The sequence below is a fragment of the Malaclemys terrapin genome, chromosome 1 (assembly GCF_027887155.1).
Source record: "Malaclemys terrapin pileata isolate rMalTer1 chromosome 1, rMalTer1.hap1, whole genome shotgun sequence".
In the NCBI taxonomy this organism is placed as follows: Eukaryota; Metazoa; Chordata; order Testudines; family Emydidae; genus Malaclemys; species Malaclemys terrapin.
Window position 1 is genome coordinate 32,584,305 of NC_071505.1, and position 72,089 is coordinate 32,656,393.

Here is a 72,089-nt window from a genome sequence, read left to right on the forward strand (position 1 = left end):
CCAGCAATGCCCCTCTGCCATGGACATTGGCCAAACCGGACAGTCTCTATGAAAAAGAATAAATGGACACAAATCTGACATCAGGAAACATAACATTCAAAAACCGGTAGGAGAACACTTCAACCTCTCTGGTCATTCAGTAACAGACTTAAAGGTGGCAATTTTGCAACAGAAAAGCTTCAAAAACAGATTCCAACAAGAAACTGCTGAACTAGAATTAATTTGCAAACTAGATACCATTAACTTGGGCTTGAATAGAGACTGGGAGTGGCTGGGTCATTACACAAATTGAATCTATTTCCCCATGCCAGGTATCCTCACACCTTCTTGTCAACTGTCTGTAATGGGTCATCTTGATTATCACTACAAAAGTTGTTTTTCTCCTGCTGACAACAGTTCATCTTAATTAATTAGCCTCTTAGAGTTGGTATGGCAACTTCCACCTTTTCATGTTCTCTGTATGTGTATATATATCTTCTTACTATATGTTCCATTCTATGTATTTGATGAAGTGGGCTGTAGCCAACGAAAGCTTATGCTCAAATAAATTTGTTAGTCTCTAAGGTGCCACAAATACTCCTGTTCTTTCTTCAATCTCCCGCAAGCTCTAGGCATACCTGCCTCCCTGGCCCAGTATTGTGATATTCTTAAAGAGGCAGTAACCATTTACTCCTGGGGTGCTACGCCAACTTTATTTCTATTTGCAGCATTGATTTTATGATAACTTTCTTCATTTATAGCCCACACACCGATGTTTCCTCCCTTCTAGTCAGCATGCTGCAAAATCATAGTCTCCTAAAAAAGTCCCACATTTCCTTTTAACGTTTAATTAATTTTTCAGTTCTGAAAATGTGTTTAGAAGTATTCTCATTTTTTGTTAAAACAAGTAAAAGGACAATTATTTTAAACAGATCTGGATAACATAACCTGCTGGGATTTATCATAACTGATATGAATTGCCACAATAGAGACTATCAGCACAGAAGATGTAAAATAAATAGGCTTTTCATGGCCCTAATAAAGGAAAACAGAGTTTAAAAGTTAATTGCATATTGACTATTTTAAAAAGCCCATTGTCTTGTGCATATGCACAACACACATTTCATGGCTCTTTCGACCGATTTTTAAAGCTCGCAACTCGCACTCATTTCAATGGACGCTACGAGTGCCCAGCACTCTCCCAAATCAGGTCACTTGTCTTTATTCATGTTATTTTTAGATAGCACCATAACTGTAAATGGTTCTACAGCACAGGCACTCTTTGGATACTCTAGACTACTCTAAATGCACAAGGCTTGTTCAGCACAAAACAATTTAACAAAATAGGATACAGGAAAAGGCTGGAAAGTGGCTATTGCAGCTGGGAAGCATCATAGAACAAGTGAGTTTGAAGGAGCGCTGCACCTGATAAAGGAACAAACTATTTGCTGGTTTTCATTCAGCTTCCTAAAACTCAAGTGTTCAATATGCATTGTTAGTTCACTGACTCCCCGGTTACAATTTAAACTCAAAGGTCTAGATTTGCAAAAGTGACTAATGATTTTGGGTGTTTCAGTTTGTAGGTATTTTAAAGGGGACTTATCTTCAGAAAGTGCAGAGCTTCCACCCTCTGAGGAATCAGGCCCCTTTAACAAATCTCAAGTGTGGCATACACCCACAAAAAATGAGGAACCCCAAAATCACATAAATCTCAATACAGGAGTTCACCTTCCCTTATCTTATCAGGCCTACCCAACTGGGAGCCATGCCATGTCAAGCTTACAAGGCTTCATTGTGAAAGACTAATAGCTGTAGTGCCCCTGCCTGTTGAGGTATGACATCCCCATGGCAGCATGGTTCCCTTCAGAGGCATGCTGGCATTGGCTTCTCCACCCACACAGCACAATACTCCACACCCTGAGTCATGTTAGGATCCTAATTGATATCCATAACATTCTGGCCTTGTCCCCTCTTCCCCAAACAAACATTCACATGTACATACCCCAGAAGCCTGCATGTGCAGAGTGGGAGCAAAGAGGCCTCCATAAACACCCAATTTACAATATTCCCGTTGTGTAAAAACTTTCAAATTTACCCATTTTATGTACTTGTGAGACTCCCATCTCTATGGTAGCTAAGTGCCAAAGCCATTCTAACCTTCTTTTTAATGAGTCCAGTTTTTGGTATATGTAACACCAATGGAAACCAAATGACTGTGCAAAGTACTCATCAGGGATGAATCCATGACTAAAGGGTGTAATCTTATCACAGTGCATGAGGATTAATATACATGGTGTGATTCTGTATGACAAAGGAAGCTGACAATTTATATCATTGATACCACTGTTGCAAGACTGCACTAAATCTGATACAAAGTATGTCAGGTAAGGTATCAATGAAAAAGTTGTAATCTGCTAAATATGATAATCCTATTCATATACATGTATTATATTTGTATCTGAATTTATGAACATTTGCTATGTATTTGTATCTCAATGTATGTATATGTTTTGTTGTTGGGTGATACTCACAAGATAGATTTACATCCAGCCCTGTGTTGATGGGCCATCTGGGTGTTGATGGGCTATTCAGGGGACTCAGCTCTTCAATGAGCTCTTCCTGAAGATGTCTCAGACAGCGTGGGGCCAATGGCTACCTCTATGATTCAGCAAAACATGTAAGGACATATGATGTGGACATGTAACCTTAGACTCCATCTTTGCCGGTAATTTTCCATGCACATGGGCTATGGAAATTGTTTGGGACAATAACTTTCCATGCACATGGGAGAGGGTATAAATTGCAGCTGAAACATCTCCATTTTGCCTCATTCCTGCTCCAGTTCTCTGGACTGTGGATTTCTAACAAAATAAGTATTTTTGAACAAAAATCTTTTGGAAGTATCCAGAGAGACTTTTGCGCACCAGCAGACTCATCCATCACTGCTACAAATCTGATCTAAGGACTTTGCAATCATTTGTAATGTATATGATCTTTTAACCATTCAATAACTCTCTTCTTTTATTAATACATTTTTAGTTAGTTACTAAAGATTGGCTGACAGCATGCTATTTGGGTAAGATTTGAAATATATATTGACTTGGGGGCGGGGGGAGAAGTATCTGATCCTTTTGGATTGGTAGAACCTCATGTATGGTGAACTGGGTTTTACTAACCTCTCACTATATTAAACAAATTTGTCTGGATGGGAACCAGGGGCTGGAATGCCTAGCGGGGACTGCGTTTTGCCTTCTTGTTAACCAGTGTGGTGCTACAGAAAATGATTTCGTTACTGGTTTGGTGAATCTATTGTAATATAAACCACCAGGTTTTGGGGGCGGGGGGGGGAAGGGGGAGTGTCCGCCCTGTTTCTTGCAATCTGCCCTGAATGTGGCATTCTCAGCATGATCCATATTAGCTACTGGTGGAAATCTTTATGACACTAATGGTATTGTTTGTAAATCCCCACACATTAGAGGGAGAAGATAGAGTGCCTTGAATTTCAGGTTTCAGCTACAAAGTTCTCCAAAGAGGTTGGATGAAAAATCCTTGTGGTTTTATTCTTCATTGATTCTGTGCAACCGGTACAAGTCAGTTCTGGTGTTCAGTACAGTTTAAATGAACAGCAGTTGATTATACATTTTAAGCTTTAATTATATATGTATAGATTTTCCTAAATTGGGGTCTAGTGATATGAGGAAATGAGTGCCCTCAACTCCAAAGTGGGATTCCAAGTAGAAGAGGAGGATACTTAGCACCTCCCAGGATTGAGCTCTTTGTGATTTTAATGTTACTTAAACATAGTCTTTGTAATTTGGCGTGTGCTGAGCACCTGCAACTCCCACTGATGTCAATGGGAGCAGTGGCTGCTAAGCCCCATTTAGGATCCGGCCTTTAGGGAACATGAAAAAAGGTGGTGGGGGGAAAACATAATGGAGAATGCATAAGAGCTAACACAGTAGCCTCTAATCGCTCCTTCAGAGTAAATGTAGGTTATTGTCTAAATACTTAATTACAGCATTTTTAAAAACACATCTTGTATACTTTGTTTCAAACAGCTCTGGAGGATTCTTTCAGTTGGCAGATTAACGAGTTGTTACAGTCTGTCAAATCCATGTGGGTCCCCAGTATGTCCATTAAGGTCTCTATGCATCTATAATGATTCATAGCCTTCTGTGCCACTCAAAGCCACAGAAAGTATGGAATGCCATGGATTTTAACTCAACAGCAGCAGGCCTACTTGCTTAATAATAATTTGCTCCCAGGCTGAGAATTTGTATACCAGGTTTAATACACAGGTTAATTAAAATGGCTGATTTATAAGGCTCTCAAAAAAATAAAATTTCTTTTTTTTAATGGGAAGCACAAGTCAAGCCCAGCCAGAGCAGCACGGCTGGGGTCTGTTATAATTGCACCATTAGTCTATGTAACTGCTTTTCACTAACTCAGTACTCACCTGTGTTTTGGTCTTTCTGAATACACATGATCGTCACGGTCAACATGTAAAGATACCACTTGAAATTGTAACATCAAAATATTTTTGCATCTGTTAAGTCCCTGAAAATAGATTTTGAAAACTTTCTTGTCCTAAAATTACAGTGAATACTTACCTGAATGCTTTTAAATAAGCATCCTATGTGTTTTGCTTTAGTTTTACATAATGGCTTCATTATATATATTTTGCTGACATTTAAAACAGTGTTTTCTCACTGATGATATCGCAACTAAATTGTTAGATGTCTCAGAAAGCCAGACCTCCTGCACAGCAACATTGTGCTTCTATATACAAAATTGGTATCTCTGCCAATGGGAACTTCATGAAAGTTTCCAGAGTAATTTCGCCAGCAATTAGTGACTGAAATATCTGACTTCTTCCATCACAATGTTTTTGCAGCAAGAGTTCAGTTTTTTGTTTCAGGACTTGCCTTAGAAAACCGGTGTATTAACATTTCTACCTTTTCCAGAATATATAATCTGTCCGTTAAAAATTCTGTACGAGATAAATTCTGTCACAGATTACATTTTCTGTCTCAGAGTTTTATCAAATTTTTAAAAAATCCAACAATTTGACTGTTTTTGATGAGAACTGGGAGAAAAATACACCCCTTCAAAAGTTTAGAATTTAAATTCTATGAGGGTTTTTTGCAGAGATATCACAAACTTTTTAAAAGTGAAATGTCACAGCCTGTTAGGATTTGAGTGTGATTACTCATGAAGGTGAGATTTTTCCAAAGAGGTTAGGCTCCTGCTCCTATGAAGACCTAAGCACCTGCTTAATTTTTCACAGTGAGCAACGTTAAGCACACATATCAATAAGCCTTTGCAGGATAGGGGGCCAATTGGAGTTAGGGACTGATCCCATTAAAATTGAATGGGAGTTGGGTCCCTCTCTCCCTTAGGGGCTTTTGAAAATTACAGCCATAAGGAGTTCTCACATGAACAAGGATTGCAGGTGTAGGCAATTATTTCATAATTTAAATTATACCTTTGGCTATTTTGGAATAAAACCAGGAACAATTAAGCTATTTTAGTTTCAAATATGCTTTACTTCACATGTAGGAAGATTTTCAGTGAACATTTTTATGGTGTTAACAGAAGTAAATTGCAAAATGATTGTGAAATGAAACCCCTTATTTTGCAGTAACGATGCAGTAATTATACAGTAATCGTTACCTATAATAGTGCAATAAACACTAGATCTTATCCTCCTCTTTCTCCTGCCAAGATACTTTTAATCTTCCACCATAGCTACCTGCTATGGAACTGGGTGAAACTTATAAGGATCAGCAATTAGATGATAAACAGGGATATGGTATGTGAACATAGGAGAAAAACGTATTGAAATTTGGGGACTGTTTGTCTCAAACCCACAATTATTGGTAAATCTTCAACTTTTTTTCTCAGGCTCTTATACAGATTAATATTACAGTAAAATTGAAGTCTTAAATGTAATATTGGAGTGGTTGCAGTATTTAGGACTGTAAGTCCAGATTCTGATTTCAGTTCAACTAGTCCAAATCTGTAGTAACACCAAAGATTTAACTGAGATAAGAACCTGACCCATAGGATATGCTTTACTACACCAAACCATTGAACTATCAAGTCCACTGTCATTATGCTTGCTTCTGATAATAATAATATTAATAATAATTATCTGATAATGATAATAATAAGCCTAGCCAACTTTGAAATTCTGTCCATAGAGGAAAAAAAATCCTTCATGACACAGTTTATATTTTGAAGCATAAGATCTGATTAATTTTATGATGCCACTCAAAATTCTGAGTGTTGTTACTAGTCATGAAACTATCAAGCCTTTTAAAAAAATCCAGATTCAATATTTGATGTGCAGGATATGCTACTGTATATGTTTGATTGTGGCTTCCCACATTACAGCACAGCTGTGAAACAGCTGGTACACACAAGGCCATATTTTCAGCCCAGCCTGAACTTGGCCCCGAGTTTGGCAGGTACAAATAACTGAGCACAATTTTGTGCCTGCAACTGGAGATTGACATCCCTGAATCTAGAGGCCAATGTCTAAAAAACTGACCCCCAAACATGTCAAATTACTTCAGTCACTGTACACAGTAGGCCTGATCCTGCACTGAGTGAAACTCTCATTGATTCAAAAGGAATGCAGGATGGGGATTTTTGTGTCAATAAATAGAATGTAGCTTTCATAAGTCATCTAGGTCAAAGGACTCCAAGTTCCAAATAATACCAAACTGCCTACTTTACTATATATTTCAGCATCTTTTGAGACAGCAAAAGACTATATAACTGTACAGGTATTCCATGCTGGTATAGTATTCTATGATTGTCAGGGAGTAAATGTATCAAGGAGAGACACCTGATAATTCAAAGAAAAAGGCTTGTAGGAAGAAATTCCCTACACCTGGAAGGTCTCCAATTTCACCTCTGCTTACACACACTGGCAGGGCTGGCTCTAGACTAAATGGCACCCCAGGCGAGGACCGTCTTCAGCGCCACCCCTTAATTTTTTATTGCATTTGTAGCTCATTACACGACTTTGATGCATAATTTACATTCATGATTTATCCCTGTCATATAAGACGATAAATTTGCACACTAGGATCTGTAAATCTGTATTTATTCATGCCATAGATAAGCAAATAAAAAAGTTTCCTCTAAGCTTACAGAAACTTTTTATTTTTAAGAATACCTGAAATGGACTAACATTAAGAAATTGAACTGTGCACCAACATTGCATAGACCAGTATTGAATACTGTTACAGTAGGTGACAGCCTTAGAATGTTAAGACTAGGGGTCCTTTAGAAACTAAGCACAGCGCCTGAGAGGTCCAAAGACTGGCCAATGGCATTTTCAAGCAATAAAATAGCAAGCAATATCAGTATCTCATCAGCCATCATCAATCAAAATATGTTTTAATCAGCTTGAGCTACCCTTGTAACCAAACTGTCTCTTCTTCCAATGAACATGAGTTTCCTTGAAGACAGGCTTAATTCCTAAGTTTTCCGCCATTTCTTTAGCAGCAGTATTGGCATCTTCAAATTGGTTGTCTCTGTAGGCCACAATGAAATCAAGTCAGCTTCTCATCAAAGTAGTATCAGTCGCGATGTCCATCGACTGAGTTTGTAATGCCTTGCTTACAACGTTTACTTCAAACAGAATATTGTGCCAACCACAACTGAGACCAGAAATTTGAAGTCAGTGATCTGGTTTGCCAGGCTTTGCACCTCGTGTCAGATTCTGGCCTCGGCTTAACTTGACTGCACCAGTTCCATCAGCGCATCCTAAACCTCAGTCATTTGGTACCTCACTGGCCTTATGCTGTCAATGCAGCACTCCTAGCGAGTGTCACTTAGTGGCTTCATGGTCAGGTTTGTAACATTGTCTATGAGGATCTTTCACCTGATAGTGGATGCTGAAAACAGACGTATATCTTTGCAGTACTCCAAAAATCTAAAGAAGATGATGCTGCATCTGACACACCCAGATTGAGGGAATGGCAGCCACAAGGCACAAAGAAAGCTCTTGGATTCAGCTCATCAATCCTTTCTCGGACACCACTGTTTCTTCCCTTCCCTTGCTCCATTGTCATAGACTTGGCTGCAGCAGTCCTGAAGCTTTATTTTATTCTCATACAAAACCTTTCAGAAATAGTTCTGTTAGGCAATTTCCAGTAGAGTTGTCCACAGACAAGAAACAGATAAAATGTTCCTTTATTTGGATATAGTCATCCTCTTCATCAACCAATCTTACTGTAAATGACGTCTTTTCACTGTGACTAATGTCAGGAGTGAGTCCATTAATGGTCCACAGCTTTTTTATGAACTACTCGAACACATGACATTGTCGTATTTCCCAAGGAGCTCTACCAGACTGAGGAAATTACTGTTATGTTCAGTGAAACACGTATCCGATGAGCTTCAGAAAGCCAAATTATTCTTTGCAAGGAAGAGGGTAGTTGAGATCAGAAACTCGAGCATGTTCCTCCAGTGCTGGGTTTCTACATCTCTGCATCTATTCATCTTGAGCCTGGAATCAAACTCCATCGATTTGGAGTAGGCCGTAATATGACTTGGTGACTTTTCATGTTGCTTCAGAGCATAAGCTAAGTTATACCAGTATTTGTACTCAGAAAGCACAAGAAACAGTTTGGGATTCTTGTTAAATATTTTGCAAGAAAAACAGAACACTTTGTCAGTTGATTTCAAGTAAACTAGCCAAAGCCAATTCAGTTTCACACCATTCTCAATCACTCCTTCACAGTGTAACTTTGAGAAGTGTTGCTTCTGCTCATTTACTGGAAACGTCATATCTTTGATTTTGTCCAGCCCATTTAAAATTGTACGATCAGTATCGGCGGAGTTTAGGATCACCGTCCATAAAGCAGGATCTGATGTATCGGTTTGTGGTGTGCAATTTTTCTCACTGCTGTTTCTGTCATCATGTGAGGCTGATTCTTCTCTAACATTTCTCTCCTTTTCATGTAACCAGATTTTTCTTTGTCATTACTCTCCTTTACACCACCAGGAAAACTGTTTGATTCTCCATCACTTTCCTCACATTTCACTCCTTATCTTCAGGTAAATCTGCTAATTCCTTAATAATAGGACTTCCATCATTTATGCTTCACTCCTCAATTTCTATTGCACTGGGACGATCGCTAATGCCTAAAGCCTGCTCTACGTTTTTCTGTTTCAGGTATTTTTCCCATCAAATTTTTGCCTTGCTGCAAACTAGATTTCATCTGAGCTTTTTGCTTCCTGTTCCTATATTGAACTCCTGAAGGCTTCATCGAGGACATATTTTATTTTCTAAGGGGAGAAACAGATACATAGTATTAGGGAAAACAAAAGTCTATGTTCCACAATCTTAGAAAGTTATCAAACATTACGTGTTAAGCATGGCAAAAGAAGTAACAATATTTCTTGTATATTGCTGCGTAGATAGGGGTTTGATAGATATTTCTGACATCTCATTAAATAGACCTCTATTAGTTACTACTTACACTCTTCAAGTCTTAAAATACAAGTACACTTTCACAATTACACAGTAAAACAAGGTTCTCAATATCACAACTGGGCTCTCACTTTGTTCTTATATCTCACTGACTGACTGGTGATGATGCACCTCTTAAATACCCATGAGGGCATGGCTGAAAACATTCTAGGACAGGGATCGGCAACCTTTAGCATGCAGCTCACCAGGGTAAGCACCCTGGTGGGCCAGGCCGGTTTGTTTACCTGCCGCGTCTACAGGATCGGCTGATCGCGGCTCCCACTGGCCAGAGTTCACTGTTTCAGGCCAATGGGGGTGGCAGGAAGCGGCGGCCAGCACATCCCTCAGCCCGTGCCACTTCCCGCCGCCCCTATTGGCCTGGAACAGCAAACTGTGGCCTGTGGGAGCCGCAATCGGCCGAACCTGCGGATGCGGCAGGTAAACGAACCCGCCCGCCAGAGTGCTTACCCTGGCAAGCCATCTGCCAAAGGTTGCCGATCCCTGTTCTAGGAGGTTCAACGAAAATGTAGTTCTCAGAAAGTCTGGAAGGTTCCATGAGATTCTACAAAGGTCCAAAATATTCTAGGACGTTAGTGAAAAATGAATCTACATATGGAATACCTGAATTACTTCAGACATTTTATTTTCCCTTTTGTTGCTAACAATAAAAACAGGACTCTCTGAGCCCAGTGCCCCCCAAGCCTACTCCCCCCCCAGGTGGTCACTTGGGTTGCCTGCCCCTGCAGGCTGGACACTGAATTATACCATTGATATACCCAGTAAATTTTTCAGGAACACTGTATTGTTCCAGCAAAATGCAGCTTAGTATGCAATTATTTGGCAGTCATGAGGTCAAAAGCCAATATACCAAAGCTATCAGCATGGACGCTGAAGTCACCCAAGACAATAAGCCAAAGCAGACAAGACCTCTACTTCAGATAGGAACTCTGAAGTGAAATATGATAGATTGTACTACTACAACAACTCATATGTGAATCCCATCACAGGGCTCTCATGGAAAGTGCACACACAAACAAAATCCATCTCTAAAACACGGACTTCCTACAACTGAAGCCAGATCAAATACAGCAACACCCACCCCTTGGCTCATTCTACACCAAATACCCATCTGGAAAAAGCTGCTCTAACAAAGGGACAGCTGAATCATCCAACCAGGTCTCAATTATGTATGCAGAACTGAGGGTCTCATCCATGATTGTATCATGGATAGTGGAAAATATAGTCACTAGTGATCATGCATAAAACAGCATGACCTAAATGTAGTGTCCTCCCCTGCTGACATACTGCACTCCAGAAAAGTAGGGTTTTAAAAAAATGCTAGTTATTCTGACAGGCTATGCAGTGTAGCCACATCATTTTCAAATGCTCTCACTTCCTTTCCACATCTCAGCTGCCAAGACAGTGGAAATAACAGTGCTTTGAGGAGGACAGGATGCTAGTGGGACACACAGGCAACTCTGGTTTAGCTCAGATGACTCTAAAAACATGAGGGAGTGAAAGCTAAAGGGGAGAAGGAAGGTCTGAACTCAAAGCAGGCAGAAGAATTGATTTTAAAGAGACATCCCCAGCCCTGGGGCAGTTCCCAGACAAAGAAACAGATGTTGCATTCAGAATTATTTGCAGCTCAAACGTCATCATATTCAAGCTGACCCTAACTATTCAGGGGAGGGAAGCAAGGGGAGCATATCTGGTTCAGTAAGAACTGAAGTTTGTCAGTGTAGAGATATCAAATACCAGTGTAGTGATTAAAAAGGGGGACAACATACATTACTTGGAATTATTAAAAGATAAAAACATTTATGTTTGGTACCAAAATGAAAATTCATCAAACCAATGTATGGTCTGGAAGCAGCTGAATTAAATGAAGCAGACATCAGAAGGTTGGAGGCAATAGATATGAGAGTTCCTTGGAAGATGGCAGTGTAAAGTGGAATAACTGCAAAATAAATGAAGTTAGGAGAGTAGGGTGCTAAGGTATGAGATTGGCTGCAATCAAAAAGATTATGATAGTAAGACACTGTAGAAGACAAATAGATCTTAGGATGCCAAAGAAAATAATGCAAACCTAATCAAAGTCAGTCGGACCTAGAGGCCAACCCGCAACTACATGGTAGGACATCATACACAGGGACTAGGCTGGACTTAATAGAGGAACAGGCCATATATAGGAATGAATGGCAATGCTATCCTGCTCCCCATGTCTGTAAAGATGCTTTGGGATAAGAAAAAGATGTTAATGTTACTAATTATTTATATTGCAATAATCCCCATGGTGTCCCACTGTGCTAGTCACTCCACAAACATATAGAAATACAATAGTCCCAGCCTCAAATAAGTTGCAATCAAAAGAGAAACAAAATGAGGGAAGACAAGCATAATGGTATTAAAAACAAAAAGAAATCTAGACTAGCTGAATATAACCTAATGGTTCTAAACCATACACAAGCAGAACCTTAACACACTCACATACAATATCAAGTCCTGCTTCTGGCAGAGTTGGGTTTGGTGCAGAAGCAAGTTACTAAGACACTTTAGCTATCCTAAATCCTGGGATCAATTGCTTTAACTCATCTAGGTGGCCACCGCTCTAGTCAGCCATCCCAGCATCTTGGGACAGCTGAATCTCAGAGATCCCTCGACTACACACCCTTGTCCTGAGAGCACCCCTTCCATTGGGGGCCAAGAGTGGGCCAATGAATGTTTACTTGTTAAATGAAATTATTCCATTGGAATAAAAAAAATCATAGTTCTATTGTTCTTCAATCTTGTTACATCTTATATTTACAAAACCAACTTTTTGGATTATACTTTTCCTGTCAGCATGCCTGTAATATATGTGAGGGGAGGGAATTAAACCGCCAGTTTATAAGGTACTGTCGCACTCTAGGGCATGCAGTCACTATCTAATTTCCAACATGCATTTTTCTTGGGTGGGTTGAAGATGTCTTGGTCCCTAAAAACACCCAAGGTCTGCATGTATGGCTGAGTCAGGGAACATTAACATAAAGGAGAATTTTACTATTGACTTTGGTCTACAGCTGCAGGCCCATATTCACTAATACACCCATGCCCTGGAGTGCATTACTATCTATGTAAACCACTGAAACGGGTTTTTTTCTTTTAACAGAAGACTTGTCTATTATTATTATTAAAAATAGCAGGAATTTATTAGATTTTTGCAGGCCAAATTAGGAGTTTAATGTAGTCTTTTAATGGGGAAATTATTGTAGGAGGTCTTGTAGAAGGTATTTTTCAAACAAAATATTAAGTTCTATTATCTATTATGTAATAGAAACACAGAGACGGGCACATTCTTAATGCAATCTCATAGGTAGTGATGGCTAGATGTGATCTGATTTATATTAGGCTTCAAAGCAGTATCAAAAGAACTGCTGAAGGTCAATTGTAAACTGGGCAAAATATTTAACATAAAAATATTTACAGTTCCCCTTCTATGAAAATCTAATTGGCTAGAATAATATTGGGAAAAAACCCTCACAACACACCTGTTAGTTAAATATGTACTGTCCTCGATTTACTATTGGGAAATTGAGGCTGAAAGGTTAAATAACTTGCTTTAGTGTCTAAACTGGGATTAGAAAGCATGAATGCCTGGCTCCAGTTCCTGTGTTCTGACCACTGGGCCCTGCACCCCATTCTCTTGTGACATAATTATTGCTCAATGGACCAGAAACACAGCACTGTCATATTTTACTATATTACACGCAGAAAAACTTTTTAAAGTGTGCAGTTGTCTGTATGAATGTACAGTTTATCACCTTATGGGAACCTGATAGGATTGTTGGACAGCAACTCCCTCCTACCCTCAATATAATTCCATTAGCAAGGGTTGACCTGTGGGCAATAGTTTCAATCAGTGATATGATACATCCAAACTTCTCCCCTGTCCTGGAGCCAAAAAGGTTGATTTGCTGTGCTTTGCAGGGAATGTAATCATTCTAATCAAGTAGGCAACCTTTGTCTTAATTCATAAAATGGAAGAAATAGTCACAAAGCAAAAGCTCTTGCATGATTAAAACAAACACATCCTTCTTCTGTTTATTATGAAAATCCAACTGTATTAAGATTAAGCAGGTGTGCATTTCATTTCAAATTTCAATATTCCATTAAAATGAGAAAAAATACCTTGGAGGAATTTTTTTTTAGCAAAGTGACAAGCTAAAATATGTAGCGTTACATTGCAAAGCATACATTGCCTGTCATATCTGGCAGGGAGGTCTTGGCATCCATTCTGTTTCTGTCTGTATTTCTCATCCCATCATCACTGAAGCTTATAACAGCCTCTGGAATCATAAAACAGAATACTGCTGCCTAGGAGCATTTGTAAATTTGTATTCATATGTAAACTGCAATAGATACCTCCAAAAATTGGAAAAAAAAAAAGAGGGATAATTTGTTGCCTAATGCATATGTGTTTATGAAGTAATAAGAGGACTTGTTTATGTCAGGCCTACATTAGAACAAAATATTGCATGTAACAATATTTGCATACAAATGAAAAAAAAACTCCTAGTGAAATATAATATATAGTAAGTAAAATTATTCATAAAGAAGCCATAGCAAATACTGAAACCTAAAACTCCAGGCTTGGATTTTTTAATCATACACCAGTTAAATTACAATATCTCCAAAGCAATATAATAATATAATAATTAGGGTTCTTGATTAATCACAGTTGACTCACGTGATTAACTCAAAGAAATTAATCACGATTGATCGCAGTTTTAATCGCACTATTAAACAATAGAATACCAGTTGAAATTTATTAAATATTTTGGATGTTTTTCTACATTTTCAAATATATTGATTTCAATTACAAAACAGAATACAAAGTGTACAGTACTCATTTTATATTATTTTTATTACAAATATTTGCACTGTTAAAATGATAAACAAAAGAAATCGTATTTTTCAATTCATCACATACAAGTACTGTAGTACAATCTCTTTATTGTGAAAGTGCAACTTACAAATGTAGTTTTTTGTTACATAACTGAACTCAAAACCAAAACAATGTAAAACTTTAGAACCTACAAGTCCTCTCAGTACTACTTCTTCTTCAGCCAATGGCTAAGACAAACAAGTCTGTTTACATTTATGGGAGATAATGTTTCCACTTCTTATTTATAATGTCCCCAGAAAGTGAGAAGAGGCATCCACATGGCACTTTTGTAGCTGGCATTGCAAGGTATTTACTTGCCAGATATGCTAAACATTCGTATGCCCCTTCATACTTCGGCCGCCATTCCAGAGGACATGCTTCCATGCTGATGGCGCTCATTAAAAAAATAAGCCGTTAATTAAATGTGTCACTGAACTCCTTGGGGAAGAATTGTATGTCTCATATGCATAGATAATTTTACCCACAGTCTGTCAGATATTTCATAGTATAGTAGTCTCAGATGATGACTCAGCACATGTTCATTTTAAGAACACTTTCACTGTAGATTTGACAAAACGCAAAAAAGGTACCAATGTGAGATTTCTAAAGATAGCTACAGCGCTAAATCAATGTTTAAGAATCTGAAGTTCCTTCCAAAATTGGACAGGGACGAGGTGTGGAGCATGCTTTCAGAAGTCTTAAAAGAACAACACTCTGATGTGGAAACTACAAAACCAGAACCACCAAAAAAAAAAAAAAATCAGTCTTCCATTGGTGGCATCTGACTCAGATGATGAAAATGAGCACACATCAATCTGCACTGCTTTGAACTGTTATTGAGCAGAACTTGTCATCAGCATGGACGCATGCCCTCTGGAATGGTGGTTGAATCATGAAGGAACATATGGATCTTTAACGCATCTGGCAGGTAAATATCTTGCAATGCCGGCTACAACAATGCCATGCAAATGCCTGTTCTCACTTTCAGGTGACATTGTAAACAAGAAGCAGACAGCATTATCTCCTGCAAATGTAAACAAACTTTTTTGTCTGACCGATTGGCTGAACAAAAAATAGGACTGAGTGGACTTGGAGGCTCTAAAATTTTACATTGCTTTATTTTTGAATGCAGCTATTTTTTGTATATAATTCCACATATGTAAGTTCAGCTTTCATGATAAAGAGATTGCACTACTGTACTTGTATTAGGTGAGTTGAAAAATACTATTTCTTTTGTTTTTTACAGTGCAAATATTTGTAATCAAAAATAAATATAAAGTGAACACTGTACACTTTGAATTCTGTGTTGTAATTGAAATCAATATATTTGAAAATGTAGAAAACATCCAAAATATTTAAATACATGGTATTCTATTATTAACAGTGTGATTAATCACACAGTTAATCACGATTAAGATTTTTAATTGTGCAATTAAATTTAATAGCTTGACAGCCCTAATAATAATAAAATAATAATAATAATAATTAATAATACTTAATTGCTAACTCTTACATAGCATTTTTTATCAGTAGATCTCAAAGTGCTTTACAAAGGAGATAAGCATCATGATCCCCAATTTATAGCTGGGAATAATATTTACCTGTTCATCCATCCACCTATCTATCTCGTATTATCCCCAGCTGTAAATTGGGGATCATGTTGCTTACCTCCTGGCAGTGCTGGACAATATATGTATAGGACTAGGTCATAGTGACCAAATTATACATTACATCTGAACAATCATACAGTACTTGTGTGTATGTGTGTGTGTCTCTGTGTATACAAACATCTGAGTATATTTGCATTATATATATGGATATATTTTTATGTGTATAGATATACTCAAATATACTCATTTTATACAAATATACTCATACACACATAGGCAAATATACTCATTCATATATATACAAATATATACATATGCATAAATAAGTCCCATGGTTCCATACTGTGCCAAAATCTGATTGTATGCATGTTTGTATATTTTGGCTATTATGGCCCTGATTCAGAAAAGTATTTAAACATAAAAACAATCCCCTCCCAAATATGAAAGTAGTTCCACTTACATCAATATGTGGGAGGGTAAGCAGCCAAACTAATTGCTGGTGCCTTCTTATGGTGGCTGCCCAGTGCAGGTACTCCCTAGGGAAGTGTGGCAGGGTGGACTAGGTCCAGAGGCCCCCTGCTAGAGGCCTCATGTCCCTGCATCACCCTGCCCCAGAATAGAGCTGCAAGAAGTCCTCCAGGCAGCCAAGAGTGTCTGCAGAAGAGTGGCCAATCAGAGGGGCTGCTGAAGTGACCAATAAGTGGCAAGAAGGGCCAGATAAAAGGCAAGCAGCAGAGCAGAGCCTTCAATTGCTGTGTGGAGCTTGACAAGGGAGGACCAGGTGCCTGTCTGGCTAGATGAAAAGCAGGCCATGGATAGCTCCCTGCAGAGAGCTCACCAACCAGAACTGAGACCAGGGAGGGCTACTGAAAAAGACACCAGCTGAGGGTACTGAGATGGGCCCCGGGTGGGTGACTGAAGAAGGCAGTGCCTCGGGGGAGAAGCCTTAGAGCTATGGCCCCATACCATGGATGAGAAAGAACTTGGACTGTATACTCAGGAAGGGGAGACAGCATGTGTGGCTTGGCCAGAGGGCTGAGTTGCTGAAGAGCTGCCAAGAGAACCATCAGCAGGGGCAGGTGCCACTCCAAAGTAAGAACTAAAACCCAAAGCAGGCTCACATCCAACCAACCAAAGAGGGCTGCCTGTGAGAGAAGGGTGCCACCCCAATATAGACAGTGATGTCAGGTATATCGGGCAGAGAAAAAAGGGGGCGCCTGCAAGAGGTGGGTGCTGACCCTGTTACAGGAAGATATACAGTGACCAGAAAATGGCTTGGTAAAGAACATAAAAAGGAGGTGTTGGTTAAATGAGAGGAACAGGTGGAGGGTGGTTTGGGGCTCCTATGACTGGTACAGCAGGGAGCCAACCCCCTTTCTTATAGCCAACCTTAACCTTCATTTGAGGGGGAGATTATAAGGTCCCAGCAGTGGGTTGTCTGGGAGACCTGGATGGAAAAAGAGGAGGGTTGGCAGAAGCTCCTCGAGTGGATATTGAATAACATGGGGTTACCTGCATTGTACACTTTTATCTTCTGAATAGTTCCAGACATCTAATAATAAAGTTGCAGCCTGATTAAAACCATATCAAGTGTCTCCTGTCCTTCTTTCGGTATAGCCAGACAATGACCACACTGCACCTTTAAGCAGGAGGGGCCGTTGTCTGATTGCTGGGGGAGAGGGAACAGCACTTTACAGGCGGTGGGGAGAGAGAGGCTAAGAGGCCGCTGTAAAAGGAGGAGTGGGTCAGTGTGATGACACTGATTCATTGCTAGGGACCAGAAGGGCTGGGGAGTTGAAAAGGGACAAACCTGGTCAACGAAGTCCCTTTTTCCCAAACCGGGTGGACTTCAAGCTCTTTGGATTGCATCCTAGCAGGGTTCAGACCAGGTCCTGGAAGGAAAATAGGTGGCAGATGATCTCTTCAGGACACCTGTACTGAGGATAGATGTGCTTGGTGATAAATCTTGACCTTTCAATAGCATTTCATTGTCAAGTGTTGCTGACATGACTGGCAGTAGTGGACAAAATCACCCATATTGGTTTCATTCATTCCTCTCAATACAATCCTGAGGGATATTGTTGGTTGATTGTTTCTCCTCCTCAAAAGTGCTCAGTTGTGGAGTCCCACATAATCTGTTCCAACATCTTTGTGTAAAGTGCTGTGGGGCTAGGAAAGATCATAAGACAATATGGGCTACAGTGTCTTATTCAGCTGTTTGACTCTTTTTTTATCTGACCCAGACCATGCTGTATGTCTTCAGGGTTTTTCAGAGTCTGGCAGAGAGTGATACCTGGATGTAACCCAGTTGGCTGAAGCCCAATCCAAATAACGTGGTTGTTATGCTGATTGGCAAAAGGAAGCACTTTTTGTGTAGCTGGCAGAGTGCATAGCCACTCAATCAGATGAGGGTTTGTGCCCAAACAATGTCAAAGTAGTCTACACTGTCAAGGGCTTACTAGAATCATCATAGTTTCCAGGGTCCATGGCTGCATTGCCAGAAACACCTTATTTCAGCTACAGCTGGTAAAAACACTTTCACAGACCTCGGGCTTGATTCTATACATCAGTTACACAGCAGTAGGACTCCACTGACATCACTGGAGTTACACCATCACAAAACTGATGTAACAGTGTGAAAAATCCATCCCATCGCCTCTCTCAGCCACTACTTCATTACTTTTAAGGTATGACCAAGCCAATCACCTCTGCCTAGAACTAATGACCCGGTCCAGTTAATGGGAGTCTTTCAATTGTCTTTAGTGGTTGTTGAATCAGGCCCATATTGTGTAAGCTCTCCAACGAGACTCTTTCTAAAGGAGACTGGCTAGTATCTTCCTGAATCAGTCTGTGCAGTGACAACATATTATATCTGTGCTCTATACTCTACACTGGGTGACAGAAGATTTCTGAGTGAAATTTAAAGTGCAAACTACTGTCTAAAAGCCTAAGTTACCTCAAGGTCCACCATAAAATTGGAGCTAACTGTTCCATGGATGAAGCTTGTATCAGGTCTACTCTTGTGGAATTGTTTTTTGCCTAATACACATTACATGCAAGCTTGGCTGTGGTTAGAAACAGTTTCAAGGGACATCTCTTTGTCTAGGCTTTCCACTGTGAAATCCTGGACACTTAGATGACTAGTCACTTCTTTCAGTATTCTCTTTAAAGCTCTAAATAACAGAAAGGTCATTGTGTCTTGCCCTTTTATCTGAAAATGTTAATGATACAATTTAAGACGGAAAGTGCACCCAGCTGCCACATGTGAGAAAAAAGAATAATGAACTTATCCTTAAATATGTTTTTTGGAAAGCAAAATATTTTATGATAATCTGTCAAAGGTGGATTGTTTGGCATTATACTAAATTATGAAGTCTTTTTCAACCGATTACATTATTTGAGGAAATCCCAGAGCTTTATATTTTTGTAAATACACCGGGGCTGATTCTCCACTGCCTTGCACCTTGTGTAGTCACTGACACCACAGCAAAGTGGGAAGATGCTACCATTATTTTCCCAGTCCCACTGCCCTGATTCTGTTGTCACAGTAGTATAAATCAGGAATCATTCCACTGAAGAAAAGGAGGATAAAGCTCACTTTGCCAGGTGTGACTACACTGTTAGTACCTGCTAGCAAATAGTAATACTTTTCATTCTTTCTTTCTGTATATTTGATTCATTCATATATATTAACTATTCTTTAGAATCTTTATCTTTAACAAAGAGTATGTCTGAATTCTAAGGGCCAGAACACTGGTCTTTGACCAATAAGTAACCCTATTCAGGAATTTATTCATTATGCTATATTTAATAATTCTGGGATGCTTTCATGTCTATAAAACTCCAGATATTCTTGGAAACCATCTCTTTAACATACATAAATATATGTATAAAATGCTGACATAATCATACGTAGATTTGGGAAACTAATAAGAGAGTATTTTTATAGTAGATATTTTCTGTTGGAGAAATCAACATGGAAGAATGATTATGGGGTAAGAAAGACCCACTGATAGATATTATCTTGAATTGTTAGTTCTCTCAGCTGTAAATATCCATGTCTTCACACATGAGGTCAGGTAAACTAAGAATGTATAGAAATAACATCACAACATATGTTTCTGGGAGAATATTCTTGGCAAAGAGGTTTCCTTTGTCTGAAACCCTATATAATGATAATGATATGAAAACTTATGTTGGGGGTAATGAAAACTGCACCTCCCTTCCAGATGCAGGAAAGACACATATCCTGATCTCAGTTTGACAACAAAGGGTGGTAATAAATCTATTTATTTCTGTATTCCGTATAGTGCTATACTAATCTCTGATTAATACTCTTAGATTAGATAATTCCATTAGAGCCTGGTATTTTGACAATCTTGAGTCATTAACTCAGACACACAACAACGCAAAGTACAAAGCAGTGGAGAAGAAGGCCCATTATATTTATGTGTGCATGAGCACTCATGAGCTTTTATTGTGTGGGCTGTACAGTTTCCATTAAGGCAGTTTGACTTACAGTACAATTACATTGGGAATGTTGTAATTTATTTTCCTGTTATACCTTATTAAAAATAAAAGACTTTTTATATTTTTAGATTTTATACTGTTTATTTATTAATAAAGTTTAAGCAGAAGAGATAGGACACAAATGGGTTGTAGGTGCCCAATTCCCATTGATTTTCAACAGGAGTTGGGCACTTAGTGCCCTTTGTGCGTTTGAATATCTCCCCTTAATTGTTTTGTAGTTTATAATAATACCTTGAAATGCTTAATTTGGGCCATTTTTAATGGCTGCATTGGTGAAGACCAATTACATCCGTCATTACTGAAGAGCTGTTCAGGTTCTTCTTTGACTAAAAGTACATGAGGCATCATTCTTGAAAGGTTATCTGCACTAAAGTATCTTGTGAACGTAAAACAGAGTTGAATGGCAATACATAATGGCGGAAAAAGGGAAAGACTTAATTAGATTTGCATAATCTTTAATATAAATAGGCATGCAGAAAAAATGCTAACTAACCACTTTTACTCATAGATAAAAAAATATTACCCACTACTGAGGCAGTGGGTAGGGCAAATCGGGGCAACCGTTCCAAGCCCTGTGCTTTGTGGGGCCCCGCGGGCTGGTGCAATTGGCTAGCACAGTCGGTCCCAGAAGACATAGGCATGGGAACTAGGGGTCTCGACTGTCGCCCCACGCAACTAGGGCTGTACCGCCTGCGTTTTGGTGCAGTGAGTCCTCTGCCCCGTCCGGAGCCAACAATAGTCCTGTGGTAAACGCCAGCAACTGCCAGCAGCAGTGCGGCCCAGTATCAGGCTGGATCCATCCCACTGGCCCAGCCACCAACGCAGAGCAGGGCCCCCGAGCTGGAAGGGCCTGATTTTGTCCCGGGCCCCCACCCAAGGATGGCCCTGTACCGAGGGACTATATGATACACTAAATCAGGGATTGGCAACCTTTGGCACAAGGCCCGCCAAGGTAAGTACCCTGGCAGGCCGGGCTGGTTTGTTTACCTGCCACGTCCACAGGTTCAGCCGATCGCGGCTCCCACTGGCTGCGGTTTGCTGTCCCAGGCCAATGAGGGCTGCGGGAAGTGGCGCGGGCCAAGGGATGTGCTGGCCGCTGCATCCCGCTACCCCCATTGGCCTGCAGCGACAAACCGCAGCCAGTGGGAGCCGTGATCGGTCGAACCTGCGGATGCAGCAGGTAAACAAACTGGCCCGGCCTGCCAGAGTGCTTATCCTGGTGGGCTGCGTGCCAAAGGTTGCCAACTCCTGCACTAAATTCTCAAGAATTTTTGAGTATTTGGTGCATAAATTAAGACCAGGTTGTGCCCAATACCTTGTGTGAGTGCATGGAGACTGTCCAGCCTCTCTACCACTTTCACAGAGTCTGGCCACAACTGAAGTCTTTGTTCTCTTCTTAGCGCAAGGGTAGCACTGCTAGCCATCTGAAAATGTAAGTGAAGAAGTAGGGCAATGGCCCTGCTCCCCAGCCTGCTGTAGTGGCCAGCAGAGCTGGTCAGTCACAAAAAGGAATGTATCTTAAAGAGTATGGCAGCGGCCACACACCTTCCTGCAGACCAGTGAACTCCAGGTGGTTCAACAGGGGCCTGTGCCTGGAATCCATAATAGAACACCAAGTGCTGCCTAATGACTGTCACTGCTAGATTCTCCAGTATGGCTGTCCTGAAAGTGAGTTTGAAAATCTCCTGAATATTGTAAATCCATGGGCATTGAGATAATGTGCATTTCTGCCACAAGAGTCAGTATTTAACAAAGAAAAATGTTTCTCAAATGGAGAAAAAAAGATTGCAGCAAGGTCAAAAAAACTTTGTTCCTCTTCCTTCATATATAGGTAAAGAGTAGGGCTGTTGATTAATCGCAGTTAACTCACACGTTTAATTCAAAAAAATTTAATAGTGATTAATCACAGTTTTAATCACACTGTTAATAGAATACCAATTGAAATGTATTAAATATTGTGGATGTTTTTTCTACATTTTCAAATATATTGATTTCAATTACAAAACAGAATACAAAGTGTACAGTACTCACTTTATATTATTTGTATTACAAATATTTGCACTGTAAAGATGATAGACAAAAGAAATAGTATTTTTCAGTTCACCTCATACAAGTACCATAGTGCAGTCTCTTTATCGTGAAAGAGCAGATTACAAATGAAGATTTTTTTGTTATATAACTGCACTCAAAAACAAAACAATGTAAAACTTTAGAGCCTACAAGTTCACTCAGTCCTACTTCTTCTTCAGCCAGTTGCTATGACAAACAAGTTTGTTTACATTTACAGGAGATAATGCTGCCTGCTTCTTATTTACAATGTCATTTGAAAGTGAGAACAGGCGTTCACATGCCACTTTTGTAGCTGGGGTTGAAAGGTATTTACGTACCAGATATGCTAAACATTCATATGCCCCTTCATGCTTCAGCCACCATTCCAGAGGACATGCTTCCATGCTGATGATACTCATTAAAAAAATAATGTGTTAATTAGATTTGTAACTGAACTCCTTGGGGGAGAATTGTATGTCTCCTGCTCTGTGTTTTACCCGCATGCTGTCATATATTTTATGTTATAGCCGTCTCGGATGATGACCGAGCATGATGTTCATTTTAAGAACAGTTTCACTGCAGATTTGACAAAACACAAAGAAGGTACCAATGTAAGATTTCTAAAGATAGCTACAGCACTTGACCCAAGATTTAAGAATCTGAAGTGCCTTCCAAAATCAGAGAGGGATGAGGTGTGGAGCATGCTTTCAGAAGTCTTAAAAGAGCCCCACTCAGATGCGGAAACTACAGAACCCGAACCACCAAAAAGAAAATGAACCTTCTGCTGGTGGCATCTGACTCAGATGATGAAAATGAACATACGTAAGTCCGCTCTGCTTTGAATCATTATCGAGCCAAACCCATCATCAGCATGGACGTCCTATGGAATGGTGGTTGAAGATGAAGGGATATATGATTCATTAGTGCATCTAGCATGTAAATATCTTGCAAGCTGGCTACAACAGTGCCATGTGAATGCCTGTTCTCACTTTCAGGTGACATTGTAAACAAGAAGAGGGCAGCACTATATCCTGCAAATTGTAACCAAATGTGTTTGCCTGAGTGATTGCCTGAAGAAGAAGTAGGACGGAGTGGACTTGTAGGCTCTAAAGTTTTATATTGTTTTATTTTTGAATGCAGTTATTTTTGTACATAATTCTACATTTGTAAGTTGCACTTGCATGATAAAGAGATTGCACTACAGTACTTGTATGAGGTGAATTGAAAAATTCTATTCTATTCTATTTCTTTTGTTTTTTACAGTGCAAATATTTGCAATCAAAAATAAATATAAAGTGAGTACTGTATACTTTGTATTCTGTGTTGTAATTGAAATCAATATATTTGAAAACATAGAAAACATCCAAAATATTTAAATAAATGGTATTCTATTATTGTTTAACAGCACGATTAATTGTGGGATTAATCGAGATTAATTATTTTAATTATTTTAATCGTTCAATTAATCACTGTTAATTTTTTTAATCACTTGACAGCCCTAGTAAAAGGCAATAAAGGGTAGTTCCTCTCACTTGCCCCTTGCATCCTTCTGCCATTGCCATCTTCATTCTACCTCTGGATTTACCTTTGTCTTTAAAATCCTGCCTTAATACATCCTCCTTCCTTTTAACTTTTCAGCAATATTCTCACCTAGACATTGCCACAGCTTCAAGATAATACCTTCTCCCAATGAAGAATATAATTGAATTGTGTTTGTGTTGTCTGTGTTAGATAAGATTCTTTGGACAGAAACTGTCTTAGTTCCCTCATGTATGTGTAGCACAGATCACATTGTCAACACTGCACAAAAACTAACAACGATGTAGTGCTGGTGGCTTATGAAGCTTATGAAGCTTTGCTATCTAATGCCACATAGACATACAACTACTGCGATGAGTGGAATTATGTTTCATTACATAATCTTCAATCAAAATGTTTTCTTTATAGTATGATTGTCATTCCAGTCTACAGTTACCTTTGCAACCAGATCAAGGCCTGAGAAAGAAGTATACAGTACTAACCCTACTTCTTCCAAGTTGTCTAGGGTTACCATATTTCAACAAGCAAAAAAGAGGACGGGAGGAGCCCCGCCCTAGCCCCGCCCCTGCCCCTCCCACTTCCCGCCCCCCCAGGCTGAAGAGAAGATCACAGGAGAGCTATCAAGACCTGACAGCTTGATTTGTTTGGATTTGGTGGGACTTTTTTGCTCTTGTTTTGTTGCTGCTGCTTTTTTGTTTTTTTAATGTTCACAGTGACGTGGCCCTAGACATCAGAGCATAGCTGAAGGGCCTTCTCTTGCTTGTGCTTTCTCAGGGGACTGCAGACCCAGAGATACCAACATTTCCCTGTGCATAGTTAATCAGTTAGAGATCGCTAGTGCCAGGGAAGTGCTGCTTCAGCACAGAAAATGATTACCTATAATCCTGCATGATGCAGCCTGCAAAGCAACACTATCTTTGAATGCACACAAAGGATAGGACTTTAAATCTAGTGCACAGACACCACTGCTACAGGATTAAGGACTGGAGGGAAAAGACACTTTCCAAGTACCCAAGTTGGGAAAGAGATCACAGAAGAGATCAGGGTGAGCTAATTTTAAAATTGTGCCTTTTGCTTTTGATGCTAGGTTTTGCTGTTGTTATATGTTTGTTTACTGTTGCATGGTACAGAACACTCAAGCTGTTCCCTTACATGATGTATTGCGCTAACAAAAATGTTGGTTTTTTTTAAATCCACCAAACTCAAGTGTGATTGTGGCTCACAGCATGTGGTAAGCAAGCTGATCCTCTTAGAATCACTGAAGATGATTAACTATCTTCTTCTTCCTTTCTGACATGTAAGTCAAAAGTAATCTTGCAAATGTTCCAGATGACAGGCTAACGTCTTTTGGATATTGGGATGGGGACAGTGCTTGCCTTGGTAAACTTGATGGTGTGTGACGTCACATTTCCTGATATTGTAATCTGTCTTGCCAGTAGCCCATTCCATTCTGGAGGGCCATTGCAGTCTAGTTAACTGTTCACAGTATTAGGAGGCCTTAGTTCTTATCCTGGCTCTGGCCTTACTGGTTTCCCTATAGGTAACTGTTTCATAAGTGCCTAAGTGGTGTAGGTGACACTTGGGTGTCTGAGTCGGTTTTGATAATGGTACCTAGGCACCCCAGTCACTTAATTATATCTAACACTGGAGCTATATGTGTAATGTCCAGCCCAGGTAGACATCGCCATGCTAGCTCGGATCGCACTAACACACTCAAAATATCACTGTAGCCGCTGCTGCGTAGGCAGCAAGACAGGGTAGCCACTCTGAGTACAAGGGTCTCAAATAGGATTGTAGTCAGGGTGGTGAGCCCATTATGCTTCCCGCAGCGACCCTGATATTCGTAGTATGCTAGTTCAATCAGAGCTAGTACAGGTATACCTGCCCACGCTGGAAATCACACCTCCAGCTCCCATGTAGATATACCTAAGACGCTTTTGAAAATGTTACCCATTAGCCAAACTGCATCTCAGTTTCTCCATCTGTAAAAATGGGATAATAAAATGTACTTACCTACCTTGCATGGGATATAGGGAGAATTTAAACTTGTGTTGCACACTGATGTGAAAGATGTATGCTGTTCTTTATAATCCTTATTGAATAGCAAGCAGGGTGGGGAGAGATACCAGGAATGGGTCTCTAGCACTTTTTCTTTCCCCACTTCCTATGCTAGACTCCACAACACTTTTTTAGGCTCTCTGAGTGGCAGTGTAAGAAACTGAGAGTTTTAAACCACAACATCAGATTTTCAAATTGAGTTTTAAAAGAGGCAAAATAGAAAATGGAAGAAATATACAAATTCACTGTTTCCAGTTAGGAACAGGCTAATGCTTGCAGGGTTATCTAGTTCACAGATATATTAGATGAGCCCAAGCCTAAGAACTTAGAATCAAATCTGAATTCCCTCAAGGTTCAGGGTGATTGGATACAGGCTCTTAGCTTGGACCCTTCACTCATACAAATGGGTATTCACTCAGCAAGATGGACTGCCTCCGGGCCTATCGAATCAGGAAAGGACTGTCAGCTCCTTACTCTCCCCGCTGCCCCAACTACCATACCTATCTTGAATCTTCTCCTCAGGTTCCTGCAACATCACTGCCTCCACTCTCTTACTGGAGTCTAAGCTACTGCCTGTGGTCCCGGCAAACAGCTCAGGGGATCTCCCTGGGGCCTAGGAGAGAAGGACTCCTTCCCACATGCTGCAGATTGGCAGCAAAATGTTTCTGGGGACAATGCTGTAGCCTCAGTACACAGTAGTCCATGAGGTCCCTACCCCTCCACTCTGCAAGGAAAATGGCTGTTGGATCTGTGAATCCCTTACATGCAGTGTGCTCCTGTGGTACACAGCTCAACAACATTAAGCATATGCAGCTCTGCTATAGAGACTTCTGGCATCCAACTCCTCCACTCCTGCTCAGCAGCTGCAGCATTTCAGCCAGTGTTATAAGCCTCCTCTGATGCAGATGTTGGGGAAGGAACAGGATATAATATAGTGTAAAGTGATCATGACACATATATACAAACAATCCCATATTTCTTAATTTAACTCACTTTTTGCTGCCTGTTCCCTTCCCTTGGACTATTGCTCATTTAGCTTCAGTGTCAGATTCCTTTACACAATGATAAGCACAATGATAATTTCTGTGATAACCAAATAGGCCACAAGTGAGAGAACATCCTGTTCCTTAATTGGGCCTGCAAGATCTTCGCTTCTCCTTTGCATAAAGTTGACAATGATATAATAAATGCAAGGAACATGGATTTATTTCTATCTTGCCTTTGATTGCCAAAATAAAGAGGAAATTAAATACCCACAAAGAAACTTGACAGTATATCATATAAAACAAATCTTTGGGAATTGTCAAGGTTTTAATTATTTTCATTCAGTGGGTATGCAAAATTAAAATTAACCATTTATATTGTATGTAGGTGTTTGGAGGCTACTATATTTGTCAATTTAATAAAATTGCATTGATAACTTTTAAGAATGTCTTGATTATTGCAACACCCAGTCTGTACTCCACTAGGAAGTGTATTAGGCCAACTGCTATTTTTTTTATTTCCATAAATGATATGCTAGCAATTATTACCAAATCTGCTATCTACATGTTTACACTGATGATGCTTCAATTTACAGTACTTCAGATTGTGTTAACACAAATGAGAAGGCATTATAGGAGGACTTTAATTGAGTTCAAATTGGTTGACTGAACAGAAAGTGATATTAAATGCAGTTGGAAGCTAGAGCTGAGTAGTTTATTATTTGGCTCCACACCAAATTGGCTCAAGTTACTAAAAGTTTTAGACTTCCAAACAAATGAAGTAGACTGGAAAGCAAGTTAACTGCTTCACAGATTTAAGCTTACACTTTAGTTGTTGGTTTTCTCTTTGATAATTGACTATAATGAATTTAGTGCTGTTTAAAAGCAAAGCATCTTGGTTGAAATATTAGATGTATCATAATAATACAAGGTTTGTTTTAGCTTCTGCATAAATTATTGAGCTCTTAATGAAATAACTGATTTTGGTTTTAGGGACACTAAACATATTAATAAACATGTGCAGAAGACTAAACATTGTGATCTAATCTCTTAGCAATTTCTCTCATATAATAAATATCACCATCTGGGGAAAGAAAAAAAAAGAGGTACCTGGATGAAATTCTTATTTGTACAAGTTTATCACTAGTATGTATATATATATTCAATGCATAACTAAATGTCTTACTTTTTTATCATTCGCTTCTTTTGACACTAACTGCTCTGAAAATACTTTAAAAATAAAATTTATATACAGTTTATGTTTATTTGCTTAGGGACTGATTCTCCACTGCCTTCCATATTGCAGAGTCGTACACCTGTGCAAACCAGATGAGCATGGTAGCATTTCACACCAGCTTTGCACTGGTATAAATGACCACACACAATTGGAGGCGGGAGGGATAGCTCGGTGGTTTGAACACTGGCCTGCTAAACCCAGGGTTGTGAGTTCAATCCTTGAAGGGGCCATTGGGGGATTTTGAGCAGAGGGTTAGACTAGATAACCTTCTGAGGTCCCTGCCAACCCTGATATTCTATGCAGGGCAATGAAAAATCAGATTCTTGTTGTTTTATAAGTATCTGGTTTTAAATCAATTATGAATCCAATTCAGGAAATCATACTGATTAGTGACAGCATATTCTTATATCCTAAGCACATACCTGAATTAAATTGAGGTGGTTGGAAGTTGTTCGATAGAACATTTTCCCTCCAGAGAATGCCCGTTCATCAAAATCTAAACATTTTATGGAGATGGTTTGAATTCAATGAAATTGCAATGGAACAGAGGCAGCATTCTGGTGTAAGCCTGCCTTGTTTCTACCAGCTCACCAGCCTGGCTCTTCAGTAACCAGCTTGTCAGCCAACAGGGAGCTGGGAGCCTGGAAGCCCGGGGAGCCGCAGCTGCCAGACTCTGAGGTCCTTGACTCAGCCAGGTCTTCCAGGGTCCTGACTGCAGCTCGCTAGGCAGATTGCTGAGGAGCTGGGAACATGGAAGCCATAAGAGCCCCAGCTCCCAAGCTCCAAGGCTCTCAGCTCATTCAGGGCTTCCCGACTCCCTTTAGACTTCCAGGAAGTTTGAGGAGGAGCTAGAAGTCTGAAAGCCCTGGCTCCCAAGCTCGTAACTCCTTAGCAGTTCAGTCTCCCAGGGCTTCCAGCGTCCATAAATCTGAAGCAGTCTGCCATGTGGACTGTCCCTGAGCCAGTGACCCTGGAGCAGCCCACTATGCAGACTGTTTCTAATCCAAGGCTTCATTTCCTTTCATGGAGAATTTTGAAATTTTTGGTTTTCATTCCAAATTGGAAAAGAACCAAATTATGAAATATCAAAATCGTCTGTGAAACACAATTACCTTTGTTCACACAGCTTTAAAATCAAGGCCATTAATGTGAGGTTTAGATATTTAGGCATCAATCCATTGCGGTATTTGTTCTTACTGTTAAATAACAAGGATGCTTTATTGGCTAGGAACTATGGGCTTCATTTTGCAAGGTATTAAACAATCTCAACTCTGAGTTCAGTGCAAGCTGACAGCACTAATCACTTTACAAGAGGAGAACAGCACTTTTCAGTTGTTGGGTCACCAAGTGAGTAAGACTTTAAAAAGTTTATAACTACATTCCTTCCCCCTTCCTCCAGCCGAGGAACTTTACTTGGAATTCGGTGCCTATGGACACTGGAAAGTTCAAATTGTTTTGAAATTATGGACTTGAAGAAACTGTAAATAAAATTAACTTTGGAAAATATTGTACTTTTATGATTGATTAAGCTTATCCTGAAAACCCTTTCTCTCTTGAGTTATCCTTACTCATGACTGGTAGTACTACTAAATCAATGGTTTAGTGCTCATTAAGGTTCAAAACATACCACATCTAACCCTGTTTGAAGATGTGTCTAATCCACTGATCTACCATCTTAGAACAAAGTATCCCATTTGTACAATTACAGAATCATAGTATATCAGGGTTGGAAGGGACCTCAGGAGGTCATCTAGTCCAACCCCCTGCTCAAAGCAGGACCAATTCTCAACTAAATCATCCCAGCCAGGGCTTTGTCAAGCCTGACCTTAAAAACCTCTAATGAAGGAGTTTCCACCACCTCCCTAGGTAACCCATTCCAGTGCTTCACACCCTCCTGGTGAAATAGTTTTTCCTAATATGCAACCTAAATCTCCTCCACTACAACTTGAGACCATTACTCCTTGTTCTGTTATCTGGTACCACAGAGAACAGTCTAGATCCATCCTCTTTGGAACCCCCTTTCAGGTAGTTGAAAGCAGCTATCAAATTCACCCCCACATTCTTCTCTTCTGCAGACTAAACAATCCCAGTTACCTCATAAGGCATGTGCTCCAGCCCCTAATCATTTTTGTTGCCCTTGGTTGGATTCTTTCCATTTTTTTCACATCCTTCTTGCAGTGTGGGGCCCAAAACTGGACATAGTACTCAAGATGAGGCCTCACCAATGTCGAATAGAGGGGAATGATCACATCCCTTGATCTGCTGGCAATGCCCCTACTTATACAGCCCAAAATGTTGTTAGCCTTCTCGGCAACAAGGGCACACTGTCAGCTCATATCCAGCTTCTCGTTCACTGTAACCTCTAGGTCATTTTCAGCAGAACTGCTGCCTAGCTATTCGGTCTCTAGTCTGTAGCAGTGCATGGGATTCTTCCATCCTAAATGCAGGACTCTGCACTTGTCCTTGTCGAACCTCATCAGGTTTCTTTTGGCCCAATCCTCTAATTTGTCTAGGTCCCTCTGTATCCTAACCCTACCCTCGAGCGTATCTACCACTCCTCCCAGTTTAGTGTCATCTGCAAACTTGCTGAGGGTGCAGTCCACGACATCCTCCAGATCATTAATGAAGATATTTAACAAAAGCGGCCCCAGGACCGACCCTTGGGGCACTCCGCTTGATACTGGCTGCCAACTAGACATGGAGCCATTGATCACTACCTATTGAGCCTGACGATCGAGCCAGCTTTCTATCCACCTCTAAAGAACCCCAGTGTCACCTCCAGATAATGTACTAGGAGACAAGAACAAGATTCAACCATAGCCAATGACTATCTCATGACAGATCCAATAGTCCAGCCTTATAGTTTTAACCTTCTAAGCCATCTGTGGGCAAAGCTCAATGCTTCAGATGTAAAGTGACCAAATGTGCCTCAAATGACTATAAGTGGAGCCTTTATGACTCTCCTCTTTCCCACTATAGCACTTAAAAGATGTAGATCATATACTTGCAGGCTTCATCCATTAGCAAGAGTGCCTAGTTTTCCTCATGAGCTCACGCAGTGCCCGCTCCTCCCTCAGATATTGGATGGTTAAAATATTTAGACTAACCACACTTGACTTGAACATCAATGTAAATGCAATCACATTCATAAAAAAAATAAACCAATAATATGAGAAATGATCACTTGTGAGATTAAAGTTTGCTTATTTCAGTAAAGGTTACAGAATTAAGGACAATTGTATCTTATTTTACATGATACTGTAATTTTTTCCATATGGATGCAGGCCTGAGCATCTTCAAACCTCCAAGTCAGTGGGACCGCAAAGGTCTTCCTGTGTGCAGGAGTGGCACCGGGGGTTTTGCTGCTCTAGGCAGCAGCGCTCTTTCTCAGAGCATTCGGCGGCAAGGGTCCTTCTGCTCCAGGGCGCTTCGGCGGCGGGTCCTGGAGTGAGTGAAGAACCCGCCGCCAAAGCGCCCTAAAGACGCGGAGCGGAAGGACCCCCACCGCCGAATTGCCGCCGAGGATGGCAAAATGCCGCCCCCCAAATCCTGCCACCCTAAGCGACTGCATCGGGTCGCCTAGTGGAAGCGCTGGCCCTGCCTGTGTGTAATAAATTGCAGGATCAAGCCATAGGCCCTAATACCTCAACAGGACCTGCTAGCATGGGTTCCTGCACTTATGCAGTGCCATATTGAATCCAGTAGGACTCTACATGAGTGGTTACGAACTGCATTGCAGGACTGGAGCCTTGCTTTGCCTGCTGGATATTTAATAAAACAACAGAAAATTAGATTTGCTATCTCTGTATCTTTCTTTTGGGAACACAATTTTAAGAAACATGAAAAATAGAAAGATAGACATATCAGTTAAGGGTCTGATCCTGCATTCCTTCTGCATGCAATACTCCTGTTGAAGCCAATGGAAGTTATATATCTAAGAATGAAGTATCAGTTGATTCAGCAAAACACTTAAACATATGCCACACTGTAATTAAGTTCTTGCTGAATCAGGACCTTAATGATGTAACATGACACATGTTGTATTAGAAGGAGCTAAAACAAATGGATTACTGGTGCTATATGTCATGTTAAACTATGACTATGTTAAATTATCCTAATGTATTGGAAAGATAGGAAGTATGGTAAGAAACCGCCGTAGCTAACCCAGGAGATCTTCAGTGATGTGAAACTCAAAAATAAGAGTCATACAACAAATGAAATCTAGGTCAAATTATGAAGGATGAATATAAAAAAACAACACAAGCATACCACATCTAACCCTGATTGAGATAATGTCACAGAGAGTACACTTATAGAGTTTGCAGATGATACCAAGCTGGGAGAGGTTGCAAAGTCTTCAGAGGATAAAATTAGAATTCAAAATGATCCTGACAAACTGGAGAAATGGTCTGAAATAAATAAGATAAAATTCAATAAGGACAAATGCAAAGTACTACACTTGGGAAGGAACAATCAATTCCAGAAACACAAAATGGGAAATGGTGGACTACTGCAAAAAAGGATCTTGGGGTCATTCTATCTCCTAGAATGGACCTTGAAAGGTCATCAAGTCCAGCCCCCTGCCTTCACTAGCAGGACCAAGTACTGATTTTGCCCCAGATCCCTAAGTGGCCCCCCTCAAGAATTGAACTCACAACCCTGGTTTTAGCAGGCCAATGCTCAAACCACTGAGCTATTCCTCCCCCAGTCATAAACTAAATATGAGTCGAAAATGTAAGACTGTTAAAAATAAAGTGAACATCATTCTGGGATGTACTAGCAGGAGTGTTGTAAGCAAGACACAACTAATTCTTCCACTCTACTCCAGTTCTGGACACCACACTTTGGGAAAGATGTGGACAAAGCTGAAAAAGTCCAGAGGAGAGCAACAAAAATGATTAAAGTTCTAAAAGAACCATGACCTATTAGGAAAGATTGAAAAAAAAAAAGGGGGTTGTTTAGTCTGGAGAAGAAAAGACTGATGGGGGACACAATAACAGTCTTAAAGTATGTAAAAGGTTGTCATAAAGAGTGGGGTAATAAATTATTCCCCTTATCCCTTGAGGACTGGACAAGAAGTAATGGGTTTAAGTTGCAGCAAGGTAGATTTAGGTTAGATATTAGGAAAAACTTTCTGTCAGGATAGGTAAGCACTGGAACAAATTACCTTGCTGAGGTGGGGAGGTTGTGGAATCTCTGTCATGGGGGATTGTTAAAATCAGATTAGACAAACACCTGTCAAGGATGATCTAGTTAATACTTAGTTCTGCCTCAGTGCAAAAGACTAGATTAGATGACCTATCACAGTCTCTTCCAGTCCTATATTTCTATGATTCTATGCAAGTCCATACAATGGCAGAGTTCTGAAGTCAGTACTGTAGTCCATTTGTATAACTAATATACAATAATTGATACAATAACTTACAAAATGATGAAAATGTTCTAAGCAATAGCAATAATATTTGCAATTTTCTATAATTTATTATAATAGCTGTGCTCAGGATACTGAAATATGGGTTGTTTTACTGATTTTTCTGTTATAACTCCATATTTTTAGATGTTTATAAACCAATCATAAAATATCTGCTGCTGGCTGTCGGGAATGAGTAGGACAAAAGTGATTTTAAATAAAAAATGTTAATGGAACTGGTTTAGGTATCTTTGATATTACAAATGTGTTTTTTAAAAAACCCACCATATGATCTGGATATGTTTTCTACATGCCTTTATTTCCGGGACCCTTTGTTTTTTTTCATGCTACTTTTTTTCTTTTTTCATGTATGCATGTGTGTAACCAAGATTCCCATTAAAGTTGGAGGAGTGACTGAATTAAATGTTACTTGTAGGTGGGAAAGAAATACAGGACCTGCCTAGAAATTAGTACAGGCTAAAAGGCTCAATTTTGTATTTTGTACAAATACAGTGTTTCATGTTTACAATCATTGTCCTTTCTCCTGGCTGTCAAACAATCAAACAAATATTAATACTACATGTTGTAGGAATTCAAAGGACAAGTCATTTGTAGTGTCACTTTTCAAAACCAGCACTCACTGAGCTATTAGTTTTGCAGAACCAGAACTACAATCTGATTGTACCAAAGCATTCTTTTTTTAGCTGGGATGGGGACTCAGAGGTGATTTGCTTCTCAGAACTTCAGAACCTTAAATTTTGGGATTTCATGAAGCTTTTCTGACTTTTGCTAACTGCCATGGGTCAGGGTGTGCTGTTCCTTGGACCCTCTCTTTTCTTTCTGAATGCAGGAGATGGAATCCTGAGGGAAGATCAAAAAAATTGGATTTGTTTAGTCTGGAAAAGAGAAGACTGAGAGGGGACATGATCATAGTTTTCAAGTATATAAAAGGTTGTTACAAGGAGGAGGGAGAAAAATTCTTCTTCTTAACCTCTGAGGATAGGACAAGAAGCAATGGGCTTAAATTGCAGCAAAGGAGATTTAGGTTGGACATTAGGAAAAACTTCCTAACTGTCAGGGTGATTAAACACTGGAATAAATTGCCTAGGGAGGTTGTGAAATGTCCATCATTGGAGATGTTTAAGAGCAGAGTAGACAAACACCTGTAAGGGATGGTCTAGATCAGGGGTCGGCAACCTTTCAGAAGTGGTGTGCTGAGTCTTCATTTATTCACTCTGATTTAAGGTTTCACGTGCCAGTCATACATTTTAACATTTTTAGAAGGTCTCTTTCTATAAGTCTATAATATATAACTAAATTATTGTTGCACGTAAAGTAAATAAGGTTTTTTCAAATGTTTAAGAAGCTTCATTTAAAATTAAATGAAAATGCAGAGCCCCTGGACTGGTGGCCAGGACCCTGGCAGTGTGAGTGCCACTGAAAAGCAGCTTGCATGCCACCTTTGACACACGTGCCATAGGTTGCTTACCCCTGGTCTAGATCGGGGTAGGCAACCTATGGCATGCGTGCCGAAGGCGGCACGCAAGCTGATTTTCAGTGGCACTCACAATGTCTGGGTCCTGGCCACTGGTTCAGGGGGCTCTGCATTTTCATTTAATTTTAAACAAAGCTTCTTAAACATTTTAAAAATATTATTTACTTTACACACAGCAATAGTTTAGTTATATATTATAGACCTATAGAAAGAGACCTTCTAAAAACGTTAAAATGTATTACTGGCACGTGAAACCTTAAATTAGAGTGAATAAATGAAGACTCAGCACACCACTTCTGAAAGGTTGCCGACCCCGGTCTAGATAATACTTAGTCCTGTCGTGAGTGCAGGAGACTGGACTACATGACCTCTCAAGATCCCTTCCACCATATGATTCTATCCTACCATTCTCCCACTCTTGGACTAGGTCACCAGGTTGCACCCCCCCAACTGGGATTCCTCAGCAAGCCTTGGGCTTGGCACCTGCCAGCTTACCCCTTGGGAGCTCTGACCAGTGATTAATGCAGTGACCAGGCAGCCTCCTTACATCAAAGTATTTAGCTGTATTTACCTTGTGTTTAGCTACAAAAACAACAAGGAGTCTGGTGGCACCTTAAAGACTATCAGATTTATTTGGGCATAAGCTTTCGTGGGTAAAAACCTCACTTCTTCGGATGTGTTTAGCTGTGACACTCTTAAGTAGAGCTCTGTGTCGGCACAAAAGCTTGTCTCTCTCACCAAAATATGTTGATCCAATAAAAGATATTACTTCACCCACCTTGTCTCTCTAATATCCTGGGACCAACATAGCTACAATAACACTGCATAGTCTATACCTATATTTGTCTTACCTAAGTTTACCATCCCTACTGCGTCAGACCCTCTCTCATGGCCAGTCTCAGTGTCACTCTGCTCCTTGTGAGCAACTTGCTGACAGTTGCCCTCCCCTCTTTCTAGATGGCAACGTTTTAATTATCAGAGGGGTAGCCATGTTAGTCTGAATCTGTAAAAAGCAACAGAGTGCCACAGGACCCTCTAACGTTTTAATGTTTAGTTTCCTTTTGGTCTGTTAGTTCTCAGCCTTAGCAAAACAGCTGTGTAACTTTGGCCTGACCTTTGAATTAGCACCTAATAGCATAGGTCAAGTATTGTTTCTTAACCTCCTGACCTATTTACAGCAAGGTGTTTTATCTACATCAATTATAAAAAGCAACAGAGGGTCCTGTGGCACCTTTAAGACTAACAGAAGTATTGGGAGTATAAGCTTTCGTGGGTAAGAACCTCACTTCTTCAGATGCAAGTAATGGAAAAGCTTATGCTCCCAATACTTCTGTTAGTCTTAAAGGTACCACAGGACCCTCTGTTGCTTTTTACAGATTCAGACTAACACGGCTACCCCTCTGATACTAGATCAATTATGTTATCTTCCTGCTAACAGCCTGCTAAATAAACCACTATATGCATACAATAACATGTAGATAGTCATATAGTAAACATTACCAATTGCCTGGTCACATACAGAATTCATATCAGCCCCTTGTCCTTCACACAAACATTTTCTCCTTAACTCGAACCACTGGTTTTCAAGTGTACTTAAAATATTATTTCCTTAATTTATTAACAACCTGTTCTATTGAAAATGTTTTGTCTTTGTACAAGAACAATTTAAGGGAAAATGTAAATTTTTACACTTTTGTAAATGAAAATATTTACATGTATACATATACATGTAAACATTTTATATATCTATTCAGCAGCTCAAAATTCATATTTTGCCCTAGACAAACAGAACTTGAGCCTGAAAAGTTTCCAACTAAATTCTGTATTTTGACTTTGTGATGTGTAACAAAATAGCAAAATAAGTACTTCCTTCCTAGGTTTGAGAAGGGATTGAAAATTCCTGTTAGAAACATCCTACTGCCTTGAAGTATAGTGGTACAATTTACAGTATAATCAGGTTCTTAGAGGACTAGAAATAGACAGAAGCAACAACAAAAAATGCTTTAAATGAAATGACAGGATTACCAGAGAAACAACAACGAAACACGGGAAATACTATCTACTGTACCTACAAATTAGTATTATTACTACTTGAGGAAAAAGAAAGATCTAAACAAACAGATTTGATTGCAGTGGGGTTTGCCAACTCTGGGCCCATGCTTTTGATAAACAAATGTTTCATCTTCTGTGTCACACACATCACGTACACTTTATACAAAAATGCTATCATTATTTCAGAGCAAAATGGTCTGATAAGTGCTTGATACCTTTGCTGCAATTTAGGTTGAAGGAAACTTATACTGTTTATCAGAAAACATATCAGTTACAGTGTAGGTTAGGTATAGTCAATATTTTTAATATTAGCTTTGTTCTATTTTTTTCAGAACACAAGTGATGCAAAGAACTTTGACATTTAAAATATCTCTACTTCCAACACAAACCTAAACTAAACATGGGTCTCAGAGGCAAGATTCTATTCCAGACCTGGGCTTGGTCTCATCAATTCTTCTCTACTCCTTCTGTCAGAACTTTTGTTCAGGTCTTAATGATTTCTCACTTTGACTACAGACATTTCTTTGTCTCCAGTCTCATGACTTCTCTATTCCTCTCCATCAATGCATCAGAAATGTTACTGAAACTAGAAGTCACCTTTGCTTGACACTCAGGCCATCTCCAGCCCTTCTTCTAATCCCCACACTCCTAAACCAATTATGAAAAAATTGCATTATGACATATTATTGAATTACATTTTATTTACATATTTGCTATTTATCATGTGTGCGTGTGTGTGTGTGTGTTATGTTAACAAGAATTAACTGCCAATCACTTTTAACAAAAGGAATTCTGATAATGCAGTTCCAGAACATAGGGTCATTACACTGCTTAATGTTAAACTCATCTTCTAGTCACACACTGAAATTTATGTCTGATGTAGTTGTGACTGTTTACAGGGTTCCCAGGACTGCGTGTCACCTATTTACTTCCTGCCTCCAACATGAGGAAGTATTGCTTGTGTTTAACTGATTGTCAGCTTCCTAGCATCACCAGCCTCTTAGCCACTCAAGCACTCTGTTCTGGGCTATGCCAGCCCTTACTTTGACTTGCAGTTTAAAATAGGTGCACCCCAGTCTCCGAGTCCCTTTGAAGTGTTCCCCTAGTGATATCCAGCCCATGGTACTGACTATTCACAGAAATACCATGTCCATTGTGCCAAGAAGAACAGAATATATCAGCTTGTAAGATTCAACTTAGGATCAGCACTTTGCTTAACACCATAGGGCTTAGATATATTCATAGTGAAAAAAGAGTAAGTTTATTATCAAAGATTCAAGAGTCCAGTATTCTTACTCACTATCACTTGAAACAAATGGTAACATAGAAAACAGAAGCATAACACACTTTCTAGAGACTAAGCTTAACTAAAAGGTAACCTCCTGTCTAAAGACACTTATCTCACGCAATGCCCTCTGCAGTGTTTTCAACCAAAGCTGGTTGAGATTTCATTTTTATGAATGCAAACGTGCTGTCCATTTACTTATATATATATATATATATATATATACACAGGTGCAGAAAGATGGGTTATCTTCTTTGCTTTCTAGGTATACCCTCACATTCATTGTCTTTGTTTATATTGAAGGATAACCTCCCATGGCCACAGGTTTCAGAGTGGTAGCCGTGTTTGTCTGTATCAGCAAAAACAACGAGGTGTCCTTGTGGCACCTTAGAGACTAACAAATTTATTTGGGCATAAGCTTTTGTGGGCTAAAACCCACTTCATCAGATGCATGGAGTGGAAAATACAGTAGGGAGGTATAAATACACAGCATATGAAAAGATGGAAGTTGCCTTACCAAGTGGGGGGTCAGTGCTAACAAGCCAATTCAATTAAGGTGGAAGTGGGCTATTCTCAACAGTTGACAAGAAGGGGTGGAAATCACCTTTGTAGTGCTAATGAGGCCAGTGTAATCAAGGTAGCCCATTTCAAACATTTGACAAGAAGGTGAGAGTATCAGCAGGGGGAAATTAGTTTTTGTAGTGACCCATCCACTCTCAGTCTTTATTCAGGCCTAATTTGATGGTGTCCAGTTTGCAAATTAATTCCAGTTCTGCAGTTTCTCATTGGAGTCTGTTTTTGAAGTTTTTTTGTTGAAGAATTGCAATTTTATGTCTGTTACTGAGTGTCCAAGGAGATGTTCTCCAACTGGTTTTTGAATGTTATAATTCTTGATGTCAGATTTATGTCCATTTATTCTTTTGTCTAGAGACTGTCTGGTTTGGCCAATGTACATAGCAGAGGGGTATATATCACAGGATAAAAGGTGTTGCCCAGGTGTTGAGGAAAAATGCACGGGGAGACTCTAAGATAACAACCACTGGTGGTGATGGTGATGATGAGAATGATAAAAATAACTGCCACACCAAGGTCCTCCAGCAGGAGATGTGAGTGACATCAGTCATAGGGCTAAAGATTTTCCATTCTCTCTCTATCTGCTATTCATTGTTTGTGGGATTGTTTATCTGCTTAACAGATTTGTTAATAAAAGGACGTGGGATAAATTGCAGTTATTTCTCATGTGCTTCTAGGGGCTCCCATTCTAATGATACTGATAAAAATATTTCTGATACTGTAACCCTTAGGAGACCAAACCATTACTAACCACTGCAGTCAGATTAATCAATCAAGAGATTAATCAATACATCAACACATCAATAAGGTTACAGCTTCTTATAGCAAGGACCATATCAGTCTACATTCTGTACACCACTGACCATACTGCTAGTGTTCACCAACTAATGAAAGAATAATCACCAGCCCATTTCACCTTCAGTCTTCATGTGGGCTGGTAATGTCTTTGGTAGCAAAATACCGCCATCCACTATTAATTTAAGGGTATACCTGCCATGTATGGTGCTCTGATTTTTGTGGATATTCTCGTTACCTCTTTAAAGCAAAGTGTCCATAATAATCTATTGTGTCACCTGATACTAAAAATCTATGGGAAAAAAATAATTGAATCCTTAAAAGCGCACATCTGCAACCACGTGACACACACAGTTCCCATTCAGTGGGAGTTCAGTCTGTATAGCAGCTATAAAACTGGGTCACAATATGTTTTTTCCTTGTGCACAACGATCTAATGCTATGAGGCAAACATGATTTTGATAAACCTTTTATGTTATACACTGATACTTCTAATATTGGGTTAGAAGCTGTAGTAATACAGAACCAAGAATGGGAAGTTCCTATGATGCATTCAGCAGTTTCTGGGACACCCCCTCCTGCATCAATTTTGCGTTGGGGGTGTGATGTTATCTGATAAAATATGACCATGTAGATCATTGTTGCTACCACTGTTATATAATTGCAACAAATCTTGTACAAAATGTGGCATGTAAGATGTCTGTGGAAAGATGTCTATGAATGAATATGATTATGCTATTTGTATGCATGTATAATTTTTGTAGCTGAAGTTAGGAATATTAACTATATACCTGCATTTCTAAGGTATTTGATTCTGGGTAGCACCAACAAGATATTTAGCCAGCACATTGTGAAGGAACTATTTGAGTTGAATGGCCCATTAAAACACATTCAACTCACAATGGACCATGGGAGACGCCTATCTACAGATAATAGACTTTCCTGCTATGACTAAGTGCAGTCATGCTTGGACATGTGACTTGCCCTTGTAACTCCATCTTTTCCCTGTAATTTTCCACTAGTTGTGCTGAGGGCTTTGTTTGAAACAATGGATTTCCCTCCGCATGGTAGAAGCTATGAAAGGCGCTGGGAACATCTCCATTTTGCCTCTTTCCTGCTCAGACCTCTGGACTATAGACTTATACTAATGGGAGCATTCTAACCCAGGGACTGAGGACCTTCCAATGATTTGGAAGCAACCAGAGACTTGACTTAAGTCAACAGTTTATTCCACCACTGCTAAGAGCCTGAACCAAGAACTTTGCAATTATTGTATGCATTTGATTCCTTTAACCAATTTTAACTCTTTGCATCTCAACAGCCTCCATACTGACTGGGAAATAAAGTCCATCTCCCCTCCCATCCCTCAACCCTCACAGAGATAGGGTTTTGTGATTTGTGCAGGAAGAGTGAATTTTAGCACGTAGTATCTGAACTGTGTCAAATGCATTCAGCTATTCTCTTCTTTATCACCAACATAAGTTAAGGTTGTGAATTTGCTGCCTCCCAATGATTTTGTTTCAAACTCCCATTGTGTTGCATATTGCATTGTGCCAAATCGTTTTATGCTTGTTAGAATGATATAGATATTAAAATGCTCTTTCAACCCATGAATAATAAGTAAACATTTCTGGTTCCTTAGTACATAGATGTAATTCTGGCATTCCATTATAGCTCTAACTGAGAAGTGCATTTTATTTTTCATGCTAGTTACCTGCCACAATTTTAGGTTTTTTTTTTTAAAGCCAATTTTTGTGGTTAATTAGCAAGCAGAAATCTTGATGAACAGCAGGTATTTTTATGTTACCCATGAATAGTTCTATCTACAGTGCATGCTCATTTCTATTATCTTCCAAAAAAAATCTATGAGCAGAATGCAGCTGCATGCTGGGTTATTGACAGGATTAAAGGAAGCACACAGATAAAAGAAAACAACGTGCTTGGGGAAATAACTCTTTTTGCCCATAAAATATAAATCACATATTCATAATTGGAATGTGCTTGGGGATTTCTGTGCTTTCTACAGTATGTATACATCTGCAGTTTTACTGCATTCCTCCAGGAAAAAGAAAAGAAAATGGCTTTTATAAGAGAGGTATGAAAAGATAGTCTTGGATTCCCCTTGCTCCCCTAACTTGCATAGTCTTGTATAAATGGAGTCTAACTGAGGTATTTATGTTCTTCTCAGGGCAAGTGCTGTGACTCATTTCTGGATTAAAAGATACTGTGTTGCTGTGAGAGAAGCCTGGGTAAAGTTTGATGAAAGATCACTTCAATTGTACTTCCACTGCCTGAGGTAAGAAGAATTAGATGTTTGGTGCAGCTCCAATTAATTCTGTTGTTGTTGCACCCTACTTTTTTTCACCCACAAACCTACAAAATTTCACTACATTTACAATTAAATTAACAAACAGCTACAGTTAAGAATTTTGCAAATTATTTCCAGTTCATTTGCCAGAAAAAAAAGCCACATAAATTGTTCCCAATGATTTCCCCGTCTCTCATTACAATTATTAGCCATGATATTATTTTGATATTAGTTGATATTTTTATGGGTTCTTCTCTCTTTACATTATGGCCAAAATTCTCAGACTTGATGTCTAAAGCTCGACACCCCAGTGAAAGGAAACTACAGTGTTCAGCACGTTTAGGTGCCCTACTATGAACGTAAGTGCCTAACTTTAGGTACCTGTGTTTGAAAATTTTGGCCACATGCCTCTGTCTCTTCACATACCTTTTATTTGGAATCTCCTCTTTTAAATAAAATGTTGGATTGCAGGCACACACACTAACACTGCAATTGTTAAGGAGATATCAGTATTTTCATAATAATGACTTTGAGTGGTTAATAACAGAGTTGTTAGAAATGTGCTCCAGGTAAAAACATTGATATATAAGATATGCTCAGCCCAGGGGGCAAGAGAATGTTCCAGTAAATTTGCATGCATTTTATTTTTAATTCACAAAATATGTTGGGTATATCTGGGGACTTTTGAGGTCATCAAAAATGACAGCATGATGGTGATCAAAATACATAAAGTTTTCCACTTTCCTTTGCCAGTGACACTGAACCTTGACCTAGAACTGTCTAGGTGCTTTTCCTAACAGAACTTTCCCAGTCGTGCTAAATTATCCCAGAGTTTATGGTGGAGCAACACCATAGTTAAATTTAACTAAGCAATAAATTGGGATCACCAATCTCATTATCACATCTAACCATGGGCAGATTTGACCTCAGGTCTCCAGACATGAAAGACAACTAAAAAGCTAGTCCATTTACATTTTAAGTGCAGAAAAGCAAGAACCAAAATGTGCTCTAGTGCCAGACATTCTTTGAGCTTTGTATTATTTTCAAATACAGCTTGAAAAGTAGACTCACTGATTGAAGTGCTCACCAGTGCTCTGGCCGCTGTGCTGGGTCAAAGAGCCAGACTGAGGTGAAGGGAGCCCTAGCTGCCTGGATCCAGCTAAAGGAGATAACGTCAGTCTGTCTTCCTAGGATTCCCTTGCCAGCTCTGGCATGCTAGGGGTAGAAATGCAACACATGATGCTGTTAAGAATCTGGGCAGTGCTAACACACATTGAAAATTCGGGACAGGTTGCTGTAACTTACACAGGTCTGAGGGGTTAAGTTATGCCAGGAGCTGCTCTGGACCCCGGAACAGCTCAGAATCAGGGGGCATATAGTGACTTAAACCACCTTAGCCTCCCTCCTCCTGGACTGCAAATACTCTGTGGTGCCTCTTAGAAGTTCAGTATATAATCTCACCCATTGTTTTTAAATAATATAATTGAAATTAGTCGAGAGACCTATACAATGGTGTCTATTTTTTATACCTTATTTCCCTCATGCTCAGCAAAATAAAACTCTGTTAGACAATTAGTGTCATTTCATGTATAGCTAAATCCCAATTGGGTCTACAAGAGACTCAGGCAGTATAGGACATACTCACAGCTCTGGTAATTCAGGTTAAAGGCAGCCCCCTCCAGCAGAACTTGCTAGGGATGTAGAGAGTGTCAGCTCTGTGGGTTCTGTGAAAAAATGTTAAGTAATGTGTTCAGAAAATGTTATTTTATGTATGGGGTTGTAGGAAGTAAACCCTGTGGTTGGACATGAGCCAGTGATTTAACATCTGAGGACTCTGTAAAGGCCCACTGTGCTGCTAAGAGCCAGTTCAGCAAGGCCTGAGAGAAGGAAGAGAGCCTGGGATTGCTATCTAAAAATTTTTTTTCTTTTTTTTTTCAGGACTTGGCAGAAGGTTTCAGGAATGGATTCTCGAGACATCAGAGACTAGTCCATTGGCACTGTATGAATCCAGGATACCAGGAAGACGGCACGGAGATCCAGTTCAGAGGATGTAGGACCCAGTAGCGTCTAAGAAGGAAGTCTGAACTGGGATTTGAAACAGGGCCTTTCTATGCTTGAGATGAACAGTAAATGAGTTCATTCATGGGTTTACTTGTAAGTAATAAAGTAAAAGTTCATTAACCAACTCTGGAGTGGAGTAGTGGTGGCTGGATATTCTTGCAGTGGCCTTCAAAGAACTATATTTATCAGCAAGCACGCAAGATCCTGGGGACAGAGTCCGTGGAATAGGGAGTAGAGTGCGGAGTAACACAATATAAAGTTTCCAAGTTCAAAGCTGGGTGTTGGTAGCAGTTACCTGAACCTGGGATGTAGGAAACCTACTTTCTTCCCCCACTCCTAATCTTGTGGAAACCTTTCTGCAGTTAACCCACAGTACCCAGCCTCTGGGGTAAGTGTGGGAATGGGGCCTGAAAGATTCCATTTTCTGTGGCATGTTCCCCAGGTCTCAAACCCATAGTGATTTTTCTCACAAGGTAAATAATGACCACCTGTCAGAATTATCTTATCTGGTGCCCTCCTCAGTAGTATGAAACCTGCTAAGGGAGGGCACGGGGCAGTAGCCAGTGGGGACTATATGGGAACATTAAGAAAGGACGTGACTGTGTGAAGGCATCTTGTGATATCCATGATTTTATGGGCCCATTCCTCTGCCTATTCCATGGGCTGGGGCTGGAGCCTAAAACACACCCCAATGGGATAATTTTGAGGATCCTCTGAGAGATGATTCTCAAGGAGTTTTGTATTGGATTTGTCCCCTCCCATAGTTTTCACTCTTCTATTAGAGAAAAGTGGGAGGCTTTATTATGCTCTAAGGACTATGAAAAATGGCACATTTTTTATATAACCTTATCAATTACAGCTGGTCAGAAAATGGGGGGAAAGAATCAGTCCAGAAAAATCTTCATAATAACCATATCAGTGAAAGTAAGGAATTACTAATTGTCTCAGAAGATAGTGAGTCAGGGAACACTAACCTGAAGATAAGTTTAGGCTAGACATTGGGAAAAGTTCTTAACAGTAAGAACAATAGGGAAGCACAATAAATGACCAAATGAAATGGTTAGAGTGACTGTTGAGGCAAATATTAGATAGGATGGTAATGGGAAAGATGAAGTTAGTAGTCTTGTAAATGCAGGGATTCATACTAGATCCATCTATCCTAACACTACTAGGTAGAAATTTGTGAGTTGTTACAATGGTTACAACTGGGGAGAATAGAGAGCTGAGAACAGCCCTGGGTTCAGAGCCAGCAGGGCAAGCTGGTATGATGTTTTGTTGCAGTGAACCAGATACAAGAACCAATGAAATAGACATATAGTTCAAAAACCCAATGAAGGGCTAAAAACACAGCACCTGTCATAAAAGGCATTCTACTATTTGGGTAAATATGAGATTCTGCTGTCTTTAGAACACACATAGGAAACCCCAGGGCACCTAAAGAAATGACTAGAGACCTTTGAGGCTGGGGCGTGGGCAGAGACAAACAAGATAAAACTTTACAGAAATCTGGGAACTGGAATGCGACAATTAAATGTAGAAAGGTGCCAATGGCTACTAGATTTTAAGATTATGATACAATGTGCCTGGTTCTCCTCCCACTTCCATTGGTGTAAACTGGGAATAACTCTAGTGAAGGTAATGAACATACATGGTGTAAAAGTGGTATTAGCCAGAGAATAATCCAGCTGAATACGTAGAATCTAATTCAAAAGAAATGTAATATTAGGGTTCTGAGCCTGTTCCAGTAGATGGAGCTATGGAACAGAAATACAAATTTAGTGTTAAATGTGTTTTGAATTAAAGCAGACATGTTTGTCTCAACACTGAGTTTCTGTTCTTTCTGGCTCACCAGCACACACAGCCTTCCATATTTCCTAGACAAACACAAATCTTTTGGGTTTCGCCATGATTTATAATATGGTTGGTTGTACTGTCTTTATATATATATCAAGTTCATCACAACAAATATTCTGCTGTTCTGGTATGCAATTTTTGGTTTGTGATACAAGGAAGTCATTTTCTTGCAGTAGATTATTTACATTGCTGTCAAGTGATAATAGCCTATCGATCGAGTCGCACAAATATTTTACAAGTTTCAAAGTAAAATCTTTTCCACTAAAAATGCCTGAAATCTTTCAAGCAGCTACATTTTAAGTTGGCAAGGAAGAGGACTGTAGCTGTTGACAGACTGAAAGTAATTTCTGTAGCTCTTCGCTGTGGGTTGGTGGTTTCCTTCTACGGTGTGTTCATTTGGAAATCCTCCAACATGTCAACCACCTCTGTGGCAATTGTGAACTGTGATTGGAAAGTATTCAACAAATTGCAGATACTAGCTATTTTCTCTGCCATAAATGCCAACTCCAGCTGCTGCCTCAACTACTGTACTTTGTCATAAAGAATGTTTGAAAAAAAATCAAATTACGGCTTACCTAGGCAATGTTTATAGTGTAGGGTAGATGTTTGTACATAAATTCCATATACATCTGTGTAATATTTGCTGGGTCTTATAAACAATGCACATTGAAAAGACTAAGATCAACATTTTTCTGTTAACTTTTTGGCATTCCATTGACAAAAGGAAGGATCGCCAAAGGAGTTAAAAAGACTGTATCTCAAAAACTGTTTCTACTATTTCCAGACCCAAGTTGTATGCGTAGTGCATTGCCTATACCAGTACTAGTTGGAAAGGTATTTTTTTTATACGGCACCTTATACATTTATTAATAGTCAAAAAACAGGTTTTAACAATAAGCAGGTGCCTTTTCACTTGACCATAATAATGTATAAGATGCATGATCTTCAAAAAAATTAAGGGATGGTTTCATAAACTCAGTCATCACCATTAGAATATCACCAAGTGCCAACACCATGGAATCTGAGATAAATACCACAGTTATGTCCTATGCTAAATACAGCTAAATAGCTCCGGTATCTCAGATAGCAATATGTGGTACCTTTTGGCAGAAGCTGAATTTTTAATAGCACTACAGAATCCCAATAGTTATTTCATAGCCTGCTATTACAATTGACACTCCTGCTGGAAGAGAAGAGAAGCTAAGACTGAATGGGCATGGAGTTGGAACTATCCCCACAGTCTTCCAAAATAGTGTCAAGCCACATTGGTAAGACAGTAAAACAAAGAAATTTGCATCACAGCTGTTCTGTACTTTTTCTATGTACAAATATGAGTTCTCAATCTCCTGAACTGTCAATGTGGCACCTTTCACGAGTCCTAAATTACCTACACATTAAAAACAAAGAACAAGGAGCCTTTGCTAATTGAAGGCAGTAATAAGAGGATCCTGACTGTGTTAGTATAGGGGAAGATTATTTTTTGTCTGCTGCTCACAAGGGATCTCAGTACTTTGTAGTTACCTCATAAGTGATGCAGATGAAAAATGACCTGCCCCTTCACCATCTCAGAAAGGAACAGCTGAAGTGACTGCAGAATTTCCATGCTGTGACCAGCAGGCTTTCTCCAATTCATTCGGTTGTTTTTTAAAAAAAATGTAACAAGAAAATGAAAGCAGGCTGCAAAACATGGTACATGATCAAATTCCCTACCCTTAATAGCAGATATTATACCATATTTGTTTCATTGCCAGAAGTCACAGGGGAGGAATGAGCATTACACTTTGGTGTTCTAGAGGATATTTAGGAAGAAAAACTGTTCTTTTTTAAACCAATAAACTAAACTGTACAAGGGTTTGGTCACAACAATCTGGATCAGAGTCACAGTGAATGCTTAGATTTCACTCTTGGAGACTATGTTGCTCTTGGGTATTAGTATGTTTAGAGGTGTTTAAAAGAGGAATCATCAACTCTGCAAGGTTATTCCATCTTGACACATCCTGGTGTCACTCCATTATATCCAACAGAATTATGTCTCAAGTAAATTTGTCCTGTTCCATTCAATCAGGCTTTAAAGAATCACATCCTGGTTCAGCAGATTTCTGAATCGACAAAGCAAAAGAGGACAGTGAGAGTCAGGTCAAATGAGTCTGACTCTCTAGCTAAAAATGCCAGGAATGACATCAATAACGAAGAGAAAAGCGAATAGGTACTGCAGGCCCATCTGAGGACAACTGCAAGCCCTGACCTAGAGACATTCATATATGCTTAAAAATGGACACTTTGATGTAAAAAAACAAATATCAATTTTAAGAGCTTGGTTCTCTCCTGTAGTTGAGCTGTACTTGGCAGAAGGGGCAGGGTCATCAGGGAGCCAGTCATAGCTTCCTGATTCTGAGGACCAACAGCTCTAACTTGTGTCATAGACTTGGGATCCTTATTAGACTCCATGCCAGTGGAGCATAGACATGTGGAGCTCCTCCATTGACCTCCCACCTTCTACGTGCCCAGGTATGCCCCTTTTTCTTGCCCCTGAAAAGTCCCATACACCAAGGGGAGGTAGCAGGTTTCTCTAGAACACTTGTACTAGCAAGAAACTCCCCTCTGGCAGAAGAATTCTATTCTGGCCATCTTTTGTCCCCTTTGCATCTCTGAGCTGCTGTTCAGAGGGGCTAGATAAGATTACAGAGTTCGCCCATAAGTATATATTTTACCAGGAGCACAAAGATATAAAACTAAACATAATATTATTGAAATAATAATGCAATGAAAACCAATGAAATGAGTTCATAGCCACTGTAGATTCATTAACTAAAACTCTGAAAGAGAGAGCCTGAGACATAAGGCCTTGTATCAGAGGCCCACTATGATGCCTGATATAAAGCAAAGTTAGAAAAAGTCAGGCTGTGAGCAGAAGTCAGGCTCTGCCTGCGTGCAGGCTCACAGAACCTGGCAAGAACAGGGCTGGTATTGCAAAAAACACACATTCCTGAAAAGTGCTAGGCACAGGACACTCATGCAAACACATTCCAGAAGGGTGGTACCAGAACACCTCGATACCAAGTATGGTACAAACACATACCCCAAAGAGAACAAGAACATGCTGACCCTCCAAAAGATAAGGTCAGGATGATAGTGTGATGCAGGGGTAGGCAACCTTTCAAAAGTGGAGTGCCGAGTCTTCATTTATTCACTCTAATTTAAGGTTTTGCGTGCCGGTAATACATTTTAATGTATTTAGAAGGTCTCTTTCTATAAGTCTATATTATATAACTAAACTATTATATGTAAAGTAAACAAGGTTTTCAAAATGTTTAAGAAGCGTCATTTAAAATTAAATTAAAATGCTGATCTTACACCACCAGCCTGCTCAGCTCGCTGCCAGCCTGGGGTTCTGTTCACCTAGGCCGGCAGTGGGCTGAGCAGGGCCTGCGGCTGGGACCCTGGGGGGGGAGGTGTTTCAGGGGTCAGGGCAGAGGGCTGGGGGAGGGGGTTCAGGGCAGAAGGCTGGGGTGTGTGGGGGTGGGGTTCAGGGATCAGGGCAGAGGGCTGGGGGTGTGTTGGGGGGGTTCAGGGCAGAGGGATGGGGCTGTGGAGGTGCAGGGTAGAAGGCTGGGTGTGTGTTGGGGTGGTGGGAGTTCAGAGCAGAGGGCTGGGGTGTGTGGGGAGTGCAGGGCAGAAGGCCACTCAAAATCGGCTCGTGTGCCATGTTTGGCATGCGTGCCGTTGGTTGCCGACCCCTGGTGTGATGGAGAGAGATGTTTTGATCAAACTGACATTTACAAGGTAACGGGTGGCAACAAACTACGTCGGGGGCAGTAACTGACCATGTCAGAGGGACAACACATAACTTGTTTGTATCGGTGTATAAAATGGAGTCTCCGAGTGAGTGCCTTTGGCTGCCATAGGGGGCAGCAGAAAGTCCCGCTACTGACTGAGCTGGTCCATTATGACAGGCATGCATGTGTTCAGTGGTCCTGTAGAGTCTATGGGATACTATGGCATGCATCGTTAACAATAAACCTGTCTGGGTGCCTTCGCAACTAAATGGGTCTGTAGTTATTTGGCAGTTCAATCAGAACCTGCTGTATGGACTATCTGACCAGAGCCAGTGCAGCACACAGAGAGAACACACACAGAGAACCAACATCTTCTTATGTGGCATCTCCATTACTGTCGGTTAGCAACCATGGTAGCCATTCTGTATGATCCTCTGCCAATTTCTTTGTGGATGAATAGTCCTTTTAATACATTCAAGATACCATATCATCCATCCAACATCTTCTTTTTCTGCCTTGTGTTCTTCTGCCATGAACTTTCTCTTCTAATGCCCAGAAACATACATCTCCCACTAAAGCCCTGAAAATGTGCCCTGCAAATTGAATCTTTTTCATAAGATCTGACTACTTTTTGCTGGTTCCAATCATCTCCAATATTTTTTGTTAGTTATGTGGGCTATCCAGGATATTGTGTGAATATTTATTTTACACCATAATTAAAATGATTGTATTTCCTTAATTATCAATTGTTTGAATGTCAATGTTTCACAAACACAATTTATCACAAACCAAATGTACATTTTTAAGATTCAGAATTTAGTCTTTAGATTTATGTCCCTTCTCATCAGATGTTTATTGTTCCAGAATGTCTCTTTCACACTTGCTATTCTGGTACTGACTTCAGTAACCAATCTTCCATCTGCTGGATGGCTGTGTCATTCACTAGAATCTTGCATGTTTTCCTCAGATCCTTGAATACCACCAGTTTTTGTCTGGTCCACATTCTACTCTAGACCATATTCTTTGCTGTATTTATATGTAATCTCCACTAAATTCATCTGACCTTCTGAATCAGCCAATAGCACTGTGTCATCTGCATAGAAAATGTTATGCACCCATTTTCCATTCATCTTAATACCTTTTCTGCTTCTTTGATTAACTTAATCAAACACTCACTATAACTGTTGAATTGAGTCAGTGACATTATACAACTGTCTCACATCTCTCTTGAACTCTATTAGATTTTCATTTTCATCTCCCATTATAATCACCTTCTGATTCCAATATAATTGTTTTATTACTTGACGTTTATATCCATCAATTCTTACAGATCTTAATATGTTGGACAACTTGTAGTGGTAGATCTGTCAAATGCTTTTTGGAAGTCAATAAAACACAAGTATGCTGTTTTCCCCATTTCAATTGATCTTTGTAACATGAGCTTCAAGTTCATAATGGCATTTTTCATTCCCTTTTGACGTTTGAAAGTGTATTGATGTTCACTTATTTCCTTATCAATCTTTTCTTGTATTCCATCTTGAACAACTCACAAAAGTATCTTAGAGGCTTGCAATATTAGGCTGATTGTTCTTTGTTGTCACAATTCATAGCATTGGTTTTGGGGGGATTTGGATACACAGTGAGGTTGTAAAATCTTCTGGCTATTCTCCTCTCTCAGACATATTCTTCATTCCTTTGGACAGGGCTTTCAAGTCTTCATCCCCTACGCTTTTTAACTGTTCAGCCAATATTCCATCACAGCCAAGTGCTTTTTTACTTGGAAGTCTTTTTATTGCTCCCAAGGTTTCTTCATCCATTACTGGTGGGCTTACTTGATTAATCTCTAGAAAAAGTTTTTTAGGCTGATCATCACCATATATTTCCTTGATATATTCTCTCTCTCTCTCTCTCATTTGTGTCTTTATGGTCTGTCAAATATTGTCCAATTTTGTGCATGAGTTACATTAGCCACATTTCTTCTGTAACTGAAGGCTCTTATCTTTTGCTACATCTCACTTTTGTTACATCTCACTTATCCAATTGTTCAATTTCTTTGTATTTCTTATTCAGCCATTCAGACTTTACTAAGCTGCATTTATTCTTTATCCTTTCATTTAGTCTTAAGTATTCATCTTTTTCTGCTGTCGATCTTTGTGCATTTGCGGCATTTTATAGAGGCAACAGTGCCATTTGCTGCTCCATCACACCCTGTCGGAACAGTCATCAAATTGTCTGCTACTGTTTTGGGGTTTTCTGCTTATATTGCAGCTAACCTCCATATCTGAAGGCCATTCCACTATCTGCAACCTGTGGACATGCTCCGGGGCAGAAGACACTGCCCCTGAGAAGCTTACCTAGATCCAAGAATTATAGCTCACTGACATGTTAACATCTCAGTACATAAAGGCAATTAATGAGAACAAGAGGTGGGTATTTAAAGGAAAGTAATTGAATTCTAGTGTGATTATTTTTTGTTGCAAAACAAAGGGAACAGCTCACTTCCCAAGAACAAGCAGGCATTTAGGCCTTCTCTTTACTAAAGAAAACAAACATGTGTAATATGCTGCTGGGGTTCCCAGAGCTGTGAGCCACTCTGTTACCTCTCTGATTCAGTAAGAGTGAGTTTTGCTGGCAGTTAGACTGCCCAAACCTCACCCAGCAATCAGTGAACTCCAGCCCCTGAGTTCCTCAGAGACATTTCTCTGCAATGCATAGCTCCTACCACTGTGCATTCACTATCTTTTTTTCTAGTAATGATTACAACGTCACAGTGTTACTAGAGGCTTGTGATTCTAGTCTCACCAAGCATTATGTCTGTCCTTTATTTTTATTTTCATTGCTTTTCTTGTTAAACCCTTTTACTACGGAACACCTTCACAGCTTCTGTGCCAGGGTGGCATTTCACAATGTTCTATAAAATGCTAATATTCCCCTGTAATGTCAACACTTCAGAGAGGAACTACTAAGTACAGTTGGCAGTACTGGAACTGAGTTTTGCGTAATATACTTGGTATACTATGCAACAAAGGAACCGTTATGTATGTATGTGTGCTATTTTTTTTAAAAAATCACCTGATTTTATTGCAGCTACATCTGAATGCAAACATTTCCAGTGTTATTTGTTGTTGCCCAAAAATATTAGTGTTGTTACACAAGCTAGTTTTTTTTTACTCACCATTTTATTAGTCAGATAACTGATGTGGACAAAATTTGGCAGGAGCCTGAGGCAACAACTAAAAAGCATTTGTTCATTTATGATGCAGACTAACTTGTCTTCAAACTAATTTCATAGTTTGTCAACGTTAGAAGCAGCAGTCTGTACCCCAGTGCCGTGGGTAACAGAATGTAACACCTTTGCATCCAGGACAAATGGCCATATACATTCTGGTTTGGGGTTTTTTTTTTTTTGAAAGGAGAAAAGAAAAGAGTAAGAAGAACCTTTTTTTCATCCACATCACTGGTCTCATCTGTAGATATGGATACCTGGTTGCCAGCAAGCTGCTGGTGAAATATCAACTTGCTTGCTATAATGGCTTGGAGTGGTTCCTCCCTGTCAGTCTCAGAGGGAGGCCACTCCACCTCACTATGCCGTCTAGGGGCTAATAGCAGAGGCAACATGGAGGGGCATGCGGGGTGACATCCTCCACAGATTGCTTGGGCACATGGTATGGCTGGGCCATCATCCTGCAAAGCAGTTGAGCTGGGGAGCTGCACCGGGCACGGAGAGGCAGAGCTGCAGGAGGGGCTAATGCTTTAACTCTGCTGTGAGAGGCAGAGGAACATCCGGGAGCTTCATAGAGGGCCTGCTGCTTTCCAGGAAGGGAAGGGCTGCTGGGGGGAAGGAGGGCATAACTTGAGTTATTCCAGGGCTGTGCATCCCCACTATCAGTAGGCAGGAGTCACTATGGCTGATATCCACTTGACAGGGGATTAGCACAGTTTGTGCCACTAAAGAGTCTACGGCCCTGGCCCCTAAGAGAAGGGAAGGGTAATTAGCACTCTTCAGCCCAGCTCTCCAGTAGGGGCAGACAGAGTCAGGCTCATGCCCTCTGGGTGGGGCAGAGCCACGGCTGGCTCTGGCTTTTTGGCCGCCCCAAGCACAAAAAAAAAAAAAAAAAAAAAACAGGGTGGCCAGAACAGCAAAAAGAAAAAAACAAACCTGCGGCGAGGCCGGAGCGCGGGTGCAGGGGGACCGGCTGGTGGGGGAGGGAGCAGGCAGGAGAGAGAGAGAGAAGGGGGCGGCCAGGGCTACAGCAGGGGCGCTGCAACGCGGCCCCTCCTGCTGCGCCACCCCCTGCTGCCTGCCGCGAGGGCTCCGCTCCGGTCAGTGGGGAGGGAAGGAAGAGGACTGCCCTGCAGGGTGCTCTGGTTCTCCGCGCCGCCATCCTCTACAGGGCGGCTGGAGCGGAACAAGAACAAAACAAACAAACAAACAAACAAGCAGCCGTGCCACCCTAGGATTGGGCAGAATGCCGCCTCGAACAATCTGCCGCCGCAAGCACCAGCTTGCTCAGCTGGTGCCTGGAGCCGGCCCTGGGCAGAGCAGTAGTGTTCTATGTTCCAGCTCCCTGGCTGGGGCACGTAACAAACAGGCAGGCTCCAGCCCTTGGGGAGGGCAGAGCAACAGCAGTCTATGGCCCAGCTCTCTGGCTGGGGCAGACAGCAGACAAATGCGGGCTGGCTGTCCTATGTTGGGTAGACTGCCACCCCAGAAGTGGGGTTGGCAGCAAGGAGTAGGGGACCCAGACCCACCCTAGTCCACTGGGTCCAGGGCTTTAATATTGACAGGGAATCCTGCCACTGGGTCAGCAGGGATCCTGCCAAAACATGCTGACTGTGGTTTCAGCAACACAATCGGACTAATGTCTGGTTTCCCTGGGCTACTTCCTACTCCTACCTGTCTGTGGGGCTCCATTGCTCGTGGGTCTTCAATCTGCTCAGGGTATGGCATCTGGTAGTCGCAGAGTCCCTGGAGGTACTCAGCATTTGGCGGTCTCAGCAGTCTCTGGGGGTACTCGGCAGCTGGCAGTCCCAGCAGTTCACCTGCCTCAGGGTCCTGCTCCCAGGGTAGGGGTTGGCAATGCTTGGCCCCTGGTGCAGGGCCTGCAGCAAGGCAGACGCGTCCAACTCCCTCCCCGGCTCTCGTTCAACTAAGCTGGAGGCCCCGCTTCTTATACTTCCTGTTCCACCCCCCAGCTTCTGACGTGATGGATAGGCCCAGCCTGATTTCCCATGAAAGCTGACTGACTATTTTAGTCAGTTGGTGTCCTTTCTCCCATAGCTGCTTTTATGAAATCTTATACAGAATCCACACATGACAAAACAAACGGTAGCAAAACAGACAGCAACTATAACAAACAGTCGTCACATACAAACCTGTGGATGGGGCTCTAGCTCACATCCAGCTGCCCACCCCATCACCACCCCCGCCCTGACAGCCCTTAATATTTCCCCTGCTCCCTATAATAGGTCAGGGTTAATTGGCCACTTCATTAATCCTTTATGTTCTGGGCTAGGAAGTGCCCTTGTCAGGGCCGGTGCTACCATGTAGGCGAACTAAGCGGTTGCCTAGGGCACCAAGATTTGGGGGCACCAAAAAGCGGTGCCCCCAATTTTTTTTTTACAGAGTACCTACGCCCCCTCCCTGAGCATGCGATCGCCACTCCACTTCTTCCGCCTCCCAGGCTTGCAGCGCCAATCAGCTGTTTTGCGCCGGAAGCCTGGGAGGGGAGGAGAATTAGAGCGGGAGCGGCGTGCTTGGGGAGGAGGCGGAGCAGAGGTGAGCTGTGGTGGGGAGCTGCCGCACAGCTCCCCGGGGAGGGGGAGGTGCTGCGGGGGGAGGCGTGCCTCAGGGCGGGGGGGGAGCTTTCTTGGTGGGGGCACCTCAGGGTGGAGAGGGAGGTGGGGAGCTGCCGCAGGGCTGGGGAGGGCGCAAGGTGGAAGTTTCGCCTAGGGCGGAAAACTTCCTTGCACCAGCCCTGGCCTTTGTACCCTGTCACAAAGGTGAAACCAAGGTGGCCCCTGGCTGGCATGCTGCAGTTGAGTGGCAAGCATAGGAAGGTGAAAGGGGAATAAAAGGAAGACAGAAGTCTAAGAGCTGAGTACAACAGGTTGGTCAGAGAGACTAAAACAGAAAGTGAAGAGAGACAGAAGCAACTGGATAAATGAACAATGTGAAAAAGCAGAAGAATGTGTGAAGAGAAATGTGCCACGAGGTGGATCACAAGATAAAAGAACTGAATGGGACATTAGTTGAAGATGTCAGCAGTGGAAGACAAGCACGGAGAAATAACGGAAGATGAACAAGCAGAGAATCAGTGAACGAAAAATATTTTGAAGAGCTGTACCACTTGCAGAACAGAATAGATGAAATGGTCCCGGAGAAGCTTCCCAGTACAAACAAGGGAGATCAGGTGCCAGAATTCTTAGCAGAAGTAAAGATATCAATAGTAAGTTTGAAAAAGAAAAAAGTGCTGGGAAATGAAAACATAACCACAGAGCTTCTGCAAATGGGCAAGGAGCACACAGTAAAGGTGAATAACAAGCTCTTCAACAAGATTTACAAACAAGAGCAAGTGCTGAGATAATGGGGGAAAGCAATAATAGTACCACTCTATAAAAAAGGAGGTAAGAGTGAGTGGAAGAACTATAAAGGAATCAACTTATTGAGCATGCCGGTGAAAGCATTCACCAAGACATTTCAGAGGAGAATGAACAGGTACGTGGAAGCAATGTTTACAGTGGAACAGGCTGGATTTAGACCACAACAAAGTACAATAGATAGCCATTTGTGATAAGACAGATATTGGAGAAGTACATAGAACACAACCAAACCTATTATAACAATGTTATAGACTTCAAACAGGATTTTGATAGCATTTGGCCGAAAAGATTATGGCACGTCTTGTGAATGCCTTCTGTCCCTGAGAAATTGATCAAGCTGACAGAAAATATCTACAGCAAGTTGATGAGTAAAGTGAGAATAGACAAGAAGCTGACAGACTGGTTCAGGACAATTGTAGGATTGAAAAAAGGATTCACATTGTCACTGGATTTGTTCAGCTTGGAAGCAGTAAGATATGTAGCACTGAGATATGAAATTAGAGGGATCATGATATGTGGGAGGACAGTGAATAACCTTAGTCTCACAGATGATATTGCCCTCATAGCTTTGACCAAGTAGGATTTACAGAGAATTCCTGGCAAAGCAGACCAAGAAAGCAGAAGATTCAGACTGAATATCAGCATGGAGAAGACACAAATTATGGTAATCAGAAGACTAGAGGAAGAGGAAAAGCTCAAAGTGAGAGACAAAGAACCAAAACATGAAAAAATGTGTATCTTGGAGGACTAATATCAAAGAATGGAATTTGTAAAGATAACATAAAAAGAAGAATCAAACTAGCCTCTTTGGCATTTGTAATACTCTGTAAGGCCTGGAAAGCTAAAGATATTTAAATAAAAATCAAAATAAGCATATATGAGACAACTGTTGTGCTAATACTGCTGTATGAGTCAGGATGTCGGAATATGAGGAAAATCAACAAATGAAAGATATTGACTGGAGAAATGAATTGGCTGAGGGGAATACTGAGAATTGCAAGACTGCAAAAAAAGAATGGATAAGAAAACAGCTACAGCAAGAAACAACAATCACAGAAGATCCAAGAAAGATGACTGTGATGTTTTGGACACATCAATAATGGACCCAGCAAGTATACCATACATGGTGATACGTAGCACATGGCAAGGAACTAGAAATAGAGGAAAGATCAAGGATGCATTAGATAGACATGGTGAAGTAAGACATTGAACAAAAACATTTAAAGATGAACAAAGCGGTGAAGCTCATACAATATAGAAAGTGGTGGAAAGACTTCATTCGGTCCCATCATCACTGTTGAGTTGACAGACAAGAATCAAATAAGTAGATGTCTCTCTCTGTTTTGTTGTTTGTTTGGTTAGGGTTTTTTGTCTTATTTTGTTTTGGTGGTTGTATATTATCATTTTGGATAATCTTTTCGATTCTAAGAAATAAAGTTACATTTCACTGTAACCTTTCAAAAAGAATATTTAATGTTTTCTCTAACTTCTCTTTGTGTATGCCAGGACATAACAAATTGCAACATCTCTAATTTTTTTATCATAGTTTATATTTTCAACTTTATCTCCATCTTAATACAGTATTTTTGTCTGGGAATTGGCACATGTATAAATATTAAATTAAAATAGTGAACTAAACTAACAAAAATAAACTGATCTCTACTTTCTCTAGGAATGCTGCATATCCTCTTCCTCAGAAGAGGAGTCAGAGGAAAAGGGAAGGGATCAGCATGAAGGCATGATCTGGCTGTAGGCCAAGGGGCTTTCCCTCTCACAAGGGGGCTCACCTATGAACTGTGGTAGCAGATTCCTGTAAATGACAGGTTTTATGGAGGAACACAGCCTAACCTGAGAAAGAATTGCCTTTGCTTCCATCATCCACCTGTCTCTTTGTCCCTTCCTCCAGGCCTTTGAAAGTGGTTTTCCAGAGCCCTACTATCTACTTCACAGGTAAATTGGAAACATCAGTTCATGTGTCATTCACAGACATTTCAGTGATCTTGTTCCAATGTTCCTTGTAATCTCTTCAGCATTCTTCCTCCTTCTTCTTCAGCTTTCTTCTTCTATTACCTTCCCTCACTATCCTTGTAGCAATGAAATTGTAAAATGGTAGCTATGCTACTTCCACTTCAATTTGAAATGAATTGTTGGTCATAACATTGATATAATCTACAAGTCGTAAACTCATTTTAAATGAACATTCAATGCAATGTGAGTAAGATGTTAGTAATTTGGTTTCTAATTTGCCAAAGGTTTGCTAATATTTTTCTCTTCTATTTGACCAGCTCTTCTTCTGTACTCAAAAAACATTAGACTTAAAAAGTAAAAGAGAAAAGTAAAACTGTAGCATACACACAACTTGTGCATGTTATCAATGACTGGCATTTACAATTCAAAATGTCAGTTTTTAGAAGTGTGTATTTTGAACATTAACAGTAGTATAGGTATTTTTTCTACAACTGCCATCTACAAATGGATATAAATTCATAACAGTCATGTCTGGCCAAGATCACTCAAGGTCACATAATTATAAAATTCTTGACACACAAATGATTTAGCATCCTGATTGCCCTTGCACAGTAATAACACAGTGTAATATGTGGGGTGAGAGAAACAGATATTCTGCAAAATAAATAGTTAAAATGTGAAAGGCCTAAATGTTTTCATATATTTCTGTGATTTTCTTTCAAGATCATAAATATTTTCATGCATCAATTGATTAAAAGAATCTTATATCTGTTGCCCATTTAGCTATCAGTATAATTATATACAAGACCTTTTCTTTAAAAAAAATAAAACTATGAGAAAAGGGGAGAAGTGTCATAGTTTTGCTCAAAGGTTGATGAAAATCAATAGATAGCAAAGCATTAGTCCCTTCTTAATGCATATTATAAAATAACCGACCTTCCCATTCCTCTTTGTTCTCAAAACCCTGGAGCCATATCCATCTTTGATATAATACCATTAACAGCTCAGATGGATTTGGCTCCTAAGAACTAAACAAGGATAATTATTTAAATGTAGAAGGAATGTTTAATTCTTGTCAATGTAGTCAGTGACTCTCCTTCCTCTCCCAACTGGATCTGTATATAGAAAGTTCACTCAGCATGCGCATCTCCCACGTCCTGCATGCAATCCAGGCCAGTGGCCTATGTGGCACTGTCCTCACATCTCCAGGCCCTGGGAGAGCTCTCTGTGAGTGGGGAGGGAGTGGGCCACTAATTTTTCATGGCCCCTTTCTAAGCCATGGCACACTCCTTTAAGCGGGTAGTTCCAAGGGGCAGGGGTAGATAGGAAAGCACAGGCAACAAAGCTTCTATAGAACGGGAAGAAGAGAGAGAGAGTAAATGGCCAGGGAGACAGAGCCGGCTCTGGCTTTTGGGCAGCCCCAAGCAAAAAAACCCCCCAAAAAAACCCCAGGGCAGACAGAATGGCAACGCAAAAAAAAAAAAAAAATATGTGCCCCAGCTAGCGGGGGGAGGAAGAGGGAGCGGGGGTAAGAGAGAGAGAGAGAGAGAGAGAGAGAGAAGGGGGGTGGCCAGGGCTTCAGCGGGGCGCAGCCACGCAGCCCCGCCGCCTGCCGGAAGGGCTCTGCGCTGCTCCGGTCAGCTGGGAGGGAAGGACGCGGGCTGCCCTGCTGGGCTTGCTGCAGGGCACTCCTGTCTCCGTGCCACCGCCCCCTACAGGGCGGCTGGAGCGGAACACCACCACCAAAAAAAAAAAAAAAGTGGCCGTGTCGCCCTAGGATTGGGCGGAATGCCGCCTCCTACAAGCTGCCGCTCCAAGCACCAGCTTGCTTGGCTGGTGCCTGGAGCCGGCCCTGGCCTCCAGTCACTCTTTCAGATGTATACATTTGGATAAACCTCCTGCTTTTTTCACCAGGGTTGGGTCACCTCACTCCTTTGACCAAAGATTTTGGAGGAAGCTCAGCAAAAGGAATCTTACAAAGGTTTCCTCCACACAGTCCCTTCACATTTTTTTTCCTGCCATAGGAAGGAGTGATCTGGCCATAGGCCAAGAAGCTTTCCCTCTCGATAGATTCAGGTTCACTGATAGATCTAGTAATAAAGCTGCAATAAAATGTTGCTGCCCAGCATGACAGATACATATTTGCTTGCATGTGTATTTGAAATGCTAGTGCTTTCTTTAAAGTTAAAGGACACAGTTAATATAAAATCCATTTTTAAAAGCGTTAATTCAAAGCAGGATTGTAAGATTCATTCTCAGAGATAACTGGGTGCTCAGACCTTATATGTCCCATAGGCTGCTGCAGCGTAACCCAGTACTAGGAGTCAAGAGATTTGGGTTTTATTCCCAGTTCTGCCACTGACCTGCTCCGTCACAGTGGGCAAGTCACTCCATCCTGCCTACGCCTCTATTTAGACTATAAGCTCTTTGGAGTAGGTATTGTGTTGTACAGCACTGAGCACAAAGGACTCTGCACCAACTCCTGCAGATTGATTTTAAAAACTATTCTGCCTAATTCAAAGCAGATTTTTTATCCCAAATCAAGCAGAGCAGGGACTTGAAACTGGGTCTAAGCACCCAGTTATATTCTATCTCTGTGCATGCACCCTGAACCAAAAAATCTTCCTGAGTAAAGTTTTGCAGAAACCAGGAGGTCTCCACCAAACATTTCAACTTTGACAAAACATCATATTCCATTTTGGCAAACATATGCTGCCCAGATCTAATACCGTTCTGTGTATTTTAGGTGTTCCTTAAATCTTGGAGTCAGTGCTATACAGAACTATTTATGCACTCAGATATAATTAAAATGTGTGATCATTTACTTTGTGATAAAGTCCAGCTAAAGATGATCTCAACACATGAGCCTAAATTCTGAAAAATACTTTTCATGGTCTAAAGAGATTTTCAGGTGTCAGTTCCCAGGAAAACTTCTTACTGCAGCAAGTTAGAAGATCATTTTGTAGATTTAGTTCCAAAGGCCATATAAGACATAAGCCTTTCACAGTCTTTTGGGGAAACTATCTCTGTGCGATAGCAAAAACCTGATATTTTGAAGCCAGTTAGAGTTAATACTTAACCACTTTTGGCGACATTATTTCAGCCTGGCTGGTTACAGACTCAACAAAGATTGATTTACATTCTGAGGGTTATCATTGCAACCAGAAGGACTAGAAACTTTTTTTAATGACATCTTAAATTCTAGATAATACAGCAAGCTGTGCATGAAGAGTCTAATAGTATCTTCATTTCAGCTAGGGTGAAATCTGTGCCACTCACATGAAGCCTGAGCAGACGAGGTTTGTGCAGGTACAGAGAGGTTAAAGTGAAATCTACCACCAGATGCTGATATTCCTGCCCCTCTGTACCTGTTGGGCATGGAACTGGGCCCAATGAATTTGTGTTAGGCTTAATTTACAGCTCCTATTCACTCTCACTATGTAGTCTTTAACAGATTATGCAAGGCCTTGCACAAACAGTTGCAAACATCTCTGCAACCACATTTCACCAGCCCAGATAACCGTCCTCCAAACCATAGCTGAATTGCATGATGAATGCATGAAATCAGTGCTTGTGAACTGCAGCTGTATTGATATAATTACTCTTGTTTTTTATTTGTTGCATTCCTCAGTATCTAAATTCCCTTTGACAAGATACAAATAAACTAAACTTTTATCCATCCACAGAGAGGCTGGAAAGCTGGGTTATTGTTTTTGCTTTTAATGAGAGCTTACATTGACAGGGCTTTGGAGCTGTGCTCCGGCTCTGCTCCAGCTCCAGGCAAAAACCTGCAGCTCCACTGCTCCGGAGCTGCTCCGGGCTCCAGCTCCGGGCTCCGCTCCAAAGCCCTGTTTTGGAGAATACCACAAATCTGAATGAAGAGTCTGAGGTCTGGTCTACGTCTAAAACCCAGGCCAGCCTAGCTACATCACTCAAGGGTGTGAAAAATATGCACCCTGAGAGATATCATTAAGCCAGCCTAAGCTCCAGGGTAGACAGCACAAGGTCAACAGAAGGATACTTCCATCAACCTAACTGCTGCCTCTTGGAGATGTGAATTTATTATAGTGACAGAAGAACCCCTTTTGTCTCTGTAGTAAGTATCTACACTACACTGCTGTAGCATTGCTAGTGTAGACATTCCCTAATTCTATAATTACATCTGCATTTCTGAGACACTGTGTTTATACATTAATTGAACTGAGGGTATTATTTCATTAATAGGAGCTTCATGCAGATATTACTGAAATCTCCAAACTGTAACTGTCATTCAAAAAATATTAAACTCTCTACCCCTTCTAGTTGCAAAAAATCAAACTTCACAATGTAAATCAATCCATGGGTTTCCTTGTCGAGTCTGTGACCAGGCAGGATTAACTAAAACCATTGCCAGAGGTTAGCTATTAACTAAAAACAATATAATGTAGGAGCAGGCTAAGGGAGGATGCAGTTGGAGACAGAAAGGTTATAGTAGGGAATGGAGAGATTATCAAGGCCTGGAGCTGCTGAATGGGAGATGAGCACGCTGGAAGAGAGATCATCCCTGGGCCACACTGGTATGAGAAGAATAGATGAATTACAGAATACTTGTGAGCAAAGCCCATGAGTTCAGAATTTCCTAAACTCATCAGCATGGAAAACATTTTGCTGCAGCGCTAATCATGACCTAGTTTTCTCAATTTCTTCCTGGTATCTTATTGCATTGAAAGCAATTTATGTTTGGATATGAGATACCAGAATTATTTTTTCCTAGCATGCTGACATAGTGAGCTGAACTGGGGTTTTATGGGCAAAACGAAGGACTGACTCTGCCTCAATGACTTTCAGACTGATAGAGTACGACTTCAGTTCAAGTACAAACTGTGTCCGTTTTTATATTCTATTCAGTCTATTCCAATCACTTTCATACTAATCAGAATCCCATCCTATGATGACTTCTGCATTAGGGCCTAATCTGACTCCCACTGAAGTCCTTTGGAGGCTTTCCAATGATTGCAATGGGAGTTGGTTTGGGCCCATTGGTTGTAGAGGGTTTAACATTATATCCATATAGGAGCTGAAACATCATCATTCAGGACCTGAAATTATTCTTTCTTAAGGTATTACAAATGCAGACATAATATATGCTTCAGTTCAAATGTGGGGTGAATATGTGACAAGGCAAAACCTACTATAAGCCTGAATTTTGATAGGGTATTATCTAATAAGAAACGTGTATTGCAAATATAACAGAGTAGTACATTTTTGAAAGATGATGGGTAGAGAGCACTCAAAATTTTGCTTGCTGAAGCAAAAATACCATAACCTGTAGCAGTTTATGATAAAGTTCAGCTTTTAGCAGTTTCATAGGATACTGCTGATAATTATGATGTCTCATTTCTACTACTTAACATACTCTTTGCTGCATAAAATTCTTTAATCAGGGTTCTAAGGTTTTGAAAGGTCAGTCTTCCTGTCTTAGCAAAGGCTTACTAAAATTTATCTGAATTACAATCAGACTTGGCAGTCTTACATCAAGTTTATTAAAGAGCAATACTTTAATATTCTAGAAGAATAATTTGTGTATATCCAACTTGTTTCAATTATATCCTTGTTGATATGCTTGCTAAGCAAGTGAGCTTTAACAAATGTTGCAGAAATTTTGGTTAGATTCACAATATGGTCTGACTAAATAAGCCATAAACCCAGCATAATCAGCTAGTTAAACTGGATTTACAGCTGGTTTGCATTAATTGGGTGGTGGAGAATGCCAGTGAATCTGGCCCATTGGTTACATTAAATACCTGTTGCAGAGGCAAGGATAGCTTTCCTGCCAGTTGAAAATTTTCTCAAAGTCAAAGCATGACACATACAACAAAGTAACTATTTCCTTCCTGCCCTCTTAAGCATCAGTGTGATCCACAGGGCAAAGCTTTTCACACACCAATATCAATGTGTAACTTATGCCTAGTCTACAATTATAATTTAGATCAACATAACTATGTTGACTTAATCATCAGTGTAGATATAGCTAGGTTGGCGGAAGAATGCCTTCATCAACCTAGTTAACATTGCTTGGGGAGGTGGTGTTCCTACTTTGACAGAAAAAACCCTTCTGCTGGGGTAGGCAGCAGCCACACTATGGGGTTAGGCCAGCATAGCCTATAGTTATGTAGATTTGGCCTTACACACACCACTTCTTACCCACGGCCAATGAATTTGGTCTGGGGGAAAGGCAGTGTATCAGAGTATAAACTGGGATAAATCACAAGCTGAGTGTCTAGAAAACAGAAATATAGTGATCACAAGCTGAGTGTCTAGAAAACAAGAATATAGTGAAAAAAAATCAATAAGAGAATATACAAAGGAGTAAGTTCCATCCAACTTTAACTTGCAACTTACAATTTCTGCCAACTCCTCAGTGTTAAATTTTCACCAGGTTAAATTCACTTAGACAAAAACATTACTGAGCAGGGTTATGAGAGTCTAATTTTAAGGCAGTCAGAATACACTATATTAAATATCACTTCTGAATTTGGCCCTAATGAACTTTGAATTAGGACCTCCATAGGGATTTATGTAAAAATAAATAAATTAATACATAAGAAGAAGACAGTACAAATGTCTTGCTACAAAACTAGCTTTCTTTAGCCCCCAAAAAGGATAACTAGCTCTTATTTAAACCTATCACTATGGTTATATCGGCACTGCAACTGAAGGTGCAATTGCAGCTCAGGTAGGCATACCTGTGGTAGCTTTAATCTAGCTAGAATGGTTAAAAATAGCAATGAAGGTACTGGTTCATGGGGTTTAGCAGGGATTGTACAAGCCCACCCGGAACTCTGGGTAAGTACTTGGGTAACACCAACAGACCCTGGTTGTCAGCAGGCAGGATCAAACCTGGGGTTTCTGGAGTTTAGTGCATGAGCCTCTATTACATGAGCTAAAAGCCAACTGGCCCTTAGCAAAGGCTGTAGAGCAGACTCATTAATCTCTCTCTCTCAGTGGTCTCAATGCCATTAGATGGGACAGAACACTACACCCAGGAGGTGTGTGGGTTACACCTGCATTGCTAATCTACACCCTGGTCCTTGCTGTTGCATCCTAACAGCTATGTCTAGTTGTACTAATGAGATTAAAGCTAGCACAAGTATGCTTACAAGAGCTACAATCACACCTGTGACTGCAGTGTAAGCATACCCTACATGAAGTCTCCCCAACAGACGCTGACCCTGGAGACATCCAACCACATGTCAGACTCTGTAGGAGAGTCCCAATATTCACTTTCATGTCTTCCAAGCAGTAGTAAGTTTAGATGGAGATTCCAAATTCTCCTAGGTTATTCAGGATTTTTCAAATTTTATTTTCATCTTCTTCCAGGTCCTCTATCAAGTCAATCAGAACAAACATCTTGTTTTGGAATAGTTTCCACTCCAAAGTGAACTTGGGAGAATTCAGTCTCCAGATACAACATGAATAGAATGTGTATGAATACTGCCATGGAGATGCCATTGGCTGGAACATTCCTCTGTCATAGTTTCATTACAATGACTGTGTCCTGTTGTGACTGTAGCTCAGAAGACCCATTCCATTAAAAGATTCTGATATTTCAGAAGACTGGTTTCAGATGATAATCCTATTCAAACCTAACTAAAGTCAGGTAAATGCCTCTTGTGTTGGTGTGAAATTATGGCAGAGATATTTTGAAGAAACTGTATTTCAGGCTATAGCCTGATTGTCGTTCTAGTGCTATCTGATACTAAGTATTATTTTAACATAGTCAGAAGATAAAGAGAGAACTCTGTGGGATCACTTGTGGAATAAAAGTACTTTATTCATGCTAGTAGCATTAAAATCCAGCCTTTATTGTTTTCTCCATATTCTGTACTACTGCCTCAATGAGATTCTTTCTGTGTAAAGTCAGAAGGATACCTTCTTTGCTTTCTTTATATTTTTGTTATAATCTATGAAGAGATTATAGGCCAGACCCTCAGCATGTGGAAATAGGCACAGCTATGTTGAAATAGGCACAGCTATGTTGAAATGAATTAAATTATACCAATTTAGACCAGTTAGATATCTGGTCCCATGACTGTAACTATGGAATCTCTATTGCACATGGTGCAGAAATGTCTCACTTCAATAGTATGAGATCACATTTGTTGTACAAGTTTCTGATCATATTTTTGTTCACGTTTATTCTAAAATTTATATCTAATAACTATAAACTGATTGTTGGATGGAATCAAGAAAAAAACAAATATTGTGTTGGGACTAAATGGTATTGGCCACTGAAAATTTTTAGCACAATGAACGTTCTAAAGAGCACTTTAACAGAGAGCTTCATACTGATAAGGCCTAATAAATGACAAGAAATTGCAATTTCTTGCCAAGAACTACATGCTAAAATAAAGCATCCAACCCCTTTTGAGTGAGAAATAATTTGGTCTTTATGCTATTTCCATCATGAAACTCTCTTGAAAAGAGATAAATTGTGATAAATTATGTGTACTGTTGTTCTCCTGTGATTGATTGCCAAGGAAATCAAGCTATTTCACATAGATGCTAGCTGCTGAATTGGACCATGATGCCCAGAAATAAGACAAACAGTTCATATTGAGTCATCCAGCCCCTGTTGCTTAGTCTAGAAACTACATTTTTAAGTTCCATCCACCCCCATCTCTCAACAGGATACACTTCTCTCATTTGGGGGGCTGGCAATTAGCAAAAGTACAGTTATTGTAATCCTAATTATATGTTCTAAAACTAAGTTACTTACATGAACCAGGGGGTAGTTTACCATGTGAGGATTTGATAAGCAAACAGGTACTTAAGATTTAATGGGTCTGTAACCATCTGCAGTGATTAACCATGTCTGAGACCCTCCTTGCTTTTCACAACAACATACACAGACTTTTAACTTAAAAGTTAAAAAAATGTAGAAATAGTTCTTGCATTTCTGTGCTTAATCCCTTTGGGCTAGATCAGGGATGGCCAAATTTACTGACCCTCTGAGCCTCATACAACAATCTTCAGAAGTTTGAGAGCTGGGGCACACCTCCCGGGGCTTGGGGCTTCAGCCCCGCTCCTGTTGAAGCCCCAAGCCCTGGCAGGTGTACCCCGCTGGAAGCCTTGAGACCACCCCCCACTGCAAGGTAGAAGTTCCAAGCTCCCCACTCCCATCTGGCAGGTGGAGAATGGGGGTGGGGTATGAGGGGCTCCGTGAGCTGCACTTGAGCAGTAAAAGAGCCACATGTGACTCACAAACCAGTTTAGCCACCCCTGGGCTAGATTGGAACTTTACAACCTGCCTTGTGAGGCAGAGCATAGCTACACCATCCCAGGAAGAGCCTGGGAAGTTAATTCCTACCCTCCTGCCCAGCCCTCCCTACCTTGCTGTGAGGTAGGAACAAGTTATTTCACCCCTTTTGGTGTCCCCTTCCTGTGCCCAGCCAGCTACTCTGCCAGGCAAATGGGACGTGGAGGGCAGAGCCAGGTTCTTCCCACTCCCCCCCCAAAAATCTCCCCTTTGTTTCCTCCTTGCTTGTTGGCTCACAGCCAGGAGGTTAAGGTGAGCAGCCCCTGATCTCTCTAGCCTGGTGGAAATCCAGGAAATCCATTGAAGTAAATGGTAAAACTCCCACTGGTTTCATTGGGGCCAGGATGTTACCCCCTGAGTGGAATTGCAGAGCTAAGCAGGAGAGTAAGAAGAGCTTTACTTTCTCCCATGACTGACTAATGGCTGTGATTATATAGAACTTGGTTATTTTTAAGAACAATTCTTAGACAATGGCAATAAATAGGTGGCCTTGTGATGCCCTAGAGAAAATTACATAGGGTCTGTCTATGTGGGAAAATTGAACATATATATAACTATATAACTCCACATTTGGGCATTCTTACTGAGGAATAAAAACTGGCTTTTTTCAGAGTGATCCAGGCTAAACTAGAAAAAGGTACTCCTATACTGGAATAACAGTGTCCAAAAGAATCCAAATGGCTTCTGAGTTTGTAGATGCTGGTATAGAGGTTAACTAGAGATATGCCAGTTGCATTTAGAAATGTTTGTGAGTTTCTCCATGAGTTTCTCAGCTGTTCAGAGGTTTATGGGTAAGCCACATATTTAAATTCTTGACCTGCTATACTATGTTCTTTAAACCAATATGAGAGAAATACTTTTACTGCATTCATCCAAGGACCAGTATTTCTTCTGGTGACATCTCTTAAGATCCCATTCTATTGTTTCCCACACTAGTTAACTATGTGATAAATACAACACATCAAACATTGAAGGAATCTGATTAGATCCCAAAAAAGGCTATAAAATTCAGATTGAGTGATTTTCTAGTGATTTTATCTACTCTGTCTCAGAATTTAGCTATGAGATAGATTAGATAGATAGATGATAGATAAATTGTTAGTTCCTTTTTTCCCCAAATATAAGTTTATTTTTTCCTCTCTTTTCAAAACATCAGGACCTCCTACTTTGAATGACTTAGAATAACACAGCCCATCTACATCTTGCCTATTAACCTCAGAGATGGGGGGAGGCTTGATTTATCATTCCTTGTTAAAGACTAATCAAAATGGCTCATGGCACAAGTTCCTACTGACCAAGGACCACTTCTTAATTGGCCCAGAAATGGAGGAAATGGTCAGGTGGGATTTCTGCCAGAATGCAACCTTATTATTAGACCAGAAAGGGGAGGACATTAGGCAGGTTTTTACCAAAATGTGTTGTTCAACACACTGTACCAAAGTGTGTGTCCACATGTCAAATATTTAGGAAGACAGAAAGTAGAGTCACACTCTACTGGATTGACTCTGCTAAATCTCAGTGCATCACCAGTAAAATACTGGAGCCAAATTCTCTGCTAGTATAAACAGGCACAGCTAACTGAAGTCAACTTTCCATGTGAAGTCAATAGAGCTGTATCAATTTACATCACCACAGAATATGGCTCTAAACCATTGAATTGTGAAGCGTATCTATGAACAATTACTTGATCTAGGTAATAATATTGGAATTAAATTATTTCTTTCTTACAATAGCCAGTGCCAAGAATAGATCAAGTATGTCATTATTAGAATTATGTAATACATTAATTATGCAATTAGAGTGTTTTAGAATACTCTTTTTATCTGAATTTTCTCCATAGAAAGACATGTCATTAACAGAATGAAACACTAAAAGATAATGAAACAAGATAAAAAATAAAAGATAAAATCTTTTGTGGTTCATCATTAACCCAAGGAGGTTACAATTTCCTCTGTTATTCTGGTTTTTCCTCTTCAACTTTATACATTAAATCCATTACAATATTCCTTTTTCAATAAAGTTTTTGCAAAGCTTCTTAATTTTGTCAGTTCTTGTTTGCACTCTATATATTCTTCTTTCATAACCTACTTCTGGGGTTAAAAACTTCAGTAGAAAAAGAGATAGCTATGCAATTAGTGAAACTTGCTTTTACCATAGCATCCTTAGTTAGAACAAGTAGAAAGTTTGTCATTTAATTTTTAGATAAAAGCATTTATACATAATCTGATATGCCATTCTCCTCATTGATTTTTGTACGCCCAGCAAAACAGGACCGAGAATACTTCACCTATTAACATTTGCTCTCTTGGGAATTGCAAAGTCGATCCAGGGACAATAGGTTCATTAGTTTCTGGATATGACTGAAAAATTTTGTGCCAATAGTCTTGTCACAGAAAATTCAGATTCTGGTCAAACTGAAACAATTCGTGCCTAAAAATCAGAAATGTCAACACAGTTCATTTCAGCATTTCCAAAACAAAACATTTCAACTGTTCATTTTGGAAAGATATTTCTTTAGAAATTTCCCTTAAGTTTATTTTAAAAGCTATTAAAACATTTTAGAAACTTTGAAAATATAACAAAATATTTAGTTTCTGGTCAAACAATATTTATTTTATTTGTTTTTTTGTTGGTTCAGCCACCAAACTGAAAAATTAATTAATCGTATACCTCTATTAGTTTCTACTGCTAGTGGTTCATGAGCTATTCTACAGTCAAGTTAAAATATTCACTGGTTCCCTGAACCAAGCAATACTACTTTTATTATCCCAAGCATTTTGGGCCAGCACCATCCCAAAATCATTGATGTCAGCTTACTGCAATTAATACATTATAGTTTGAACTAGGAGAATCTATCTATCTATCTAATCCTTTCAAACTATGATTTATTGCAGTAAGTTGACATCAATGATTTTGGGATGGACTGGCCCAGAATGCTGTGTATATAAAAAAAGATCATTACGTATTATGAGAATGTAAATGTTTACTTTTAAGAGCTGAGTGCTGTAATTAGTATGGCACAGACTCAGACAGGACTCAGAACTAAACAAATGCAAACCCACAGCTTTGGGTCTGATTGGTTTTAGTGATACCAAAGTAGCAGATTCAATTCACAGAGATCTGTCTGCAGTTTTGGTTCACTCAGAACCCACAGCTCCAAGCTAAGTGAAAATTTCACTTATAAATTTAGAATCCTGAAAAAAATCACCCACCTCATCCTTTTTATTCTTTTTCACCTTCACCTTTCCTCACCCTTGCATCATCTCCACTTATCAGCTCACTGCTGACGGTTGACAACAGAAGGAAGTGAGTGGATACTGATGGAAAAAGGGTATTAGATAGACCATCAGATACAGAAAAATGATTTTATTGCTATTGATGAAGAGGAAGAGAGAGAGGATAGCCCTAATGAATATTGCAATTATTTATCTCTGTTACTTTGTCTTCTGACAACCCGCCATATCTGCTTTATTTGGCTAAGTAACATATACACCATGATAAGCCTGTGAAATATAACCCTATAGTCCTTGTCTTCAACTAGGAAAAAAATAAGGTCCTTAACTCCAGTTGGCTAACAGGGTAAAATCTTAGTAAAGACAAAGCAGTTTGCACTTTTCATACAGGTCGACTTAAAAACTATGGGGAAGCCTACCTGCTAACTTATGTGAAAACTACAAACTGCCTTGTCTTCACTAAGATTTTTACCTGGAGTTAGTTAACTCGAGTTAGCTAAATCAGGTTGAAGCACACATCTTTTTTTCCTAGTCGCCATTGCTGATCCACAATAGGTATCTGGCATTTAGGTACATCCCATTTGTAAAGTTTCAGGCTTGAACAAGCTATGCATAAGCTTTTGTGAATCTCAGGGAACCTGGTGAGCATTGTTCAAAAGAACAAAAACTAAAAAGAGATTGCTTTCCAAGCAGATTTTTCCAGGTCTAATAAACTGTAGCACAGAGAAGAGCTGGTAGTATGTAATCCCATAAATAAAAGCACCAAGAGAGAAATAAATTTCTAGAACCAGCAGAAGGAGAACATTTTCTGGCAGTTTCAAACTGATGAATGATATTTAAATATGGAGAATGTTAGACCCAGATGCGCATGCTGTGAACTATTCATAATGTTAAATGCTAATATTCATAAAACAACAGTTTTCACCCTTTATGGATTGCAATTCATAAGTCTATTGCTAGCTTATTATTGTGGCTTTCA

General features: G+C 40.2%; 1 long non-coding RNA gene across 1 annotated transcript; it reads left to right on the forward strand.

Annotated features, from left to right (window-relative positions):
* Window positions 1-25,045: 25,045 nt before the first annotated feature.
* Window positions 25,046-44,448, forward strand: LOC128830542 (uncharacterized). Its single transcript, XR_008443601.1, has 3 exons — window positions 25,046-25,166; window positions 42,198-42,305; window positions 44,256-44,448. It is a non-coding gene; the product is annotated as an uncharacterized LOC128830542 (long non-coding RNA).
* Window positions 44,449-72,089: the final 27,641 nt, after the last annotated feature.